General features: G+C 42.9%; 1 protein-coding gene across 3 annotated transcripts; it reads left to right on the top strand.

The window, feature by feature from the left end:
* Positions 1-18,292: 18,292 nt before the first annotated feature.
* Positions 18,293-57,539, top strand: RFWD3 (ring finger and WD repeat domain 3). 3 transcript variants are annotated; one of them, XM_074199510.1, is made up of 13 exons: positions 18,293-18,398; positions 21,089-21,512; positions 27,886-28,160; positions 29,124-29,218; positions 29,313-29,525; positions 31,476-31,567; positions 34,610-34,724; positions 36,169-36,394; positions 45,094-45,244; positions 45,597-45,773; positions 52,326-52,540; positions 53,402-53,613; positions 55,380-57,539. In XM_074199510.1, the coding sequence occupies exons 2-13, from the start codon at positions 21,091-21,093 to the stop codon at positions 55,521-55,523; spliced, it is 2,337 nt and encodes a 778-aa protein (XP_074055611.1). In that variant the 5' UTR covers positions 18,293-18,398; positions 21,089-21,090; the 3' UTR covers positions 55,524-57,539. The 3 variants fall into 3 exon arrangements, with proteins under 3 accessions (XP_074055611.1, XP_074055617.1, XP_074055609.1); XM_074199508.1 differs by lacking the exon at positions 18,293-18,398 and adding an exon at positions 18,591-18,855; XM_074199516.1 differs by lacking the exons at positions 18,293-18,398; positions 53,402-53,613; positions 55,380-57,539 and adding exons at positions 18,588-18,855; positions 53,048-53,395.
* The last annotated feature ends 14,180 nt before the right edge of the window (positions 57,540-71,719 follow it).

The raw sequence follows: 71,719 nt of genomic DNA, 5'->3' as shown, positions 1-71,719 counted from the left end.
TAGAATTCACTCAACCTTCTCCTACCAGCTTCCTTCAAGAGGCAACTCAAATTCTACTTCCCATGGCAAGCCTTTCCTGATCCACTCAAACTACTTCCCTTTCCTCTTCCCCTTTCCTCTTAAATGACCTTCCCTCTGAGAAGTCCATCTTGTCTATACTTGTTATATACTTGTTATATACTTGTCTATACTTAGTTAGCTCTATGTTGTCTTTCCTGTTTGAACATGAGCTTTCTGTTCTTTGTAGCCTCAGCTATTAGCATAGTGTCTGGCATATACAGTAAGTGCTTAATAAGTGCTTCTTGACTCACAGACCTTTGTCTCCAAGAGAGTAAATATAAGGCCAGGATTTGAATTCAAGTCTTCTGATTCTCAATCCAACTGCCTTTTCCCATTGCACTATACTTCTTCAGTGACATGATTTTCCCCAAATTACCTAGGGAATGAGTAAGAGGCAGGATTTGAACCCAGATGCTCCAATTTGAAGCCCAGTGCTCTTCCTACAACACCACACGTCTTTGTGAAAGGCAATTGAATGAACAAACTATTTGCATTTGATCTAACAAAGAGTACTTATATGTCAAGCCTCTGAAAAATGACAAAAATCCAGGATGGACAATGGCTAATTGGTGGAGACTGATGGATGCCAAGTTGAATAAGCCCTTCCCATCTGTCTGGCCAAGCAGAGGGCAGGGGAATGCAAGAGAGTTTAGAGATATCTTGTGCACTCTATATTAGTAGGATTCCCTTGGTCACTTTCTAGGGAATGTAGTTTTTATTCTTTTAGACAAACAGTTTGCCTCAAGCCTGCATTAGATTTTCATTTCCTCAATTTGGACCAGTTTGCTTGTTGCCTCTGTGATCAAACCATCAGATTCCCCAAATGCTTGTCTGAAAATCCAAAGGATGCCAAGGGGTTACAACAGATGAACAGAGGTTCTATTGTATATGACATAGCATTTACCAGCACACTGACTGTTCTCCCAAAAACTCCCCACAGAGGGCTGCTGATCAACTCAGCAACTATTACTCCCAGAATCAAATATAAATCTGTGTTTTACTTTTAGCATCCTTCACAGCCTGACCCCAATCTCTCAAGCCCTGGTATTTATCACTCCCTCCCAATGTAGGTGATACTGCCAAACTGACCTCTTCTATGTTTTTCATGGGCAGCCAGGTGGCCCAATGGAGAGAACACCAGCCCTGGAGTCAGGAGGATCTGAGTTCAAATAGTGTGTGACCCTGGGTTTGATCCCCTTAAACCTAACCCTGTTTGCCTCAGTATCCTCATCTGCAAAATGATTTGGAGGAGAAATTAGCAAACCTGTTCAGTATGTTTGCCAAGAAAACCTCAAATGGGTGGGACAACATAAAACAACTGGACAAAAATGTGATAAGCACTGGAGACAGAGAAAGATCTCATTGTCTAAAAGCTGAAAAGGTGGGGAGGGAGGAGAGAAAGTTGTATCTTTTGGGTTTGGGGTGTGATATGATGGAGAAATCCAAAGGGTAGAACTGAGTGGAAAATGAAGAGATGGCTGGCCTGGGACCCTCATTAAATGTACCACACAGTAGATGCTTAGTAATTATTGAACTTTTTGACTGATTAAGACATAATTGATTAATTAAGACAAGACATAAAGCTCAAAAAGCTTGCAATCAGAGCAGCTTCAGGGACAAAGGGTATTGATGGGATAGGAATTTCAAGGCTGATTCCACCAAACAAATTGATGAGATTCCTGATGATGAGATTTGAGGGGAGCATGATATTGAAGTCCAGAGTAACCTAGCTATATGGGAAATTAAAAGGGTATTAGGAATACACACACACACACACACACACACACACACACACACACACACACACACACACATTCTCTCTCTCTCTCTCTCTCTCTCTCTCTCTCTCTCTCTCTCTCTCTCTCTCTCTCTCTCTTTCTCCTTTTCCATTCAGTCTCTCTTGATTTTTCTATGGGAATTAACTTATAATGGTATCTTTTCTTTCCCCTCTTTTCATTATTATGCCTTTACTTTATTGGGTATATTTTTTGTATTTTTAGATGATAAACCTTTTACTCTTATATTTCTCTATAGGACAGAGGTGACACTGGATCCTTGAAGGTTGTTGGCAGGTTCTAACATACCACAAAGAGATTGAATCTGATTTTAACTAACATTCTGTGTCTACATTCCAAGGATCAGGTTAACCAACTATAGGGAGACTCACCAGTAGGGATGGTTATTTGATAAAAAACAAAAAAACAAAAAAAAACCTTCTATGGCCAGGGCAAATCCATGGAATGAAGAAAAATACAAAATTGTTCTCAATTCTGAATCATCCTCTTTAGCCTCTGCCAGTGATGATGGCAGAATGATGCAGAAGGAAAGCAGAGAATCATTTGGAGGAGCTATGGAAAGACAGGAACACTAATACTATTGGGAGACTAGTGAATTAGTCTTGGAAAAACAATTTGGATCTATACTCCCATGTCCTTCAACCAGAAATACCATCATTCTGACCTTATCAGTACACACAAAATCATTAATAACTTACTTTATGAAACAGAAAAGAATTGGAAATAGTAGGTGCCCATCAATTGTGGAATGGTTCTACCAATTGTGGTATAGAAATATAGTGAGGTGGCAGCTAGGTGGCACAGTAGATAGAGTACCGGCCCTGGAGTCAGGTGTACCTAAGTTCAAATCTGGCCTCAGACACTTAATAATTACTTAGCTGTGTGGCCTTGGGCAAGTCACTTAACTCCATTGCCTTGCAAAAACCTAAAAAAAAAAAGATATAATGAGATGTGGAATCATAATTAAAAATGACAACTAAGATTCCTAGACAAAGACTAAGATCACATGAAACTGATCTAACTGACCTCTGGCCAGTAACAATAAAAGAAGAGAAAAAGATAGACCCACAGTCTTCAGGATACCCTAGAATGGAAGATAACTAGCTTCGCTCTGAGGTAGAGAACCAGAACTGATGAAGACTTGTCCAAGATAAATTGCATCATTTCCCCTCACAAGTCAGTTCTAACAAGGAGATTTTGCAAATTTGCAAATTTATTGCTAGTCTAACACCAGCTATGTACTCTCCCTTAGCCTTGTTAGGAAACAGAGGTCAGTCAGTAAATATTTATTAAGAGCCTACTATGGGCCAGACATTATACTAGATGTTAAGGAATACTAAATAAAGGGCAAATATCTTCCCTCTTGGGGAGCTCAGTAGTCTAACATGGCAACAATATGAAAACAACTGTTTACAAAGAAGATAGAGTCCCCATATATTAAAGATAGTCAATAGAACTCAGGGTCAATAAATCCTCCCAGAAGAATATAAGTTCCTGGATGACAGATACTAACTAGCACATATTGTTGTCCATTCTTTTAGTCCTGTCCAACTTTCATGACCCCATTTAGATTTTTCTTGGAAGATACCAGAATGGTTTACCATTTTCTTCTCCAAATGAGGAAACTGAGGCAAACAGGGTGAAGTTACTTATCCAGGGTCACACAGCTATTAAAGGTCTGAGGCTGGATTTGAACTCGGGTCTTCTTGACTACAGGTTCAGCCTGTCTACCGTGCCATCTTGCCACCCTACCACACAATAGATGTTTAATAATTATTGAGCTTTTTGATTGATTAAGACATAATCAATTAATTAAGACAAGACATAATATTCCTCAAGAAGTTTCCAAAGGAAAAAGGAAAAAAGATCCATTCACAAATTGTGTGTGTGTGTGTGTGTGTGTGTGTGTGTGTGTGTGTGTAAGTAGAGTATAGTGCTTTGAGATCAGGCAAGGCAACAAGGTGACCACAGACAATGGAAATTTGCTGTCAGGGAGACCTGAGTTCAAATCCTCTTGGGACAGTGCCTGGTTGTGTGACCCTAGACAAGTCATTTAAGTACTGTTTGCCTCAGTTTCCTCATCTGTAAAATGAGGATAATAATTGCTATGAGGATCAAATGAGATAATATTTGTGAAGTGCTTTTCAAACCTAAAGCATTGGCTATTTTCATTTTGAAGGAGAAACCACTTGCAGGTAGGGAATCAAGAAAGGTTTGGACGAGGAGGTAGAGTATGTAGGGGAGGTTTTTATGAGTGTAGGTGCAGGTGGCAGTGCTTCTAGAATTAAGGAGCACTGTAAGCATAGACACTGAGTTGAGAAAGTGGGGGGCCTATGTGGGGATTGGGAGGGCATTTTGTTTTCCCTCTAACCTTTGTAAAGGAAACCCTTACAAAGGTAAGAGTTGGGGGGGAAAAAAAATCTTTCTTCAGAGATTCAAGGGGCACTATCGCCACCTAGAGTATCCTTTGAGAATAGAGCTTCCAACCTGGGAAGATTTTCCAAGAATACTGAGTAGACTTCATTCAATTTTAGTGTTTAAATCAGATCTTGAATTAGATTGAGATGTTTATTTATTGAGATTTTCCTGAGAATTATCTTTAGGGACATCTTGAGACAAAATTGTGTAGTAGGCAGCGTTTAGTTCCTCTCTGTATTGGGGACTCCCAGGAACTCCAAGCTCTTGGTGCCCTCAGATTGCTGATATGTTCCCCACATCACTCACTGAAATTCAAATGTCCTAACTGTTCTTTGCCCAAGATACCCCATCTCATGACTCCCCTATGCTTCATCCTTCCCACCTCATTCACCCTCAAACTCTGACTTCCCAGATTTATCCTCAAGTATCCACAAGTGTCTCAACTTCTGCAAGGAGCCTTTCCTAGTCCTTATTCTTAGTGCCTTTCCTCTGACACAACTACTAATTTATCCTACACCTGTCTTGTTTGTATGTAGATATTTGCATGTTGTCTCCCCCCATTAGATTGTAAGCTCCTTTAGGACAAGGATTGTTTTTTGCTTTTCTTTGTATTCCAGTGCTTACCACAGGGTCTGGCACATAACAGGAGCTGTGAAAATATAATATGTCTTCCAGGCTATGTTCCTAGTTTTTAAAAAGGCTGATTTCTTTAGAGAGTGCTCAGCCTTCACTTTATAGTCACCTTTGCCAGCAGGTAAAAAGTCAAGATCCCTGGAGACCTCCTCCTAGGTTAATTACAAAGTCAGGACACAGTGATCAGAATGTGGAAAAACTTGACCTGACCTCATGATGCTTTAAGTTCAGGAAGAGATAACAATTCTTCAGATGATATTGTATCAGGATGATAGTATTTAAGGAGCAATCAGGCAACTTAATATTGCACAGCTTTCATAGTCAGCCCACCAAAGAGGTTGATGATTTCTCCTGTCCTTGGTTTTTGGATAAATATTCCCCTCTTTGAGGAGTCATTTTGGACAGGAGGGCTCCACCTATAGGTTGAGGAGCCATCTTGGACAGCTGGCCTCCACCTGTAGGTTGAGGAGCCATCTTGGACAGGTGGCATCCACCTGTAAGTTGAGGAGCCATCTTGGACAGGTGGCCTACACCCATATGTTGAAGAGCCATCTTGGACAGGTGGCATCCACCTGTAAGTTGAGGAGCCATCTTGGACAGGTGGCATCCACCTGTAAGTTGAGGAGCCATCTTGGACAGGTGCCATCCACCTGTAAGTTTATGAGCTATGCCCTCCACTTATAGACTTGGGAGCGGTCTTGGCCAAGTAGCCTCCACCTATAGGTTTACAGTAAATCCTAGAGAATAAAACTTAATGACTAAACCAGATTTTCTGTCATTTTTTATTTTAACCGTATATTTTGAAGGTTTATAGAGCTTTAAAAAATGCTAGTTAACTGACTATCCTTTTCAGGATCTTGATCTCTTCTTGGCTCCTCTGATAAATGTATTTGAGCTAAATGCAAATTTCTGAAGGTGAAAACTATTATTCATTAGTATCTCTGTATCCATAGAGCCCATCACAGAACCCAGCACTTAGCTGTAACTTGATAAACATTAATTAACTGAATGAATAAATAAATGAAAAAAGCCCTTACTATGAGCAAAGCCCAGGGTTAAAGTACAGGAGATGCACAGAACAAGCAGATGGTCCTTGCTCTGGAGAAATTAAAATTCTAATGGGGAGACAATACATATGGAAGGTTTAGAATAAAATCTTATCTATTTCTGATGTTGAACCATTTGATGGTGCAAAGGAATGTTGTCAGCAAGAGCTTTCTGGATCTTAGGTAGCTGTGGCTGCAGCCTCTGAAGGCAGCTGCCAGTCTGGTCTCCCCAGACCCTTTCCAGGATGAGTAACTGAGGGCTTTGGGCTAGAAGTCCTGCTATTCCCCAGACTTGGGTTCAGGGTCATGAAGGTCTGAAGGAATGGTGGTCAAGATTCTGACTGTGGTTTGGATGCCACCCTGTGGATGACAGGAGGGATTGTCAGGTGATGAGGCTGACTGGTCCCTTCTCCTTAGATGCCACTTCCCCTGATGTTGATCATGAAAGAGGAAAGCAGGAACTAGGGTCTGGGGGGAAGAGTGTTGGCTTTCCCAGGGCTCTCATGCCTATCTGCCTGTTAGTGGCAGCTTGTCTGCAGGCACTACTCATGTTGCTAAGGAAGGCAGGTCTCTTCTTCACAATGATTCCTTTCCTTGTTGATGGCTACCAGGCTGTACTAGAAGCACTAGAAGGGTCTAGGATATATTTCATTGACCATACTCTTCGATCCAGAGTTCTGAGAATTCTCCATCAACATCTGAGGTTTGAGGTCTTAAAGTATTGTCCCTATACATTACATGTATAGCCTTTGGAGAGATATCAAAAGACAAGGTTTACTTGGGCCTTCTTTTAATTTGTTCTTCCCCACCACCATATTATTATTATTATTATTATTATTATTATTATTATTATTATTATTATTTAATCAAACACAGTCAGCTCTTTGTGGGGGCACACAGCTCTAGAGCGACAAGAACAGATCTAATCATTAAACATTCATCTTCATTATACTCCAATGGCTTCCCATTGCCCCTTAGGATAAAAAAATAAAAAATCCTAGTTCACTTTTTAGACCTTTATCTCATGGACTTAATCCATCTATTTAAATCGTTTTTACATTACTCATCATCCCATTATTCTACACTTTAGAGTCCCACCAAACATCCTTTCATCAGCTATACACAATTAAACATACCTTTCAATTCTCATCTCTGCCTCTTGGTTTTTTGAGGAGAAATGTTTTATATCAACTATTCCATACCACCCAATAAATTAATATTTGCTCTTTGAGGTTACTGCCTGATAATCAATGGAATGCACACTAGTCGGGGCTCACGAGAAAGTGTTAGCAGCCCAAGTCCCTAGAAACCCTGAGAGAAGTAACTGTCCTCTAGGAATCTGGCCCAGCAATGACAGTACCAATTGAGGGAATAGTTCCGAAGTGTTGTTACACATGAAATAAGTAAAAAATAAATATCAGGTAATTAGGGAGGGAGAATTCTAACAGATGGGAGTAATCACAAAAGGTTTCATATAGAAGTGGTACTTAATAGTAGATAGAGCACTGGTCCTGGAGTCAGATTCTGGGTTCAAATTCAGCCTCAGACACTTGATAATTACTAGGCTGTGTGACCTTGGGCAAGTCACTTAACCCCATTGCCTTGCCAAAAAAAACAACAAAAAAGTGGTACTTCAGCTTATAACGTAGGAAGAGAAGGAATCTATGCAGCATAAATATGTCCCTGGTCTGGGGTTATAGATTTGGGGGTGGGAGAACATAATAAGTTCTGTTTTGAACATGTCTGGTTTGCAGGATTCTCAGAACCAGTGAAAAATGTCAAAGAGTCAGAGGTAAAATGACATGCCCACGGTCACAAAGCTAGTAAGTGTCTCAGGCCACATTTGAACTCAGGTCTTCCTGGTTCCAAGTCCAGGTATCTAGTTGCTATATCACCTAGCTACTCTAATAATAAATAGGGGAGGGGCGGCTAGGTGGTGCAGTGGATAAAGCACCGGCCCTGGAGTCAGGAGTACCTGGGTTCAAATCCGGTCTCAGACACTTAATAATGACCTAGCTGTGTGGCCTTGGGCAAGCCACTTAACCCCATTTGCCTTGCCAAAAACCTAAAAAGTAATAATAACAATAATAATAATAAATAGGGGAGTCACCTGCATAGAGTGAAGTAAGTATGTTTAATTTTTTTCCTGTCATGGCTTCCTTTGACAATCTGGTGAAACTGGGGGGGGGGGGATCCCCTTCTCAAAACAATGTTCTTCAATGCCCAAAATAAAGTACATGGAATTACAAAAGAAATTATAATACAGTTACTAATTTTTTTTTTTTTTAGTCCATAGACCTAAAGTCTAATAAGAGAAAAGGGCCCAAGACAGAGTTTGAGGTACCTCACAGTCAGGGCATACTATAGGTGTTCAATCAAAATGATTGATTATTAATGAATGCTCTATTATACATGTAAATATTCTACTTAATACTTTTTCAGTATCTCATTGTGTTATGGGGGAGACTTGTAGATTATACGCAACACAGCAGCACTTAAATACTTGAGAAAGTTTCGAGTCCAGTCATCTTGCGGCCATCTGAGGCCCAGACAGGGTAAGTATATTCTTTGATTCTAAATGTAGAGAGACTCATCCACAATGGTTGACCAGAGCTGTGACTAGGCATGTTTAAACCGGCATAAATACTATGAAGTACCTTGGGACAAATAGGCATGAGGCAGGTTAGAAGAGAGATTGGCCTGATGGGAAAAGAAGGGGCAGGGTGAGTCCACCATCTGTTTTGATAAATTATTCTTCCTAACTAGATATTAAGCTTTTTTGTGTGCTACTGATGTAGACAACAAGCACCTTCTAAATTCATTGCTCTGAGGAAAAGTCCCAGTTCGTCTACCTGTACAAAAATATTCATAGTAGCTCTTTTGGAGCTAAAATTGGAAATTGAGGGGATGTCCATCAGTTGGGGAATGGCTCAACAAATTGTGGTATATGAATGTGATGGAATACTATTGTTCTTTAAAACATCATGAGCAGGCAGATTTCAAAAAACCTGGAAAGACGTACCTGAACTGATGCTGAGTGAAATGAGCAAAACTAGTATAATATTGTACATATTTTTTTAATTTCTTTTTTTAATTTTTTAAAATTTTATTTGTTTTCCAATTATATAAAATAGTAGTATCTACCTATCATTTTTTGTAAGGTTTTGAATTTTACAATTTTCCCCCACCCTCCCTTCCCTTCCCTCCCCCTCCAAAGAAGGCTGTCTGATAGTCTTTAAATTGTTTCCATGCTATACATTGATCAAAATTGAATGTGTTATAAGAGTAAACATAACCCCCCTCCCCCACCCAGAAGATGAGAAACCTCAAGAATAGAAAGAGAGAGAGAGAATGTACTTCACTTCTCTGTTCGGATTCCAATGGCTTTGTCTGTGGGGTGAATCACTTTCTTTATCATAAGTCCACCAGAGAAGTTGCTTCAATATTTTTCCCACAGTTGCTATTACTAGCTGTATTTCCCTCCACTCTATCTATTCCTCCCCACTCTCACACTCTCATTTATCCTATTCTCTCTCTCTCTCTCTCTCTCTCTCTCTCTCTCTCTCTCTCTCTCCTTTCATACTGGCCCTGTCCAAAAGTGTCTTGTGTCTGAGTACCCTCTCTCTCAATCTTCCCTCTCTTCTATCACCTATTCCCCCCCTTCCCTCCCCCCATTCCCCCTTATCCCATCCATTTCTTCTCATTTTTCTCTAAGGTCAGATAGATTTCCTCACCCTACTAAGTGTGCATGTTATTTCCTTTCTGAGCCATTTCTGATGAGAATGAAAGCTCACTCATTCCCCCTTGCCTTCCCCCTTTCCACTCCATTGAAAAATCTTTTTCTTGACTCTTATATGAAATTTCTTAGCTTCTTCTTCTCCTTTCCCTTCCTCCAAGTACTTTCCTCTATCACCCATTGACTCCATCTTTTTACTTTATTATACCAATATATTCTGCTCCTTCCTATGTCCTGTCTATATATGCTCCTTCTAACAGTTCTTATAAATGAAAAAGTTCTTTGAGTTATCAATATCTTCTTCCCGAGCAGAAATACAAACAGTTCAATATCATTAGTTTTAGTCCTTCTCATACACTCCTTATATTATGGTTCATCAGAGTCCTCTTAGAGATCAAACTTTCTGTTCAGCTGTGGTTGTTTCAATAGAAAGTTTGAAAGTCCCCTGTTTCAGTTCTGATGGTGGAGAGAAGACAGGCACAGTTCTAAAGTTTCCTGATCTTTCCCCATCTATCACATGAAACAAACCTCTTAATAGAAATCCAACCCACAAAACCCAGAAAGAAAAGCCAGGAGAAAGAACATCTACCTCTGGATTTGTCTCTCGAAACAGCTTTGGCAGAATTTGGGTGGGTGAGTCTGGGCTCAGAGGGAGGATCAGCCCCGGATCAGCCAGAATAACAGCTGAATTGGAGCCAGGAGTCTGAGGGCCGGAGAGCCGGACCTGCTGGATCAGCGGTGGGGCTGGACGAAAGGGGCTTGGGTCCCTGGGGAAGCAGAGGCACTGGTGTTGGTGCTGTGCCCCTGGAGCTTGGGGACCAGGCTGGGGGAAGAGTTCTAGTGCAGGAGAGCTGCAGACACCATCCCTAGGCTCCTCCAGTCTGAGAAACTCTGAGTCCACTCCTCCATTGCACAGAGACCTCTTGCAAAACAAATGCAAACTGCTTCTGCCTCAGGCCCAGGTGTGTGAGCCAAAGAACCAGCCCAGCTGAGGAATGACCTCAGGCCAGGGTAAAGCCCACCATTGATTGAAGGCAAAGGAATTCAATAGCTCCAATTCCTCCCTTCCGGCAAAGGGAGAAGGCCTCTCAACCAAGGTCACAGACACTCCAGAGAGGGAAACCAGCACCTCCTACTGGCCAGCCAGAGAAACTGCACTCAGTAAAGCCTTTAGAAAAATAGAAGAAAATATAAAATACCTCATCAGCAAAACCACTGACCTCAAGAATAGTTTGAAGAGGGACAACCTGAAAATTATAGGTCTTCCTGAAAACATTGAAGAAGAAAAAAAAGCCTATTACAGGAATTAGTGATGGAAAATTGTCCTGATCATGGAACCAGAGGGCAAAATAGTTATTTTTTTTTTAGGTTTTTGCAAGGCAAATGGGATTAAGTGGCTTGCCCAAGGCCACACAGCTAGGTAATTATTGAACCCAGGTACTCCCGACTTTAGGGCCAGTACTTTATCCACTGCTCCACCTAGCCACCTCTTTTCACCTAGCCTCCCCCCAAGATAGTTATTGAAAGAATACATCACTCCCCTCCAGAAAGAGATCCTAAAATGAAAACACCAAGGAGTGTTGTGGCCAAATTCCAGAGCTATCAGATAAAAGAGAAAATCCTGCAAGCAGCAAGAAAGAAACAAGTCAGATACCAAGGAGTCACAGTAAGGATTATGCAGGACCTGGCTACATCAATATTAAGGGATCAAAGGGCCTGGAATGAGACATTCTGAAGATCAAAGGAGCTTGGAGTGCAACCAAGAACCCACTATCTGGCAAAGCTGAGCCTTATTTTAGGGAAAAGATGGACATTTAATGAAACTGAAGACTTCTAACAATTCCTGATGAAAAAACCAGAGCTAAATAGAAAATGTGGACATCAAACTGTTACCCAATGGAATGAAACTGGCTATATCCCTATTTGGGAGAAAGACTCTAATAACTCTCAAGAATTGTAACTCTATTAGAGAGAATATACTTAGCCATAAGTGACGGATACTCAGAATTTTCTATGACTCAGATAGAATGACTTAAAAACATTTCCCCCTTAAAAGGGGGGATAGGAGGGAGACTGGAGGAGGGAGGGGAGTGAATGGGGGTAAATCTCATTACATTCAGAGGTACAAAAGACCTATGGTAATAGAGGGGAAGAAGGAAGGAGATGAGAAATACCCGAATCTTCTCATCAGACTTGGTTTAAAGTTAACTTACACACACACACACACACACACACACTCAGTTAACTTAAAAAAACATCTAAAGCGGGGCAGAGCCAAGATGGCGACAAGAATGGATCGTGTCTTAGGCGCTCTCTCATAAAACTCATAAGCTAAGGACTCTAAATTTTTGAGAGACAGAACCCACAGAGGGACCCAATGAGGCAGTTCTCCTACTCAAGGTAACCTGGAAAAGAGCAGAAAGGCTCTGCTCCCTGGGGTCAGAGGGGCAGCCCACCAGAGGGGTGGCCCAGCAGAGGTGTGGCCCAGTAGAGTGAAAGAACTTCAGCCTCCTGGAGGCAGCCCCAGGGTGCTAGGAGCCTCTCACAGCAGCCGGGGAGTCTCCTGGGCTACGCCCCCTGGGGAGCATCAGGCACAAAGTGGGGGAACAGCAGGGGACCTCTGCCAGAGTGAGCACGTGAAGCCCAGCCCTCAGGGCACACAAAGAGCAGCTTGGTCAGAGTTCCAGGAAACAGAACCAGGCAGAGCCAGTAAGCAGGAGCCTCCAGGGCATGAACCCATTGAACCTAGGGAGGGGAGTGAAGAGAGACTGCCAAGCTCTGCCCCTGGAACAGGATTCTGGGGTTCTGACCACATTCAGATCCTGATCACAGTCTAGGCCCCCCATAGAACAGCAGGACCCCCACCACCACAGCCCCATGGCAGAGGGGGGCGCTTATGGTCATTCACAAACCAGTAGGGAGGACAGAGCCTCACACACTGAGATCTTTCTGTGAGTGTCCCAAAAGCTCAGGAAGCACCCCAAAACCAGGCTCAGGCTGGGAAAATGAGCAAGCAGAGAAACAAGAGGAACACCATTGAGAAATATTTTGCCTGTAAGCCCAAGAATGATCAAAATACTCAGTCTGAAGATGAGGAAGCACAAGCTCCTGCATCTCAAGACTCCATGAAAAATAGAAATTGGGCTCAGGCTTTGATAGAGCTCAAAAAAGACTTTGAAAATCAAATGAGGGAGTTAGAAGAAAAACTGGGAAAAGAGAGGAGAGAGATGCAGGAAAAACATGAAAATGATGTCAGCAGCCTAGTCAAGGAAATCCAAAAAAAATGCTGAAGAAAATAGCATGCTAAAAAGCAGCTTAGGTCAAATGGATAAAACAGTTCAAAAAGTTATTGAGGAGAAGAATGCTTTAAAAAGGAAAATTGGCCGGATGGAAAAAGAGACAAGAAAACTCTCTGAGAAGAACAAATCCTTCAGACAAAGAATAGAACTCAGGGAGATTGATGAATTTACGAGAAACCAGGATTGATACTTCAACACCAAAAAAATGAAAAATTAGAAGAAAATGTGAAACATCTCATTGAAAAAACAACTGATATGGAAAACAGACTTAGGAAAGATAATTTAAAAATTATTGAAATACCTGAAAGTCATGATCAGGAAAAGAGCCTTGACATCATTTTCAAAGAATTACTACAGGAAAATTGCCCTGATATTCTAGAAGCAGAGGGAAAAATAGAAATGGAGAGAATCCACTGATCCCCCTGAGAAAGAGATCCCCCAAAAAAACAACCCCTAGGAACATTATAGCCAAATTCCAGAACTCCCAAGTCAAATCAAAAATATTACAAGTACCCAGAAGGACACAGTTCAAATATCGTGGAGCTGTAGTCAGCATCACACAGGACTTAGCAGAAACTACATTGGAAGCTCGTAGGGCTTGGAATATAATATACTGGAAGGCAAAAGAGCTTAGAATGCAGCCAAGAATCAACTACCCAGCAAGGCTGAATGTCCTCTTCCAGGGAAAAAGATGGACTTTCAATGAACCAGGGGAATTTCAAATGTTCCTGTTGGAATGGCCAGAGCTGAACAGAAGGTTTGATCTTCAGATACAGGACTCAGGTGAAGCATGGAGATTGGAGGAGAGGGGGAAAATATGAGGGACTTGATGATGAACTGCATGTATTCCTGCATAGAAAAATGACATTGATAATACTCATATGAACCTTCTCAATTAATAGAGCAGGTAGAGGGAGCTTTTATAGTTGAAGCACAGGAGAAAGCTGAATTTGAAGATAAAATATGGTGTAAAAATGGAGTCAATAGAAAAAAAGGGAAATGTAATGGGAGAAAAAAAAGGAGAGGGGGGAATAGGCCAAGATATTTCATATAATGAGATTTTTCTTTACTCCAATGAGCTATTGCAATGATATGGAAGGGGGGAAGGCAAGGGGGAATGAGAGAATCTTCACTCTCATCAGAGATGGTTAGGAGAGGAAACAGCATATATACTCAATGGGGTATAGACATCTGTAGTGAGAAGGAGGCGGGGACAGGGGAAGGGGTGGGGATGTGAATAAAGGAGGAGAGGATGGACCATGGGGGGAGAATGGTCAAATATAACACATTTTCTTTTTTACTTCTTGCAAGGGGCTGGGATTGGAAGGCCTGTCTGGACCATAGGGCCAGGTGGATGCTGGGCCTAAGGGGTGGTATGGGGGCTCAGGGCATCTTGGCCCCAGATCTGGGGATCTGTCTGCTGCACCACTCAGCTACCCTACAGCAGAATCAGAGTGAAAGGAGAGAGAAAATAGAGTTCATGGTAGTGGAGAAATATGAAAGGAGGGAGTTGCGATCAGCAATGGCAACGGTGGAAAAATATGGAAGTAACTTTTGTGATGGACTTATCATAAAGAATGTGATCCACCTGTGACAGAGTTGTTGGTGTTGGAACAAAGACTGAAGCACATTTTTTATCATTATTATTATTATTTTTGGGGGGTGCAGGGCAAATGGGGCTGGGTGGCCTGCCTGGGGCTGCATACCAGGGTGATTGTTGGGTGTCTGAGGCCAGATTTGGACCTGGGTGCTCCTGGCTCAAGGGCCAATGCTCTGTCCACCACCCAGCCACCCCTACTATTATTACAATTTTATTTTATTTGGGGTATTTTTTTCTTTTTTTTTTTTGGTTTTTGCAGGGCAGTGGGGTTCAGGTGGCTTGCATGTCACACGGCTGGGTGATGGTTGGGTGTATGGGGCCAGATGTGGGCTCATATGCTCATGGCTCCAGGGCTGGTGCTCCATCCATTGTGCCACCTGGCCATACCTACAATTATTAGTATTATTTTTTTAATTTTAATTTTTTTCTCTCCCGTTTACTTTATCGCTCAAGAGAGTCTATATTTATGGGGGAGAGAGGGTATTTCATTTACTCTTAAACAAGAATATTTTATTAATGTATAAAAAACATTATTTGTACAAAATGAGAATAAATATTAAATTAAAAAATCTAACCTTTCAAGTATTAAAAGGGGAAAAGGGAGGGGGACAGAGACAGGGAGGGGAGAAAAAGAGGTACGAACAGAAGGAAGGGAAGGGAAAAGGGGAAAAGAGAAAGGGGAAAGAAAGGAGAGGGGGTGGATATAGGAGGACAAACACACTGAAGGTAGTGGTATTCAGAAAAAAATACTGGGGAATATGGATAAAGAGGGGAAAGGAGGAAAATACAGAGGGAAGATAGCATGGAGGGCAATAAAAAGTTATTAATTATAACTTTGAATATGAATAGGATGAACTCTCCCTTAAAACATAAGTGATGATAGAGCACCAGCCCTGGAGTAAGGAGTACCTGAGTTCAAATCCAGCCTCAGACACTTAATAATTGCCTAGCTGTGTGGTCTTGGGCAAGCCACTTAACTCCAGTGCCTTGCAAAAGAAAAAATAAGTGAATAGCAGAATGGATTAAAAAACAGAATCCTGCAATATGCTGCTTACAAGAAATTCATTTGAAGCAGAGAGATACATATAGAGTAAAGGTAAAAGGTTGAAGCAAAATATATTTTGCTTCAACTGAAGTGAAAAAGGTAGTAGTAGCAATCCTTATCTCAGACAAAGCAACTGCAAAAATAGATAGCATTAAGATAGAGGGATGGAAACTATATCTTTCTAAAAGGTACCATAGACAATAAAGTGATTTCAGTGCTGAATATATATGCACCCAATGGATTAGCATCCAAATTCTTAGAGGAGAAGCTGAAAGAACTACAGGAAGAAATAGACAGAAAAATTCTACTAGTGGGGGACCTCAACCTCCCCTTCTCAGATTTAGATAAATTGAATCATAAAATAAACAAGAAAGAGGTTAAGAAGGTAAATAGATTGCTTAAAAAATCTAGTTACAATAGACTTATGCAGGAAATTTAATGGGGATAGAAAGGAATATACCTTTTTCTCGGCAGTACAAGTCATTTATACAAAAATTGATCATGTACTAGGGCATAAAAAACCTAATAATTAATTGCAAAAAGGCAGAAATAGTGAATACATCTTTCTCCGATCACAATGCAATAAAAATCATATGCAATATTGGGCCAGGGAGATACAGACCCAGAACTAATTGGAAACTGAATAACCTCATTTTAAAGTATGAGTGGATCAAACAACAAATTATAGATAGAATCAATTTTTTTATCCTAGATAGTGACAATAATGAAACAACATACCAAAACCTATGCGATTCACTCAAAGCAGCTGTCAGAGGATATATTATATTTTTAAATGCTTACATGAATAAATTTAGAGAAAGAGGAAATCAATGAACTAAATATGCAACTAAAAAATTAGAGAAAGAACAAATTAAAAACCCCCAATTAAGTATCAAATTAGAAAATCTAAAAATTAAGGTAAAAATTAATAAAAGCAAAGGAAAAATCCATTGAATTAATAAATAAAACCAAGAGTTGGTTTTATGAAAAAACCAATAAAATTGATAAACCTCTGGTCAATTTGATTAAAAAAAGAAAGAAGAAAACCAAATTTCTAAGGAAAAGGTGAACTCACCGCCATTGAGGAGGAAATTAAAGTAATAATTCAGAATGATTTTGCCCAACTCTACCCCAATAAATTTGACAATCTAAGTGAAATGGATGAATATTTACAAAAATGTAAATTGCCCAGGTTAAATGAAGAGGAGATTAAATACCTAAACAACTCTATCTCAGAAAAAGAAATTCAACAAGCCATCATTGAACTCCCTAAGAAAAAATCTCCAGAGCCTGATGGATTCACAAGTGAATTCTACCAAGCATTTAAGGAACAATTGGTTCCAATTCTATATAAACTCTTTGGAAAAATAGGGGAAGATGGAACTCAGCTGTAAGAAATGTAGGGTGTTGGTCTTCACAGGGTGTGGAGGGGAGCCCTTAGGGAATCCATTACAAAGGGTGAATAGCCCAGCCAATCACAAGACTGAAAGAGTCTTCCTAATCCCATTCCAGGGATACCAAACCCCAAACTGGTTCTCAACTGGTCAAGAGTGACCTAGAGATCTTGATTTAATGCTACGGAGCTTGCACAATTAGGTAATTGAATATTAACCCACACACCCCCTTTAGCATATCATGCATCTATGATGTGGGGGGAGAAATCATATTAGGGGCATGTCATGGAAGGGGTGGACCTTTTAGATTGTAACTCAAACTCTGAGAGTCTATGAACATCCAAGAGGGAGGGGGAAAGAGTTTCTGAAGGCCATAAATTACCTGACTTTGAAGACTAATTTGTGCCTCACACCTAGGAGTGAAGTACCCATTTCTTGTAAGATGTATCTTGCAAGGTTCATGAATAAAATGTACAATTTTCTCTCACTCTAGCAGGTTTTTCTTTTCATTCATTCATAATATCTGCCTAACTCTTTCTATGATACCAATATGGTGCTGATACCTAAACCAGGAAGAATTAAAACCAGAGAAAAATAATTATAGACCTATCTCCCTGATGAATATATATATATATATATATATATATATGCAATAATCTTAAATAAAATCTTAGCAAAACAATTACAACAAGTTAATAATACACCCAGCTGGGTCCTTATGAAGTGTCTGTGGCCGCATTAGAACTCGGGTCCTCCGGACTCCAGGCCGGTGCTCTGTCGGCTGCCCCACTAAAGACCACTAAATTGTGGCTTTTTTGTTCCTGGGGATAATGGCTGGTGAAGGACTGCGCATCGGGGCTACGAGGGGCGTTTTCCGGGGGGGGCGGGGCTCGGGATGGGCGTCCCTCTCGGCTTTGGGCGGTTTCTAGGCCCAAGCGCCCCAACACCCGCTGTTCCCCCGCTGCACAAGCTTTTTCCCGCCCAGAAGTTCAAATGAAATGAAGGTGGGATGAGTCCATTTCCGCACAACCTTTGCGGGGGGCGGGCTGGAGAGTGATGGAAAGATCCGGCTACCAAACGGAGAGAAGCTTCTGAGCGTCTCTCTTTCTGATGACCCAATCTACGAAGAGTTTCCAGAAGAGCCAATCAGAAGGCCTCTGGGCCTGACTCCTCCGACCAATGGGAGGAGAGGAGATGGGATTGGCTGGAGTGTGGAGACCGTCGTCCAATAGGAGGCGGCGGCAGTGGCGGCGGCGGCGGCGGAGGAGGCGGCGGCGGCCAGACGGCGTCTCGCGAAGGCCTAGGCCTGCGCCGGTCGGGAACCCTCGGGGCCGGACGGCAGCAGTTGCGGCCTCCGCGCGGCGGCTACGGGTAACGAGCGGAGCGGGGCGGGAGCTTCTTGGCGCCCGCGGCCTGGGCCGAGAGCAGCCGCGCTAGGCCTCAGGTTCCACGTGTGTCAGTGGGGCTCGGGGCCTGCTCCCAGCGCGCGCCCCGGGGCCCCGGCAGCCAGGCCGGCGGGAGGCCGCGGGCCCCGGGGCTGCGCCCGGAGGCCGCCCCCGAGCCTTGGGGCAGCGCGCGCCGCGCGGGGTCGGAGCGGCGCCGACCAGGCCCGGAGCCAGCCCGCCGCCCCTCCCCCGTCCGCAGGGAGCTTCCCGCGGGGTGGGGGCGGGGCGGCCGGGCTGAGCCCCCCGGGGCCTTGGAAGGTGGGGGGCCCCGAAGAGAACCGTCTCCGCGGAGGAGAGAGCCGGGGCCGCAGGGAGGACCCGGAGGAGGGCCGAGGGGGGCGGCCAGGGCAAGGCTGGAGGCTGGATGGAGACGGGAAGATGAGGTGATCCAAGGGTGGGGGAGGGCGCTGGCCCGGGCAGCAGCCGGAGTGGAGGGGGGCGTCAGAATAAGGACCCAGAGAGGCCTTGTGGGAGAGTTGGGGGAATGGGGACTTGTGATTAGAGAGAGGCAGCTCAGCCTTGGAGCCCAGAGGTGGCACACTTAGGGCTCGTCTCTAAGCGACCCTGCGGAGATAGAGGGAAGTTTGCCATAGGAGTTCAAACTGGTGACTTTGGGGATCTGGGGTGTTTGCGGTGTCTCTCGTGGAAGATCCCAAGGATGAAAAGAGGAGTTTGGATGGAGACGACGTCTGTGATGGATCTAGTGTGGGAGAATGGCCAGGAGAGTAGATAGTAGTAGTACTGTGATGATCCGGACTGGGGAGGAAGAAGGTTTGCTTAGTGATTATGGCAAAGGGACAGTCTGGAAGCTATTGTCAGGAGCCAGGATTGTGCTGGCTCCCTCTGGCCCAGAGTTTGGGATGCAGAAAAGAAGGGATGCCTAGTGAGAGTGGCCATAAATGTAAAATGATTAAAATCTGTAAGGTGCTCATAATTTCATGCTTGTGATTTGGTGCTTTTAGAATAAACCGATTGTCCTTCCAAGTTTTTGGTTTTGATAAACTGTTTCTCCATTAAAAACTAAAAATTCTGGTGAAGTGGATAGAGCACCGACCCTGGAGTCTGGCCTTAGACACTTAATAATTACCTAGCTGTGGGGCCTTAGACAAGCTACTTAACCCCATTTCCCTTGCAAAAACCTTTAAAAAAAAGGCTAAAAATTCTGACATTTGTTCCACCTAAGACATCTTGATAAGCCACCCTCCAAGCCAAGAAGCCTTGGGTTCAAGTTATGCTTCTGTGAGATATGACTAGTGACCTAACTTTATTTACTTAAACCTCTCAATACTTGTGCTCAGAGGTCTCAAAAGCTTGCAACATCATGGCCAAGGGCCCTACAAAATTTTGAACATAGTTGAACCAGATTAAAATACAATTGGAAAATATTTAACAAAATAAAAGTACAATAAGTAAGTTAATTTGTGATCTTCTAGGTTATATATGGCCTACTGGGGATTCATTTCTCTTTGAACTTAAATTAGTAGAGAAAGTTGTCAGTCCTGTCCCCTCCCTAACTCAACTCCCCCCATTTCTTAAATGCTCATGAAATCTCAGCTTCTATCTCTAGCCCTAACTTCTCTTAAGGATTTTGTTTCTCATTTGAATGATTATTGTATTTATTTTTCCATATTAGGATTCTTATGGATTCTGTATTCATCAAGTTTGGTTCATTTTTCTTGTCTTGCAATGTTTGTGAAGTGTTTTGTATTCTCTTTAAGGGTTTAGAAACTTCTCTTTTGCTTTAGTCTTGCTCTAGTTTTTAATTAAATTTTCATCATGAAATCTCTGTACAAATGTTTTCTTTATATTCCTCCACTAGTTATTTTCTGATTCTTTCCCTTTTTAATGGATGTATCCCCCAGGGCTGGAGACAAAGCTTCTTGTTGGGAATTTCACAGGACTGGCATTCCACCTGGTTTATAGTACCCTTTCCTTCAGTCCCCTTGCAGCCATTTCCACTGATACCCTTACAGTTCGTTACTAGCCATCTACCTTTTTTTTTTCTGAATCAATGTCTGGACATGTTCACAGGGCTCAGGGAATGTGGAGAAGATGTTCTAGATAAAATCTCTGCTGTTTGGGGGGTTTCCTAGGATAGGGACCATCCCAGCCAGAAGGCAACCCAATTTCCTTCCACCTTTTTCCTTCATGTGGCTGGGCAGAATTATCACAATGGAGAGTGTGCAAAGGTTCCCTACTGAAAGAGAATCCATTGTGGGTCTGAAGCAGAAGTTCTGGCTTGAGAAGATGGCAGCTGATGGAGGAGGGATGTTGAGAAAGTACTTTAAGGATTAGCACTTACTGTCTGGTGTTGATTCTTAAGACTGTTAGTTTGTAGGGTCTCCTCTCTCTGTCTCATGCTGTTGATTTTGTTGTCATTGCTCTGGGTCTGGTACATCAAGACTATTCCTTTTGGCAGTCTTTGGTTTGGAAATAAAAACTGATACCTTACATATTGAACCTGACCCAAGAAAAACCAAAGCAGTGCAAACCTCTGCCTTAGAGCAGCTCTGAACAACTAGCTTTAGTCTTTAGTAGATTTGAAGTGCTGTTACAGGTTTTACTTTGTGTATACTTTTATCTCACTTTCTTTTTTTTAATTTCTCTTTTTTCCAGCAATGGCTCAAGAAGCAATGGACATTGATATTCAGGTGGTAGAAGGAGGTCCTGCTGTGGATCATCAGGAGGAAGCCTCTGCTGAAGTATTTGTTGAGCAAGTGGATACCCCACTACTTCCTGTTGCTCAGGTGCCTATTGAAGTGACAGAGGAAGTTGTGTCTTCTGGCCTGGAAAATGAGGAGCCTGTGGATCTTGGAGCTGCAGCAGCAGAAGATGCAGTAGGAGCCGGTGTCAATCCTGTCCTCCCAGAGTCTACCTTGAATTCAGTAAATAGTTTTATTGACAGACTGCAGCAGTTGCATGGGGTCCTGGGCCTCTTGAGGCAACCCTCCCAGCAGATCACACAGTCAGTACGAACAAGGAGGAGGACGGTCCGCCTGCAGAGGAGAGCAGGAGGGTCTCAAAGAACTGTGGACTACAGGTAAGAAACAGAGCCACTGCCACAGAGCCAGAAGTGTCTGGCTTTGGGCATAGATCTTGCTTTTTCACCCTCTGCACCCAGCCAGATTATCCAACCTCACAGTTTTTGTCTTCAGGTAGGATAACCATGTTCATCTGGCAAAGTGTATCCTTGGCACATATGAATCCAATCCAGGTTCCAGTCCGTGATATTCAGAGGGCACAGATTGATTGATTTCAGTCAGATTATATATAGTGAATCCTTTTAAAATACTAAAAAGGAGCTTGGTGTGGTGGGAAGACTTAGTGAGGGTGTTATGTCACTTTGGGCATCCATAAAATGGAAATAAAATGCAGACCTACAGGGATCCCTTTTACCAAAGTCAGATGTCCTGAAAAAGTTGGGCCAATGAAGCACCTCAACCCCTTCTCTATGCTCCAGGTGAGGAACCTCTGATTTCAATGCTATTGCTCCCCTTGCATGAGTTGATGAATTTCTTATATACTAAAAAATATTGCCCAGCTTTAATTTGAAGTTTTTATGGGTGGAGATGAATTACTTTGTTTAATAATTCTCCCCCCCATGAGTAAGTACATCTTTTAATCATCTTTTGGGGGGGCCTTAAGACTGGAGGGGGGAGAGAGTTATAGAAAGAAAATTATGTAAGGTAATGAATTAGTTTTATGTGTATTCTTCAGCATGAAAACATTTCCTCCTCGATACTTGAGAATATGCTGTGAATTTGAAAATAATTTCCCTTTTATAACCTATGATCTAGATTAGTCTCACCAAGAGGTAGTGTTCTTTAAGTCATGCAGTGTAATTATTATGCGTTACATTACCTACTTTCTAAAATGTTCCTACTTGAGAGAACTTTTGTGTGATTCTCACCTTCATAAAGTCCTCATTGTTTCCTCATTGTGTCATGGAGGTAACTGGCTTTGAGATGACCCCTGCCTCAGACCAGGCCTAGTTTTCAAGGACCAGTGTAGCTATGAATGCAGGTTGGTCTGTGGGTGATGGATCTAATTGGTCATATCCACCCATGAATCAGAATCAGAAACTGCCTTCTGTAGGTCATTGACTGGATGATGGGAGAGGAAACCAAAGGTGCTGAGTCAGACAACTGTGCTCTCACCATGAGGCCTTTGTCCATCTATTGACTGGAAGGGAGTTGGCACCAGGCAGGTGTTCTCCCCTACCTCACCAGAAATGGCAGTTCAGTAGAAGGATCGACTCCTTGAGTCGATTGGATTTATTGTGAGTCCAAGAACCAGGCCATGGTGATATACAAGATCATCTGATGGTTCTGCTTGTGCTAAGTATTGGCAGAAAGACCCTGGAAAAATTAACCAAAGCCTCAGATCCAGACCCATTGCAGAGGTGGAGGCAAAAGAAACCTGTGCAGAGCCCAGGGAAAGATGGGCCATGGGAAGAGAGAGGTGGAGCCTGTGTGGGAGAAGATGGTTCCGGAGAAAGACATGAATGAGATCAAAGACCTCACCTCCATACTTCAACACAGCTTATTTTTGAGGGCAGCTAGGTGATACAGTGGATAGAGCACAGGCCCTAGAATCAGGAGGACATGAGTTCAAATCCATCCTCGGACTCTTAATAATTACCTACTTGTGTGACCTTAACCCCACTGCCTTGCAAAAAAAAATGAAAAAGAAAAGATAGCTTTTTTTTATTATTGAAACATTAACTAACAATATTCAACAGGATATGGATATAAAACATATTTGAGGTCTCCTCCAACAAGACAAATCATCTTCTTACCTTAAAATTTACACTTCAGGGCCAAAATAGCTTCATCCTTGAGATTTCCACAGTTTCCTCTTGTGGATTTCTTCTTTCCCAGATTTTCTTCTTAACCAGTTGAGCAATCGGCAAGTGTTTTTGAAGTCCCTAGTGATATGCCCAAAATCCCTGTGCAAGGTACTGCAGTGACCAAAATAAAGTTTCCATTCCATCAAGGGAGATAATATGTACCAAAATAGTGACACAGTAATTATAAGGCATTTACTTGGGATGGGAAGAACTATCAAGGTTTCAAATAGAAAGTGAAACAAAGAAACTATGGTGTGTTTGTGGTTGGGGGAGGGGAGGGATGGTGGTGTATTCCAGATATGGAGAGGAGAACTTGACTGAACCTTGGAGTGTATAAAGGTTAGGAACAGATGGGAAAGGTGGATTGGGGCAAGGTTGTGAAAACCTTGTGTTTGATCCTGGAGGCATGAGGGAGCCATTGAAGTTTACTGAGCAAGAGAGTAACATGGTCAGACCATCACTATATTAATGTTACTTTGGCAGTTTTGGGAGGATGGACTGGAGAGGAGAGGAACTCAAGTCAGGGAGGCCAGATTGGGAGAGTATTACAGTAGTCAAAACAAGTATTGCCCTGTGAGTAGAGAAGGGGGTAAATTTAAGAAATACTGTGGAGGCAGAAATTATTGGATTTGGGAGCTGCTTCAACAAGGTTCTATCTGAAGTTGTGACCTTGGGTGCCAGGAAGGATGGGGAGAGAAAGAGACCAAGTTCTGTTTTGGACAGGTTGATTTTGAAATAGCTACAAAATGTCCAGGTGTCGTCTGGCAGGAGTTTGGTGATATGGAAGGAGAGTAGAGCCAGATCTGTATATTGGGAAGCTGTCTTCTGCTGCTGCTTTGTGTCTGACTCTATGTGACCCCATTGGGGTTTTTCTGGGCAAAGATACTGGAGTGGTTTGCCATTTCTTCTCCAACCCATTTTACAGATGAGGAAACTAAGGCAAAGAGAGTTAAGCAACTTGCCCTAGGTCACACAGCTGATAGGCTCTGAGACAAGATTTGAACTTAGCAAGATGAGGTCTCCCTGACTCCTCAGCAGTCTGTCCACTAGGTCACCTGACTGCCCATCTACACCTGTGGAAATGAATACTAATGGGAGAGCAGAGAGAATGTTGTGAGGAAAGATTCCCTTCCAGAGCCGTTGGGAACATGTGCATGTTTGTGTGAGCCCCCACACAGGCCTAGTGTAAAGGGTGACCCAACAAAGACAACAGAGAAGGAACATTCCTCTAGATGGGAAGTATGAAAAGGCTGGTGTTGGCAATGTCCCCAAGGAAGGGGTAGTCAGCAGACTCCAAAGCTCCACCCAGATGAAAAGGAAGTTAAGAGAAGCCCTGGCTCTGACAGTAAAGAGATTGCTGGGCCTGGGGTCAGCAAATGAGACCACAATGTGGACAGCTTCTAGGCACTGGTGAAAGGTGGAAGGATGTGAGGGGACAGTGGGAGGGCTTGGTAAGTTTAAGGACTGTAGAGATTGGCTGTTCTCTGTTGCAGCAGAAGCCTCCAATGGTTGTGGGGTGCATAGGGGAGCACTGTCTGCAAAGCCAAATCCAGAAGACATTGGAGGAGAGGAGAAGTCATTGACCAGGGAGCAGGTTCTTCCCCTGGGTGTTGACAGGACCTTAGGTGTCCCAGAGTCTGATCCCTCTCTTGACAGATGAGGTCCCTTAGGTCCAGAGAGGGGAAAGACCTGGCCTTAGGTTATGTAGAGATGGAAGCCCTAGTGAAGTAAAGTAGACCAAACTTGCAGGAGGAGGGACAACTCCCTGTCCTTTTCTCTGCCTTTTGGATCTTTTCAGTCAAAACATTTGTGGCTTTAGCAGTCAGATGGATCCTTTGTGGACCAGGATGGGCACAATACTTCAGTTTCCAGGCCTCCAAAGTCTTGACAGATGGTATTATCCTTAATTTCCTTAACAGTTGGGGGGTGGGGATGGAGAAGACAACTAGGTAAAAGGCTCTGGGTTATTTGTCTCCTGCTTAAGTTTTGCCTGTTGTCATAGTCTTCATTTTCTCTGGGCAAGGTGGTTGTAATTGTGACTTTCTAGCTAAAGGCTGCTAAGTGACTCCAGGATAGAGCAGGCACTTTGGACCCACCAGCCACATAACATCTGGTGTGCCCCATTCCACACTGTGGCTCCATGGGACTGGGCCCAGCCTGCTCAAAGTTTCTGAGTCATTATGGAGGAGCCAGCCATCCACAGTGGTCTCACTAACTCTTGTTCTCCAGCAAAGGTGAGACACTGAAGTGCTAAAGGAAGGCAGACTGGAGCCTAGGAAGAATTTCCATGACACTTAACTTTTTCATACCTTCTTCCAATCTTTTACCTTTTCCTTCGCTTATTGCCTGAAATTATCCACTCTGCCTGGCTCCATCAAAACTCCCCCCTTTTTTTCAATGCCTCTCAAACTCAAAAACTAATCTGATTGGGGCAGTTAGCAATGTATAGAGTACTGGCCTTAGAGCCAGGACCTGAGTTCAAATGTGGCCTCAGACAATCTTGACTAGTATAGTTTTAGGTGGTAGGAGAAGGACTTAGGAAGGGAGGGTTCCTTAAAGCAAATCATATATAATACCCTGGTTTACTCTATTTACCCAGGCCCTGGGTAGGAAAAGAATTCTTGAGTTCCCCAGGGCTCGCTTGATCTCTCGCTCTCTCTCACCTTGCGTAGCTAAGGACTAAATAGGGGATTTCTTTCTTTTTGTTTTATTTTAGAAAGATTTTTTTTATTTTTGAGTTTTACAGTTTTTCCCCAATCTTGCTTCCCCCCCACCCAGAGAAGGCAGTTGGTTAGTTTTTACATCATTCCCATAGTATACATTGATCTAAGTTGAATGTGATGAGAGAGAAATCATATCCTTAAGAAACATATAGTATGAGATATAGCAGAATTAAAAAATTTTTTTAAATTAAAGATACATAGAAAGTCTTTGATCTTTTAGAATTGGGCTTTCTGAAGAAGCCTGCATCTATCATCCAAGGGAATCTGAGCAGCTAGAATTGCTACAAGGTGAACCCATAGGTCCCATGTTCCTGGAACTCCCTCCCTCCCGGATCTTCCTTGATGATTGAGGAATGAAGGATATTGGGGTCTTGAGGCCAGTTTGACTTAAGCACCCACCCTTATATCCCAGGAGCTTTTAGAATGTTGTAGCATCCAGGTGACTCTGCGTGCCTACTACACCCCTATCCTCAGGCCACATGGTGAGAGGACACCTGGATCTTCTGGGTTATGGAGAGAGGCCAATGAGAAGGAATCTGCAACCAGTTAGCTGCCTGCTCCTCAGCCCACCTACTTTACTTCCTAATCTCTAACACTCAGAGTGGATGGAATAGGAGCACAGGGGTCCCTGAACTGTTTAGTTTGCTGGTTTGACCTGCTCATTATAGCTGCCCAGTTTATCCATCCTGCTTAGTTATAGATCAGGTTAATGTTGTGTGTTATTTGGTTGCAGCACAGAATTATTCACATGTACGCAGTCTTCATCACTTTGTTGCCCAAGTAGCATACTTGTCTGTTCCCAATTTAAAAAACAGATATTTGGGGGCAGCTAGGTGGTATAGTGCATAGAGCACCAGCCCTGGAGTCAGGAGTACCTGAGTTCAAATCGGCCTCAGATACTTAATAATTGCCTAGCTGTGTGGCCTTGGGCAAGTCACTTAACCCCATTGCCTTAAATAGATTTAAAAAACAGATATTTGTTGGAAGCTGTTGAAGTGTTTAGGAGCTTCAGAGATGAAAAACTGTTTAATATGCACATGTGTGTCTGATATGTGTTCTTCTAAGAATGGATCTCCTTTTCTGGTTCTTGAATAGATAATAGAAACAAACGTGAATTCTCCTTTTTTTAATCCAGCTATTTGATTAGGTACTTAGAACCTCCCTTGTTTTCTATTAGAAGCAGGCAAGCTGTTAGAAATTGTACTTTTTCAGGATAGCTAGGTGGTGCAGTGGATAGAGCACCAGCCCTGGAGTCAGGAGAACCTGAATCCAAATCCAGCCTCAGACACTTAATTACCTAGCTGGGTGACCTTGGGCAAGTCACTTAACCCCATTGCCTTGCAAAAACCAAAAAAAAGAAAAGAAAAAATTTTTCAATTGCAAATCATCTCTTAACAGTTCATCTGGGGACTTCCAAATTTGACTCAACATCATAAAGGCAGCTATTGAAGCTAAAAGTGGGTATTTTTTATAAATAACACTTTTTAAGACATTCCCTGGATAGTTATTATGCAGTGCTCAAAGCACTTTGGAAAGAAGAATGCCAAAAACTATCAACCTGAAGCAGAGCTAGATCTGACTGACAGGAGCCTTCCTGCTCACACCCTGCCCTCCCTCCCACCTTCCATCACCTTACCAAGGTGCATTGTGGATGCACGTCTAGAGATGTCAGGTGTAAAAGCTAAGCTGCCTAGAAGCCATGAGCTTTCTTCCACACCCCCAGTCCCTGCAGGCCCTGCTCAGCCCTCTTGTTTCCTCTTTTCAGAAGGGAACATTTAAACACCCTCCTTGGTTTGGCACAATGTCTGAGCACACCATTATGTAGTTATTTTTCACTGCAGATCAAGAGCCCCACTGGACACGTACTTTCGAGTTAACAGGACACAATCACTCCAAGCCCCAGACCCTCCTAACCCTAACGATGATGATGATGGTGGAGATGATGATGAAGAAGATGATGATGATGAAGAAGAAGAAGAAGACGAGGATGATGATGACGACCTTGACTCTGTGGACATCAATGTGTCCAGTGGCTCAGATACAGAAAATAACAGTTCCACTGAGGAAGAGGAGATAAACATCCAGGAAGAGGACATAGATACCTTGGACCTAGGAGGTAGGCATTCTCCAGGTTGGATTTGGATGAACAGTCTCTGAAGTTAGGACAGATGACCACCAGCTAAACGTGTTTCATCTTGTGTTAAGGTCTCAACTGGGCTCTTTCTCCATACTTTCATTAAAACTTTCCATGTTACACCAGGAGAGGGCTATGTGAGACATTACCAAGTGCATACTTAATTTGACCTGAGGTCTGAAGTTTGTTTGGTACCCTGACATAATGGGATTCTGCTTTACTTTCTGCTGTCATGCTTAAAGAGCTAAAGATAAAGATGTTCATTCCCCCCCCCCCCCATCAGTTCCATATCTTTTCAGAGCTTCAAACCTGTTTTCCTGGTTTTGTATGCAAAGTTCAGTGTTGCTCAGAATTTCAGAGCTCCTCAGAGTCCATCCTTTTATTAATCAATCAACCAGCTTTTCTTAAGCTACCATTTGGACTGAATGCAGACACATAAGCTGACATTCTAATGGGGAAGTCAAACAAGGATGTCAGTGCATGGATATGTAGGTACCTAAGAGAAGAAACAGAAATTTAGTGCAAGATAGTGTGGGAAGTTTTCAATAGCTGCGGGGGGCGGGGGGTGAGGCTTCCTGTTGAAGGAAGAGAGACTTGAGGATAGAGCTGGAAAGGAAGGATGGAAGAAGGATGCAGGACAGCAGAACCAAAGCAGGGAGATGGAGCCGAGTGTCTGTCTGCACCCTAAAGGACAATGGAGAGGGAATGGTCCATAAGGCTGTAGCCAGCTGGCATAGGCCCTCAAGGCAAGAGGGGACCCCAGAGGGTTATTGAGTTGAGGAGTCCCTAGTCTGGTTCATTATTGAGACCTTTGGCAGCTGTAGTGAGGATGGGCTGGAGTTGGGAGCCGTTCAAAGATTCATGGGGAGATAGAAAGCATGGCCTTACTGCCAGAGCCTTCCCAGCCCTCTTTATCAGCACTTTCTTTTCTGTGCCCGCCTGCAGTTTCTGGCGAGGTTCCTGCAGAGGCTGTGCCAGAGGACCCTTCAGCCCCACAAGATGCTGCTCCTGCTGCTGGTGCAGAAGCCCCCCTCAAACAGGTAACAGACCTGCTTGGGTTTCAGAAGTGCCCCTGAGCCACTGTGCTCAGCTGCCTAACCAGAAAAATTACATTTTCTAATGACTTCCCTGCAGCCATCTCCCCTGCAGCCTGAACCACTCCCTCCACTGTCTGAGGCTTCCACCAGCCCTGAGGAGGAAGAAGAAGAAGGAGACACTTGTGCCATCTGCTTTGAACAGTGGACCAGTGCTGGGGACCACCGACTCTCTGCGCTGCGATGTGGGCACCTCTTTGGGTACAAGTGCATCTCCAAATGGCTCAGAGGACAAGCTGGGAAATGTCCCCAGGTACATACTTGAGTTTCCTGGTACACAGGTATAGAGTCTGCCTTGTGTGAAGACAGCTTCCTACAAGTGGGCAGCTACCTAGAAGGGCCTGAGTCATTCTTTAGATCTGGCATCTGGTGTGCAAGCCTCCTTCTGTCCTGGGCCTCCTCGGTTTCTTCTTGGGTCAACCATGGGTCACACTCCCCACAGAACCTGTCCTTGCTTTCTAGTTGGCAGAGAATTCTCTGTTGTGACTCCCACCTCCTTTGCTCCAGGCTCTCAAAGGGAAATGGCCCTGCCCCTAGCCCTGCCCTCCCACCCATTGCAGACTCAGTCACTGCTTCTCTCCTGGTTCCTTCCCCACTGCCTACACACGTTCTCAGGTTTCTCCTGTCATCTCCTGTCCTTGCTGCCACCATAGCTGCACTCACTTTGAATTCTAGCCCTGCAGCTTGGTTTTCCTTCCTGCAGTCCTCCCCCAAGGCTTCCAGGGATCTCAGGCACTAGAGCTGATGACTTAGTTTCAGTCCTCACACTCCCTTGATCTAGCCTTGGCTTTTGACACTGTAAGAGGGCCTCCCCCATGTGCCACATTCCCTGCTTTCTTGGCTTTGAGGCCACCGCTCTGCCATCTCTTCAGCCTCTTCATTGGGGGACTAACTGGGCTTTAACCTGGGACCACTTCTTTTCTCACTCTTGCTCATTTCAGGCAATCTCATAGGTTTGACTGTCCAAATGTGTGTGTCCAACCCTAATATTTTCTCCTGAACTCTAGCACCTGTCTGCTGGTCCTCCACCCAGTCGTCCCGTCAACTCCTCCAAATCATGATGTCCAGGACTAAGCCTATCTCTTTCTCTCTCTAAATACCTGTCTCCTCCTGGACCCTTCCCCTCTGCAGTCATCCTCCTCTTCCTCAGCCACCTTTACAGTTTAGAGTCATCCTGGACCCCTCTCCTTTCTCCCTTGTTTATAGCAGGCACAAAAATGTTCCTCAAAAATTGGATGTTTTTGATTTACTTTAGACAAGAGGTTCTTCATTTGCTTTGTGTTTCAGACCCCTTTAGCCTGTGGGCTCTCTCCCTTTACTGTCTGTAAATGATAAAGGAGAACTCACAGGATTACAAAGGCAATCAATTATATTGAAATACCCTTATCAGAATGTTTTTAAATGAAGTTACAGACCCCAGGTTAAAGACCTCTCATGTAGGTTGTTTTCTTCCAGAAATGCCATTGTTCCCTGCCTCATCTTAGCCTGGAGAGGGATGTTATGTGCCATTTCCATGACCAGATATTTTGGTCACTACCCAAGAAGACTAGGCAGCCATTGCCGTGCATTACGAAATGACACCATTGCTTTGGAAGAACCATGGGTGTTGGATCTAGAAAAGAGTGGGGGGTGGGGGAATTGAGCTACAGGATATTTCTGCCAGTGACTAGCATCAGAGAAATAGAAGAGAAATGGAAAGCACCTGAAAGGCCCTGGAGTCGGGGTACTCTGCATTTGGGGCCCACCTCTGTCCCTGGCATCTTTCTCAGTAGGTCAAGGAGCTAGACTAGGTGATTGTTAAGGCTCCTTCCATTTCTAAACCTGAGACCCTGTGATCCTAAGGGTGACCAGAGAAGAAGGTTGACTAACAAGGGTGGGGATAACCGATGGTCAGCCTGAGCCCACAGATTTTGAGGAGCAGCAAGGTGGTCTGGTTTCTGTGGTGACTTGGGTAGAGCCTCTGGAACTCAGTGGAAGGCACAGCCAGAGCGGCAACAAGGAGGGAGTCCTCCAGAGGGAGTGGGTAATGACAGCCCTGTGTCTCCTAGGGGTGCTTTTCCCCAGCCCACATGGTGCCACATAAGGAGGGGCTACCTCACCTTTAGTCTTGCTGAAGCATCAGGGCCTCCAACTCTGGTTTGGGTGTGAATCAGAGAGGAATCCTTCATTAACAACATTAATGCTTTTCCTTCATTCTCTTTAGTGCAACAAGAAAGCCAAACGCTCAGACATTGTGGTTCTCTATGCCCGAACCCTAAAAGCCCTGGATACCAGTGAACAGGAGCGCATGAAAAGGTAGAAGGAAAGGGGTCTGCTTGTCATGTTCACTTTTGATTCTCTGCAGGCATTTCTTAGGAAACAAGTTGGTGCAGTGGGTAATACTCTGAATTTGGGAGTCAAGAAGACCTGATTTCAGATCCTCCCTCAGACTCCCAGCAGTCACTTAATCTCAAAGTCTCAGTTTCCTGAGCTGTTATATGTAAATAACAATAGCATCTCCCTTCCCTCCTGGGGTTGGTGTGAGAATCAAAGAAGGGCAGCATTTTGTAATCTTAAAGTACCAGGTAGACTTTAACTATGGTTATTACTCATTTTTAAAATGAACTCCCATAGATTGAATGATCTGCTCACACATGTATCTATCTGTTCAGCCCTCTCATCTCCAAGTGGGCATCTCCATCAGAATGTCCTGGGAGCACCTCACCATCAATAATACATAGAGAGCGGACCTCTTCCTGTTCCTCCCAGATCCCATCCTTCCTTTCCACTGGTGTCAAGGACACCAGCATCCTCTGTTCACCCAGGTTTACCTCCCCCCCCCCCCATACCCACACCCAGACTCACACTTTCCTCTTCCTCCTCTCCCTCCCTTCCTGCCATATCCAGTCCATTGTCAAGTTTGGATCACTCTCATTCCATCCTTTATCACCTCTTGCCTAGAGGCTTCAGCCTCTTCATTGTTCTCCCCTTTCTGGTCTCTTCTCCAAGCAGCCTGAGCCCTAGGAGGTGCTCTATAAATGTGAGTTATTAGGCTTATCTTTTTCAAACTGCCTATAGGATCAAATGCAAGCCAAGTTGTAGTGTGACCTCAATGACCACCAGACCAAAAGAAAACTCCCTCTCTCCCATAATCCAAGAAGCATGTCAGCAGTTTTGCTTGAAGAGCCCCCTGCAATCTTTGGCAAGCACCTTTTCCACTGCTGCCAGTTCTTATGGTAGAGTTTATAACTTTAATCTGGCATTGAAATCCCCTATAATCTCCCTGCTACCTGCCAGGTTCATTTTTTACTAGTCCTCTTCAAGACTAGTCCTGTCACCTCCTGCTGCTTGACCATGCCCCTCATTTGTGAACATGTTCTATTACCCCCACCCCCACCCAGTAGACAGTAAGCTCTGTGAGGGCAGGGATTCTTGGTTTTTCTTCTTGTACCTTCCCCTACCTGCACCTAACACAGAATAGAAATTTAAGAAATGTTTTTTGAGTTGAATCCACATTACAATTTCTGTATCCTGATGGTGGTCTTGAGGTATGATGTGTCAGGATTCAGAAGTCACAATGTGGGAGAATTGCTGATTCAGTTCAACAAATGTGCCTTGGATTCCAGTTTTGTGTTATGCACACATGGGGAGGGTATGAGCCAAAGGAGCCTGTCCTCAAAGAGCTTACACTAGCGGGCAATGCAGCATGTACTCAGCATCCTCCAGATGTTTAGCATGTTCCCTAGTGACTGCCTTTTCCTTCCTTCCTGCTGAATGCCTGGATTCCCTCACAGCTGGTGCTCTGTGGACAGGGACAGGGCCCAGGCTGGATGGAGGGTGGGGACAGGCCCACCCTCTTATCTAAAGGCAGATGCCTTTGGAGTACTTACTTCCCTTGGGTGGAGAAGTATAGAATGTTGTCCTGGTGGTCAGATGCCATGTTGTTAATTTCTTTGGAAGTTTTTCAAGAGGGTTCTAGAAGGGATGGCATACATGCAATGGGTCAGTGAGCCTTGGTTAAGAGACTCTTTGTGTCTGTCAGACACTGCTGAGTGCCACTGATGCAAAGAATGAGTCACTTCCTATTTCAGGGAACTTGGATTCTCATAGGGGAAACTTATGTTTTAGAAGTATTTACAGAATAATAATCAAAGAGAAGAAGTACAAAATTAATGGAGTGTGGTTAAATTCAAGAGTTAAAGAGGGAAGACACTAACAAAGTAGGGTCAGGAAGAACTTCACATAGGAGATGCTCTGAAGCCACATTGGGTTGGAAGGGAGGGCCTTCCTAGGAGACAGATGGAGACCTGGGTCACAATGTGCAGGAGTGAGGGGAGTGACAAGGCTGGAAAGAGAGGTTGAGAACCACAGAGAGGATAAAGCCCTAACTGGAATTTTTGGAATAGGGAAGTAGCCAGGTTAGTTCTCCACACTGAACATCCATTGGGCCACTTAGAGGAAAGACTGGAGGCAGGGAGACAGGACCCTGTAGTAGTGTCACTGAAAGGGAACAAGGGTCTGCAGAGTCAGATGCAAGAAATATTGTGGAGGTAGAGACAAGCAAGACTTAGCAACAGTGAATTGGTGAGGTGCAGGAGAGTGAGCAATTAAAGGTAAGGCAGAGCTTACAAGCCTAAGGAAGTAGTGGTTCCCTTAAGAGGTGGATTTTGAGGAAAACACATTGTGTTCTTTTTTAAACGTGGTAAGTTTACGAAGTTGCCATTGGGCGGTTTATGATGTGGGCTTAGAAATCAGGAGAGAGAAGAACTGGAAAGCACACCTCTAAGAGACATCTGCTTAGAGATGGTGATTATAAAGCCTATAATAGGAGCTGCTGAAGGCGAGTTCAGAGAAAGGAGTCCAGGTCAGAATCCGGGGGGTGCACCCACAGTTACTGGTGTGACGGAGAGATGGAGACAACTGGAAGTATCTCAGAAGAGTCAAAGCCATAGAGAGGTCAAGAAAGGTGAGGGCAGGTGCGGGGGAGTGGGGAGTTCGGGGGCAGTTTGCTTGGGATTACAGAGTGAGTGAAGGAGAGGAAGGAAATGCCTCTTTGTTGTTGTTCCTGGCTCTAAGAAGTCTGTGTGTGTGTGTGTGTGTGTGTGTGTGTAAGGTGGCAGGAGCCAGTGGACAGGAAGAAGCTGAAGATTCTAGAGGTAGGATGACAGAGGAGCAAACTAAAGGTTTAAGAGCAACAAAATGAAACATTTTTGAGAAATGGGTCTGGGAGGCAGAAGCCAAAAATCCTTTTGTGGGAAGCAGTGCAGGCATGGGGGACATGTGTGTAGGATGTGGTGGGGAGCCCACTTATTGAGGGGCACCTTGTTCAGGGCTGCTGGTGCTGGCTTCTCTTTCTAGTTCCCTACTCAAGGAGCAGATGCTGAGGAAGGAGGCAGAGCTGGAATCAGCCCAGTGCAGGCTCCAGCTGCAAGTCCTCTCAGACGAATGCAACAAGCTTCGAAATCATGTCCAGGTAACAAAGCCCCTCTCCTGAATGGTCAGATACGAAATAGAAAGCAGTTTGGAGGTGGGGGGAGCACATCCATCAATTGATCAGCAAGGACTTAGCAAGCACTTTGTATGGGTCAGACCCTGGCAGAACAATGGCTTGGGAAAACCCTTTTGAAGAGGGGTAAGGGGACTCTATTCTAGTCATATCCAGGCACAGCCTGTGCAAAGACAAGGAGAGAGGGGAGGTGGGCTGTCAAAGAGAAGAGCAAGGATGCTGAGGCTGGAAGTCAGCTTTCTGTGGCAAAATGCAGAGCAGTTTTTGTTTTCTCCCATTCCCTGCTGTGGTCAGACCTGTGCTTTAGGAATGTAGTTTGGCAGGTGGATGGAGAGGAGGAGGAGGCCACTGTGTACAAAATAACTAGGGGGGAGGGAGGGAGGAAAGAAGGAAGAAGACCCCGGATGGAGCCTCATGCTCAGGCCGGGCACTGTATTTGGGAGAGCAATTGTTGAACTGGCCAGAGGAGCACCATCAAGATGGTAAAAGGGCCATGGGTACCACTAGGCTTCTTGTGTGGAATTGGCTGTTTGAAGAAGTGAATATAGCTATTGTTACACTTTAGAGGCTCCCTTTATTTATTTATTTGTTTGTTTGTTTGTTTGTTTAGATTTTTCAAGGCAGTGGGGTTAAGTGGCTTGCCCAAGGCCACACAGCTAGGTGATTATTAAGTGTCTGAGGCTGGATTTGAACCCAGGTACTCCTGACTCCAAGGCCGGTGCTCTATCCACTGCACCACCTAGCCACCCCTAGAGGCTCCCTTTTTAGAGATAGCTGGTGCTTTTAACAATTCTACTGACTTTTTATACAGGTCACCCTTAATTTTGAGGATTTCCTCTTCGGCCTATTTTGATATATTGGTTGGTTTTTTTTAGCCACATACTCAGCTCATTAATTTTTTTTGTTTGTTTTTCCCTTATGAATTTTTGTTCATGGACACACCTTTGTCTCTGAGGGTTGTTGTAGCTAGCTCTGTGGTACTTCCACTTAAGACTCACCAGAGTTTGGTTGTTTAACAATTGTAATTTGGTGTGATGAAAACTCAGAAGGGGTGGGGTGTTCACAGCCTAAGCTAGAGGGGATCTTTGAACTCTCCCCTCCAGACTGTTCTCCCATCAGCACCCAGGATGCCAAGGTTCTCCCAGGGGGAGGGACTCACTAAGTCCCTGATTTTAAGAAGCCTCATCCCCTGACTCTCAAGCCCCAGTGTGAATTATGGTCTGTTGGGTCAGGTCAGATCCAGGGGATCCTGGGACTGCCTAAACCTGGGCATGACAGAAGGTCACAAAGCCACTAAAGAGGATCAGCAGCAGTAGCTGCAGCAGGCCAGATTTAGTTTGTTTTCCACAGACTGGCCCTTTGAGTACACCAAGAATGTGCTCTTGATGCATTTTTGTGGTTGGCTCCTCAGGAACTAAAGGTGCTTGTGGCCCAGCATGGCTCAGGTTCTGCTCAGCCAGGCAGCACCCAGGCACGTTTCCAGAACTGTCTGCCTTTCAGCCAGACCCAGCGCAAGTATCAGTTTCAGAAGGCCTTCACAGTGTCACAGGAAGGGAGGTGCCGCATCATGGCGTACTGTGACTCCCTGAGCTGCCTGGTGGTGTCCCAGCCCTCTCCTCAGGCCACCTTCCTGCCTGGTAAGCAACCTAAAACCCTGTGCTTCCTGGTCATGACAGATGCCCTTTGCTCTCTCTAAATGTGGAAGTTGGTAAAGCTTGTGTGATCTTCACCATGTCTTCATAATGATTGAATTGTTTCTTTCTGACTTCTTACAATATTTTCTTTGACTTAGGAGCTCTAGAATTTGACTGAATTTTCATTTTAGGGTCTCTTTCAGGTGATTGGCATTTTTTCAATTTCTATTTTTACCCCTCTAGATTTAAAATATAAATGCAAGTTTCCTTGATAATTTCTTGAAATAGGATGTCTAGGTTCTTCCCCCCCCCCTTTCAATTAAGGCTTGCAGGAAGACCAGTGATTCTTAAATGATCTCTTTTCATTCTCTTTTTCCAGATTAGTAATTCTTTTTTATTTGACTGATGCTGATTGTTTTTTCCCCCAGTGTCTGGGAATTTAGTTTTTGGTTTGGTTTTTACAAAGTAATGGGGTTAAGGGGCAGCTAGGTGGCGCAGTGGATAAAGCACCGACCCTAAAAAATTTTTTTAAAAAGACAAAGTAATGGGGTTAGGTGACTTGTCAGCCAAGTATGAATTAAGTGTCTGTGGTCAGATTTGAACTCAGGACCTCCTGATTCCAGGGCTGGTGCTATATTCACTCTGCCACCTAGCTGCCCCCCCAGAAGTTATTTAATTTTTTTGTACCTCCTTTTTCATTTGACCTATTCTTTTTTTTATTTTGAATTTTTACAATTTTCCCCCTAATCTAGCCCCCCCCCAAGGCAATTCTGCTAGTCCCCACATTGTTTCCATGGTATACATTGATCCAAGTTAAATGTGATGAGAGAGAAATCATATCCTTAAGGAAGAAAAACAAAGTATTGTTTCTGATTGTTGCACTAATGGAATGAGCAAGCCCGTCAAGGTTCATCATCACTCCCATGTTGCTGCTAGGGTGCACAATGTTCCTCTGGTTCTACTCATCTCACTCAGCATCAATCCATGCAAATCTCCAGGCTTCCCTGAACTCCCATCCCTCCTGGCCTCCAGTAGAACGACAGTGTTCTATCACATACACATACCACATTTCATTAAGCCATTCTCCAAGTGAAGGACATTGGCTTAACTTCCAGTTCTTTGCCACCATGAATAGAGCTGTTATAAATATTTTTGTACAAGTGATTTTTTTTTATCCATTACTAGACTGTTCTTGTTTAAGAGTAAACATAATAGCCCCTCCCCAAAAAATATAGAAGCTCATGAGAAATAAAGTAAAAGAAAGAGGGAAAAAAATCAACTCTGTCTTGTGTGGATCACATTGTTTATCATAAGATTTTCTCTCTCCTCTCACTCTGTCCCTCTTCTAAAATGTGCTGTAGGGTAGCTGAGCAGTGCAGCAGACTGATCCCTGGCCCTGGGGCCAAGAGGCCCCGAGCCCACATACCACCCCTGAGACCCAGCAACCACCTGGCCCCGTGGTTCTGGACAGGCCAACCAATCCCAGCACCTTGCAAGAAGTGAAAAAGAAAATGTTATATCTGACTATTCTCTCCTATGATCTACCCTCTCTATCACCCACCCCCTTTCCCCCCTCTCCTTTTTACTCTAGATGTCAATACGCTATTGAGTTTACTGTGTATGCTGTTTCCTCTCTCAGTCATTTCTGATGAGAGTGAAGGTTCCCTCATTCCTCCTCACCTTCCCCCCTTCCATGTCATTGCAAAAGCTCATTGTAAAACAAAAACCTTTTATACAAAATATCTTAGCCTATTACACCTCTCCTTTCCCTTACTCCCAGTGCATTTCCCTTTTAGCCATTGATTCCATCCTTACAATATAGCATATCTTCAGCTCTCTCCTGTGCTTCATCTATGAGCTCCTTCTACCTGCTCTATCAAACGAGAAGTTTCTTATGAGTATCATCAGCATCATTTTTTTTTTATATAGGAGTAGATGCAGTTCATTATCATTAAGTCCCTCATATTTTACCCTTCTGTTCAGCTCTGGTCATTTTTTTTTTTTGCAAGGCAAATGGGGTTAAGTGGCTTGCCCAAGGCCACACAGCTAGGTAATTATTAAGTGAGTCTGAGACCGGATTTGAACCCAGGTACTCCTGACTCCAGGGCTGGTGCTTTATCCACTACGCCACCTAGCCGCCCCGAGCTCTGGTCATTTCAACAGGAACTTTTGAAATTCCCCTGGTTCATTGAAAGTCCATCTTTTCCCCCTGGAAAGAGGATGTTCAGATTTTCTGGGCAATTGATTCTCCATTGTGTTCCAAGCTCTTTTGCCTTCTGGAATATTATATTCCAAGCCCTACGAGCCCTTAATGTAGTTGCTGCTAAGTCCTGTGTGATCCTGACTGTAGCTCCACGATGTTTGAATTGTGTCCTGGTTCCTTGTGATATTTTCTCTTTGACTTGGGAGTTCTGGAACTTGGCTATAATATAACTGGGGGGTTTTTATTTGGATCTCTTTCTGGGGGGGGGGGAGATTGGTGGATTCTCTCACTTTCTATTTTACCCTCTGCTTCTAAGATATTAGGGCAATTTTCCTGTAGGATATCTTTAAAAATGAGGTCAAGGCTCTTTTCCTGATCATGGCTTTCACAGTATCCCAGTAATTTTAAAATTATCTTTCCTGAATCTGTTTTCCAGATCATTTGTTTTTTCAATGAGATGTTACACATTTTCTTCTAATTTTTCATTCTTTTGGTGTTGAAGTATTGTGTCTTGACTTCTCATAAAGTCATCAGCTTCCTTTAGCTCCATTGTACATCTGAAGGATTTGTTTTCCTCAGAGAATTTTATCTCCTTATCCATCTGGCCAATTCTGCTTTTTAAAGCATTCTTCTCAACTTTTTGAACTGTTTTGTCCATTTGACTTATGCTAGTTTTTACAGTGTTATTTTCTTCAGCATTTTTTGGATCTCCTTGCCTAAGCTGCTGTCTCTTTCATGTTTTTCCTGCATCTCATTTCTTTTCCCAATTTTTCTTCTATCTCCCTAACTTGATTTTCAAAATCTTTTTTGAGCTCTGTCATAGCCTGAGCCCAACTTCCATTTTTCTTGGAGTCTTTAGCTGCAGGAGCTTGTGCTTCCTCATCTTCAAATTGAGTATTTTGATCCTTGAGATGTATTTCTCAATGGCGTTCCTCTTTTTTCTCTGTTTACTCATTTCCCCAGACAGTGTCTGGTTTGGGGGTGCTTCCTGAACTTTTGAGTATTATTGGGACGCACACCCCCCCAAGAACCTCAGTGTCTAAAGCTGTCTGCTTTCCTAGTCTGTTAATGACCACAAGCGTACCCCTCTGCCATGGGGCTTGGGGGGAGGAATCCCATTCTATGAAGGGCCTAGACTGGGATCAGGATCTGAATGTGGTCAGAGTCCCAGAGTCCTGTTTCAGGGACAGAGGACAGACCTCTGAAGTCTCTCTCCACTCCCCTACCTTTGTGGGCTGAGCACTCAGGGCTCAGTTGCCTGGAGGCTCCTGCCTGCTTCTGTTTCCTGGATCTGGGCTTCATGCTTGCTCCAGTGAAAGTCTATCCGCTGATCACTACAAGTTGTACCCGGTGCTTCCAAGGGTGCAAGTCAGAAAACTGCCTGTTGTTGGGAGCCTTGACTCCCAGGTGCCCAAGGCCTGCTTCCAGGAGTCTGAAACCTCTTCACTCTGGTTGGTGGGGCCTCCACTCCAACCCCATGGAGCAGAGCTTTTCCACTATTTTCCAGGTTACCCTGGGCTGGAGTGGAGAATTGCCTTTTTTTAAAGTGGCAGTTCAGTACAAAAATACTGCACAGCAATTAAACCAGCTAAATTACCAAAGCAATATTCATGTAAAAAATATTAAGATGGGTAAATGGTACTTCAAAGAAATTAGACACAAATGAATGCTGGAAAGAACCAATTTCTGTGGGTTCTATCTCTCAAAAGTTTAGTTAGAGTCATAATTCTAAGATCTTTGAAATATTTTGGAGAGAACACCTAGGAGAGACTCCTGTGCTATTGCCATCTCAGCCCAGACCTGTTCTGGTTTTTTTTTTTGTTTGTTTTGGTTTTTGGTTTTTGGTTTAGGTTTTTGCAAGGCAAATGGGGTTAAGTGGCTTGCCCAAGGCCACACAGCTAGGTAATTATTAAGTGTCTGAGACCAGATTTGAATCCAGGTACTCCTGACTCCAAGGCCGGTGCTCTATCCACTACACCACCTAGCCACCCCACTATTCTGTTTTTTAAAGATTCTTCAGTGAATCTTTGTACCTTGTTAACATTAGACCAATTCTGTTTATTCTTCAATATTTTTGTGCCTCTCACCAAACTTAATTCTCTATTCATAGTTTTCTTACATCCACTCATACTATCACTTTTAATTCTTTAAGAAATTCTTGTTGGACTTTTATCCAAATAGCATTTTTCTTTCAGGCTTTGCTCATAGCTGTTTTCACATTATGGTCTTCTGAGTTTGTGTCTTTCCTCCCACCTGAATAGCTTTTTATGGTCAACCTCTTTTTCTGTTGTTTTCCTCATTTTTTAGAACCTATTTCTTGACTTTGAATTTTATGTTAAAGTTGAGGTGGGAAGATGCTGTTCCAAGTTTAAGGTTTTCAAGCTGCTATTTTCTGAGCTATTTTGTGGGGCAGGGTCTCATGTTCTCATTGTTTCCAAGATGGTCTGACCTGAGCTCTGGATTTTACACAGGAAAGTGCCCTGCTGCCTTGCAACCACAAGCTCTAGGATTCTCTTTGCCTTGAAACTGCAATCCAGAACTATTAATATGGGGCAGGAGAATCAGTGCCAACTGTGCCCAGACCTAACAAAGGGTTCCCTATCATTTCTTTTTAACTAATTATCCATTCTCTTTGTTCTGTGTGGACTGAGAACTCCCAAAGCTGTTGCTGTGACTGTCACAGCTGCTTCCAATGCCCACCATTGGTGCTACATCTATAGACACCCCGCCCCCCCCAGGGTCCATACCCCATCCAGTATCACTGACCTCTACTCCTAAGTGGGCTTAGGCTAAGAAAAAATGTCTGACACTCCAAAATTTGATTTGAAGTGTTAAGATTTTATTACCAGTTGCTTTGTGTTGTACACAGTTATTCCCATCTTTGTTATCTTTGCCAGTTTGCTGAGCATGATACAAAACCTCAGGGTTACTTTATGTGTGCTTTTCTTTTATTACTTGAGATTTGTAGCATTCTTTCATATGATTGTTGTTAAAAGTTTGCAGTTCTTTCCAGGAACTATTTGAACATAACTGTAAAACACTTTGGACAAATAAATTTAGCTCTAAACAATTAGAAAAAATTAGTTCATGGGTAGGCCAAACCATTATAATAAAAATAACGATTCTACCTATATTGATCTATTCAATTCCATACCAATCAGAATATCAAAAATTGTTTTATAGAGCCAAAAAATAATAACAGTTCATCTAGAAGAACAACAGCTCCAGAGTATCAAGAAAATTGGTTTAAAAAAATGTGAAAGAAGGTAATCTAACCATACCAGATCTCAAACTGTATTTGTAAAGTTTTAATTATTAAAAATAGAGTGGTAACACTGTACACCCTACCAGCAACATGGGGGTGATGTTCAACCTTGATGGACTTGCTCGTTCCATCAGCACAACAACCAGGGACCATTTTGGTCTGTCTGCAATGGAGAATACCATCTGTATCCAGATAAAGAGCTGTGGAGTTTGAACAGATTTCAAGGACTATTCACTTTAATTTAGGGGAAAAAAACAGATATCTTATTGTATGATCTTGTTATCTCTTATACTTTTAGTTTCTTCCTTAAGGATGTGATTTCTCTCTCATCACACTCAATTTGGATCAATGTACACATGGAAACAAAATAAAGACTGGCAAATTGCTTTCCTTGGGGGGGGTAAGATTGGGAGGAAAAATTGTAAAACTCAAAACTCAAAAGGGGTGGCTAGGTGGCGCAGTGGATAAAGCACTGACCCTGGAGTCAGGAGTACCTGGGTTCAAATCCAGTCTCAGACACTTGATAATTACCTAGCTGTGTGGCCTTGGGCAAGCCACTTAACCCCATTGCCTTGCCAAAAAAAAACCCTCAAAACTTAAATAAAATCTTTAAAAAAAATAGAGTGGTGAATCAGTAAGAATAGATTAGGTACAAATTACATTATTATGGCTGATATTAATTTACTATATAATAAACTGTAGTAATATAAATAATAAACCCTTGGATATATTCTAAACTTTTGAAACAAAAACTCATTATTTGACAAAATCTGTTGGAAAAACTGGACAGTATGGCAGAGATTAAGTACAGATCAACATCTCACATTGTTTACCAAGATAAAGTCAAAATGGTTATATACTATAAGGGACCATGGAATCATTTCATTTGTCAGATTTATGAGCATCTAGATGATGCAGTGGATAGAGTACTAGCTCAGAAGTCAGGAGGATCTGAGTTCAAATCTAACCTCTTGCTCTTTGACTTTGGGCAAGTCATGTAACCATGACTGCCTCACATCCAGAGTCTTCGTGATTTATATCTGACCATTGGACTCAGATGACTTAGTACAGCCCCCCCTCACTTAAATCCAATTCACTTATCATGGTCTTTGAGAATGAAAGACAAACATCATCAGATTTGTGGATAAGGAAAGAATTTAGAACCAAACAAGATAAAGAGAATATTACAAAACCGTAAATTTTAAAAGTTTTTGCACAAATAAAACCAATGCAACTAAAATTATAATGAAAACAGAAAATTGGGAGTGGGGGAGGGGAATTTTACAACAGTTCTCTCTTCTACAAGCCACATTTCTCAAATTACAGAAAACTAAGTCAAGATTTAAAAAAAAAAGTGATTCCCAAATTGATGAATGGTCAAAGAATACAAGCAGGCAGTTTTCAGACTATATGACTATCTGTAACCATACGGAAAAAATGCTGTAAAACACTTGATCAGAAAAAAAATGCAAATTAAAAGAAGTTTTACCTCACTTATCAAATTGTCCAAATGACAAAAAAGGCAGATACAGCACCAGCCCTGGAGTCGAGAGGACCTGAGTTCAAATCCAGCCTCAGATACTTAATGATTATCTAGCTGTGTGACCTTGGGCAGGTCACTTAACCCCATAGCCTTGCAAAAACAGAAACCAAAATGACAAAAAAGGGGAAATGATAAATGTTGGTGGGGAAGTGGGAAAACTCGGCTGGAGTATACTAATGCATTGTTAGTAGAATTGTGAAATGATCCAGCCATTCTGGAGAACCATTTGAAACTATGACAGAAGGACTATATAATTCTGTATACCCTTTGATCCAGCAGTACCACTACTAGATCTATATCCCAAAGGCATCCCCAAATATGGAAATTTTTGTACAAAACTATAATAGCCCTTTTTATGGTGACTAAAAATTAGAATTCAAAGGAATGTCCATTATTTGGGCAACAAGCTATGGTATATGATTATAGTGAAATATTATTGTGCAGTAAGAAATGGTAAAGAAGATGATTTCCAAAAAAAACTTAGAAAGGCTTCCATGAACTGATACATAGTGAAGTAAGCAGAACCAGGAATATATTGTACACAGTAGCTGTAATATTATTTGATGAACTATGAATGACTCAGCTATTCCCAGCAATACAATGATCCAAGATAATCCCAAACTAATGATGAAGCCTCTAGAGAAAGAATTGATATTGATTGATTGTAGACTGAAACATGCTACTTTTCTCTTACATTTTTGAATCTTCTTGTACAAAATGACTGATAGGGAAATGTTTTACATATTTTTATTTGTATAATCTGTATCTGATTGCTTATTGTCTTCAGGAGGGAGTAGAGAATGGGATAGAATTTGGAACTCTTTTAAGTATGCAGGCCTTTAAAAGACTGTTCATTTATGTCCTCTGACCTCTTATAGCTTTTGATCTTATCTTCCTATTATTTGGATTTATTATTGTTCAGTTATGTCCAATTCTTCTTGTGACCTTACTTGGAGTTTTCTTGGCAAGGATGCTGGAGTGGTGTACTGCTTCCTTTTCCAGCTCATTTTACAGATGAAGAGACTGAGACAAACAGGATTAAGTGATTGCCCAGGGTTACATAGCTAGATTTGAACTCAAGTCCTCCTGACTCGAGACTCAGTGCTCTATCCTAGATGTCCCATGTAGCTCAGGTACCAAACCTTATCTGAAAAATGTGATACTAAAATTTCCTTTCTTACTCAACAGTTTTCTTACCCTAAAAGGATTTTTTTTTGTATAGAAGCTTTTCAGTTTCATGTAATCAAAATGTTTTGTGACTGCCTCTGTCCCATGTTTTACACTACATTTACTCCTACCTGAGAAGTATCCAGCCTGCTTTGCTTCTCATTTTCGTAATATTATCTTTAATGCTCAGATCACATATCCATTTAGAATATATCATAGAATATGGCATAAGATGATAGCCTAAGCTTTATTTCTGTCAGACTGCTTTCAGTTTTCAGCAGGTTTTATCAACTAGCAGATTCTTTCCTTAAGTAATTTGTTTGTGGGCTTTACCAAATACACTCCAGGGCCTACATTGTTGTTGGTCTCTCTGACTCCTCATGCCATTCCACTCTTGGTGACACCCAAATTCTCTTTACCCACCCTGGTGTTAAAAGAATCAGGAGGCAGATATGTGAAGAGGCCTGGTTAAAGGGACAGGAGAGGAGTGCTACTCATCTTTCCCATCTTCTTGTCTTTGGTAGGCTTTGGTGTGAAGATGATCAGTATGGCAGACATGAAGAGCAGTCAGTACATTCCAATGCACAGCCGAGAGATCCGGGGGCTAGCCTTCAATAACAGGCAGAATAGCTGGCTTTTGTCAGCTGCGCTAGATAATACACTCAAGCTGACAAGGTAAGGGAGCGCCAACCTGCCAGGTATCAGAGAAGGTGGTGGGGATAGGCACACAAAGTGACACCCCCAGCTTGGGCGACTTCTATCAGATCCTTCTGTTCAGTTAATTCACAGTGCACTGTGATGACACCTAAGGAAAATCCTGATGCCTTTTTTTTTTTAAATCAGAGGGGACTTGAGCTAAGTGTGGAGAGTCTCTCAAGAGAAAATGAGACTGAATTTGGCTTCTCAATTGGCTTCATGAGGCTCATTGATGATTGATAATCTTCTTGGCCTCCTCTCCAGTGTACTTATTGAGTAGGTTTCATTCAAGGTTGTGTTTTAATTCATCCCTTTTCCTTCTTCCTCAAAGCCTGGAGACTAACACAGTGGTTCAGACATACCACACTGGGCGAGCAGTCTGGAGCTGCTGCTGGTGCCTCGATGACGATCATTACATCTACGCTGGCCTGGTCAATGGCTCGATCCTGGTATATGATTTGAGAGACACAAGCTCCCATGTTCAGGAGTTAGTGCCTCAGAAATCCAGGTAGCAAAGTTACTTCTATTTTCCATCTCCTTGTGATTTTCTTCCGATTGTCTGCATCATCATCATAGCTCACATACATATAGCACTTGCTGTTTACTATACATTGTGTTCATTGCCTTTATTACCTTCATTTTACAGGTAAGGAAACTGAGACAACAGGGTCACACAATTTGTCTTCAGTGTACTTTGAGCTCAGGTCCTCCTGACTCCAGTCTATCCATTGCACTATCTCCTTCCTGTATAAATTGAAGCTTTCACCAATAGTTAACTCTCAAGTGCTCTGATGATGTATTTACATCAAGAAGATGCTTCCTACTACCTACTTCTCTCAGGGGAGGAATGCTTGGTCAGGTGTCTAGGGGAGAACCAGGGCCAAGGCCTAAAGAGAATCAGTGGCACTTCTGGGATGGACATACTCTGGCTTAAGGATAAAAAGAGACTAGTCTTTGGCTGTTGTCTAGATAGAGGCAGCAAGCCTAACCTAATTTTGGGTGGTGTGTGAGTGGAGACCAGGGATAGCTATTTGAGAGATATAGAGCCAGAAAAATCTAACTGGACAATTGATTGGAGAGTGAGAATGAGGAGGCTTAAGGGGCTAAGTGAGTGGCGCGGTATCAGGACTTACCAGAGGGCAGGACTGTAAAGAAGTCTGGTTTGAGTTTTCAATGCCTCTGGGACATCCACTTTGAAATGTCTAATGTAGAGCAGGCCCCAAAGCTCAGGAGACCTAGGGATGGATCTACGGTCCTAGGCTTGCAATTGCCTAGAGTTGAACATTGAACCTCCATGTAGAAGGGTGTAGACAGAAGGAGAGGAGCCCAGGGATGAACCCTGGGGGCCTGAAGTGAGCCCACTTGACCAAGGCCACACAGCTAAGTAATTATTAAGTGTCTGAGGCCAGATTTGAACTCAGGGACTCCCGGCTCCCAGGCTGGTGCTCATCCACTGTACCACCTAGCTGCCCCAAGGCTGCTTTTTAAAGACCTAGAAAGAGAATCCTTGTCTACTTCTTCCAAATGTGTCTTTCCCTTAACTATTTAGAGGCAGACACTTTTAAGGGGCAGCTCTTTCAAATCGGTGGGACAAAAGATCATAGAATTTGGCACTCACTTTACAATAAATAAACTGAGGCCCACAGAAGGGAGAGGATTTGCCCAGGACTATGCCTGGGAGTCTCTGACCTCAAGTCCATGTCTCTGTGTTCATTGTTAGCACTGCACTGCCTACTCTGATGTTTAGGGGGGGCATTTTTGGTTTAATACTTGGAGTGGTTGTCCAAATCCTTTTATTTTTCATGACTTTGATCCTGTGGGTTATTTGGCATAATGGTTTGGATCTTTCAGGCAAGATGATAGAGTGAGGAATTGTTCAAAGAGAACCAGGCTTTTCACATGCTCTCACAAACAGACAGACAGAAACAGCCACACAAAAAAAAAGCAGCTTAAAAAAAGACCAAAGCCAACGAGCATGGGCAAAATTAAAGGAAAGTGCTGAGCAGCAGAGAAAAAAAGGAGAGAACTAAAAGTCATACAAATCAAAAACAAGACCTCCCAGGCTGCCCCCAGAGGGAAATGTTCTTTGATGAAGGAGAGGCGAGCTTAATCAGGGCCCAGGAACTTAACTTGAAGATATTTGGACTCCTCTGTCACCCTCTGTATTTTATTTTGTGCATTTAGCAATATGAATCTGAGGTCAGAGCCCCTTTTTTGTAATAAAATTTGAAGTGGACTAGACGAACCAGAAGAAGTTCAGTAAGAAATCCCCAAGGTGGGGGTGGAGCCAAGATGGCGACAAGAGAGGATCCTCTCTTAGGCGCTGTCATAAAACTTCTAAACTAAGGACTCCAACTAAACTTTCAAGAGACAGAACCCACAGAGGGACCCAGGGAGGCAGTTCTCCTACTCAAGGTAACCTGGAAAAGAGCAGAAAGGCTCTGCTCCCTGGGGTTGGAGGGGTGGCTCACCAGAGCCAAAGAATTTCAGCCTCCCATAGGCAGCCCCAGGGCACTGGGAGCCACGGCTCACAGCAGCGGGGTAGTTTCGTGACCTATGCCCCAGGGAGCACCAGGCACAAATTTGGGGAACAGAGGGGAACCTCTGCCAGAGCGAGCATGTGAAGCCCAGCCCTCAGGGCACACAGAGCACCATGGCCAAGTCAGTCAAGATCCAGGAAACAGAAACAGGCTAGCCGTGAGCAGGAGCCCCCATGGCACGATCCCATTTAACCTTGGGAGGGGAGTGAAGAGAGAGACTGCAGAGCTCTGCCCCTGGAACAGGACTCAGGTTCTGACCACATTCAGATCCTGATCGCAGTCTAGGGCCCCCCCCCCCACCTCAGCCCTATGGCAGAGGGGGGGGGCGTTTATGGTCATTCACAGACCAGGAGGAAGGACAGAGCCTCACACCCTGAGATCCTTGTGGGAGTGTCCCAAAAGCTCAGGAAGCACCCCAAAACCAGGCTCAGGCTGGGAAAATGAGCACGCAGAGGAAACAAGAGGAACACCGTTGAGAAATATTTTGCCTGTGAGCCCAAGAATGATCAAAATACTCAGCCTGAAGATGAGGAAGCACAAGCTCCTGCATCTAAAGACTCCCAAGAAAAACAGAAAATGGGCTCAGGCTATGACAGCTCAAAAAAGACTTTGAAAATCAAATGAGGGAGTTAGAAGAAAAACTGGGAAAAGAAAGGAGAGAGATGCAGGAAAATGAAGTGAGCAGCTTAGTCAAGGAAATCCAAAAAAATGCTGAAGAAAATAGCATGCTAAGGGGTGGCTAGGTGGCACAGTGGATAAAGCACCAGCCCTGAAGTCAGGAGTACCTGGGTTCAAATCTGGTCTCAGACACTGAATAACTACTAGCAGTGTGGCCTTGGGCAAGCCACTTAACCCCTTAAAAAAATAGCATGCTAAAAACCAGCTTAGGTCAAATGGATAAAACAGTTCAAAAAGTTATTGAGAAGAATGCTTTAAAAAGCAGAATTAGCCAGATGGAAAAAGAGATGAGGAAGCTCTCTGAGGAAAACATCCTTCAAAGAATAGAACTCAGGGAGATTGCTGAATTTATGAGAAATCAGGACTCGTGGTACTTCAACACCAAATGAATGAAAAATTAGAAGAAAATGTGAAACATCTCTTTGAAGAAACAACTGATAATGGAAAACAGATTTAGGCAAGATAATTTAAAAATTATTGGAATACCTGAAAGTCATGATCAGGAAAAGAGCCTTGACATCATTTTCAAAGAATTACTACAGGAAAATTGCCCTGATATCCTAGAAGCAGAGGGCAAAATAGAAGTGGAGAGAATTCACAGATTTCCCCCCCCCCCCAAGAAAGAGATCCAAAAAAACCCAACCCCCAAGAATATTATAGCCAAGTTCCAGAACTCCCAAGTCAAAGAAAATATTAACAAGCATCCAGAAGGACACAAATCAAATACCATGGAGCTGCAATCAGGATCTCACAGGACTTAGCAGCAACTACATTAAAAGCTTGTAGGGCTTGGAATATAATATACTGGAAGGCATAAGAGCTTGGAATGCAACCGAGAATCAACTACCCAGCAAAACTGAATGTCCTCTTCCAGGGAAAAAGATGGGCTTTCAGTGAACCAGGGTAATTTCAGATGTTCCTGTTGGAATGGCCAGAGCTGAACAGAAGGTTTGATCTTCTAATACAGGACTCAGGTGAAGCATGGAGATTGGAGGAGAAGGGGAAACTATGAGGGACTTAATGATAATGAACTGTATGCCTGTAGAGAAAAATGACACTGATAATACTCATATGAACCTTCTCAATTTACAGAGCAGGTAGAAGGAGCTTTTATAGATGAAGCACAGAAGAAAGCTGAATTTGAAGATAAAATACAGTGTAAAAATGGAGTCAATAGAAAAAAGGGAAACGTAATGGGAGAAAGAAAAAGGGAGAGGGGGAATAGGCCAAGATATTTCATATAATAAGATTTTTCTTTATTCCAATGAGCTATTGCAGTGATATGGAAGGGGGGAAGGCAAGGGGGAATGAGGGAGTTTCTGCTCTCATCAGAGGTGGCTAGGAGAGGAAACAGCATATATACTCAATGGGATATAGGCATCTGGAGTAAGAAGTGGGGGGTGAGTGATGAAGGAGAGGATGGACCATGTGGGGGAGAGTGGTCAGATATAACACATTTTCTTTTTTACTTATTGCAAGGGGCTGGGATTGGATGGGACCATAGGACCAGGTGGATGCTGTGCCTAAGGGTTGGTATGGGGGCTCCAGGCCTCTTGGCCAGGGCCAGGGCTAGGGATCTGTCTGCTGCACCACTCAGCTACCCTACAGCAGAGTCTGTGAAAGGAGGGAGTTGTGATAAGCAATAGCAACGGTGGAAAAATATGGAAGTAACTTTTGTGATGGACTTACCATAAAGAATGTGATCCACCCGTGACAGAGTTGGTGGCACTGGAACACAGACTGAAGCACATTTATTATTATTATTTTTATTATTATTGTTGTTATTATTATTAGGGGGCAGTGCAGGGCAAATGGGGCTGGGTGGCCTGCCTGGGGCCACATAGCAGGGTGATCATTGGATATCTGAGGCCGGATTTGGTCCTGGGTGCTCCTGGCTCAAGGGCCAGTGCTCTGTCTGCCACCCAGCCACCCCTACTATTATTACTATTTCATTTTATTTTAGGTCTTTGTTTCTTTTTTTGGTATTTGCAGGGCAGTGGGGTTGGGGTGGCTTGCATGTCACAGCTGCGTTATTGTTGGGTGTACAGGACTGGAAGTGTGGAGAAGGCCTTGGACCTACCTAGGAAATAGAGTTTCCTCATCTATAGCAACAAATGCACAGATCCAGACTTGCCCAAAAGAGGGCAGCTTTTGACGAGAGGTGGAAGAGAAATGGAGGCAGCAATCTCAGATTACTGGTATTCCTGACAATAAAGCAGATTAAATCATCTGAAAAAGATAATTCGAAGAAATCATAGGAAAAAAATTTTCAGCCCTGGCAAAAACAAGCAACAATTTATCCTTAGAAGGAATCCACCATCCTTTGTCATGGAGGCATGCAGATTTCAGCAGACCTAAATACCTTAATGCCTAAATAGTTAAATTCTTAACATAAGGGGAAAATAGAAATTATTTAACCATGCAGCATTAATTATGGTCACAGAAGACTTGTGAAAGAAAACAATATGATGGGTGAAAATTGGAATTAAAACTTCTGCAATATTAATAGCTAGTACCAATCACACCTTGTATATTACAATATAAAAAAATCGATGGAGTGACTGTTAGGTGGCACATGGATAGAACACTGGTCAGAAGGGTCTGAGTTCAAATCCATAATCAGACTATGTGACCTTGGGCAAATCACTTAAGCCCAGTTGCCTCAGGGAAAAAAGAACCAGTGGGACAGTTGGGAAATATTTTGACTCTTAAAGCTTTGAAGAACTTCAGAAGTCTTTGAAAAATCATCAAACTAGGTGTAGCTAGGTGTCACAATGGACAGAGCACTGACCCTGGAGTCAGGAGGATGTGAATTCAAATCCAGCCTCAGATTTACCTAGCTGTGTGACCCTTGGGCAAGTCATTTAACCCCATTGCCTTGCAAAAACAAAATAAAAACTGTCAAGCCGCCAAGAAAAAAATACTTAAAATAATTTAGATTCCTGAAATCAAGATCAGCTATCTGCTAAACAAAAGTGAAACCAATCTGAATTCTGTTGCCTAAATCACCAAGTGGTTCTCCAGTGGGTTTCTGAAAATCAAAGGGACACAAAAAGGAGGGATGGAGATAGAGGTAAAGTGAAGCACTGATCCTCATTCAGAGGATGTTTGAGTCAGAGGGTCCAAGGAGAGAGCCCCCACCCCTTGGGGACTCCAACTGGGTTTCAGCTGCACTTAGAGGGTGCCAGGGATGGTCCATTGTGCAGGGGACTAGGCCTGTTTGGCACAGAGGAAGTGTGCAGGAACCCTGACCTGCAAGGTTGGAGCAAAAGGAATTTGCCTTTTCTCCTGGAGTTGAGAGGGAAACCATCAGAGCCCAGGCCTGGGCTTTAGGATGAAGAGATCACAGGCAGCAGCTGTAGTCCCTAGGGAGATGAAGAGGGTCTGAGCAAGATGTCCCTGTGGTTAGGAAAGGGGTACAACAAGCACATTTCTAATGTGTTCACTTGTGTCTACTGTAATATGCTGAGGATTTTTTTTTCAATGTCAGATTTTTATTCCCTATTTATACTGAGACTTGAAAACCTTGTTTGATTGTAAATCTGCAGTCCACAGTCCCAGCAGGGTTCCTCAGAGCATCTGGGGGAAGTCACATCTTCATTTTCACTAATTCTAACTGAAATTGGTTGTCATTTCCTCCCATTATTTAAAATCATGGTTTTGAGAAGAGATCTGCCCCACAAAAAAGGATTAAAAACCTCCATTGTAGGGAGACTTTGATCATGTAATTTGTCATGTGTTTTCTCCTATGTGTGTCACCTTCTGCTTTCCTGGGCCTTCTGGAATCTGCTCTCGTTCTCTGGGGTCCAGCAGAGCAGTGACTGCTGTTTATCCCTCCTCAGGTGTCCCATGGTCTCACTATCCTACCTACCACAGATGGCTTCAGTGGCATTTCCTGCTGGCGGGATATTAGCCGGAAGCTTAGAAGGTGCCTGCTTCTGGAGGCAAAGCAACAGTAACTGCTTCGATCCTCACAACCTCCCTCTGGAACCAGGTGGCTGCACTGACTTCCAGGCAGAGAACCGCAGCGGGCATTGCCTTGTCACCTACCGACCCAGTAAGTGGGGGCTTCTTGGGAATCACAGGTGTTCCAGTCAGTGCTGGACTTAGTGTTTTGTGGATTATCTGGACATGATAAAGTGAGGGAGAAGATGCAAATAACGAAGGTTCAGCCTAAATAGGGCCCTGGGGCTGCCTTTCTGACTCCCATGTCAGATAAAAGAGGGTCAAAAATCTGTCACAAGACGTGTTTCCTTTTTTCCTGCTCCTAAGTGTAAATGTGGGCAGATTCTACCAATAATGTTCCCTGTGGGAGTCAATTGGTTACTTGGGGAGGGGTGTTACTTTTTTAAAGCCAAGGCTGCCCTTGAGGAGTCGTTTCGTTAAATTGAGGGAATAGGATGGGACCCCAAAGAGCTGCCTGTGACTTGATTGAATAAGGCCCTTTTGACCAGACAGTGAGGCAGACTTTTTAAATCCCTGAGGCACTGCTAATTGTGAAGGTATATAATATATTTCCAATGGAAAAATGTCAGTATCACAATAACTTCTTGTCTTGTGGCAGGGCTTACTGTGTCTCAGAATCATCGTAGACCATATAGCAAAGATGCCTTCCCCAGAAGTGTTTGGAAGATGGACTTTGAGAGGGGCCAGAAGGGAGAGGGTGTAAGGTTGGTTTGTCCTTTGGCATAGCCTGGCTTGGCTGGGCCCCTTGTTTGCAGCAGTGAAAGCCCCTCACATCTAGAGGCCTTGAGATTCCCAGGACAGCCTGGGGCTATTGGTAGAAAAGCTGCTGCCTGGCTTAAGCCTTGTCCATGGAGGCTACACTGTGGGCCCCAGCTGTCCTTGATAGGATGTTGCCTGGGGCTGGGTCCCAGGACTGGTCCAGATCTCAGCCTTCTCTGTCTTCGTCCCCTAGATAAAAACCATAACTCCGTGCGCAGCGTGCTGCTGGAATTGACCTGCAGTTTAAATGAAGCTACTGAGCCAGTCTACTCCTGTCGGCCCATTCAGACATTTGTTGCTGGACCCACTTGCAAACTGCTGACCAAAAATGCCATCTTCCAGAGCCCAGAGGAGAATGGCAGCATCTTTGTGTGTGCCAGTGATGAATCTTCAAACTCTGCCATGGTAAGTTATTAAAAACAAAAGAAACAATTTCAGGTTTGAGCTCCAGTCCAAGAATCATTATTCCTAATTTCTAGGTTCATATATCAGGTAAAATTGCAACTGCATTTTGATCATATAGGCCTGCAACCTACCTTGATGGGAGTAGATATACAACTTACTGTGTCTTGTCATTGTTTTGTATTTGCTTTGCTACTGAAGCTCTTCCTTCTAGATATAAACAAGCTTTGGGGGGAAAAAATCAGAAACCTTTTGCCTCATGTATCTTTTTTTTAATATGAAAGATTTTATTTATTTTGAGTTTTACAAATTTACCCCTAATCTTGCTTCCCTTCTCCCACCCCCCACAGAAGGCAATGTATTAGTCTTTACATTGTTTTCATGGTATGCATGGATCTAAGTTGAATGTGTTACCACATGTATCTTAAGGTACATGTTAGGGTTGTCGTACAGATGTTTCAGAATGACAGCAACCAAGTCTGAAACTCTGAGACTCCTGGAAGAGCTGTCAGATTTTTCACTTTTCTACTTCACACTTAAAGTCTACAGGGATTTATGTCACTGTAGGTACTCCTTATACCAAAGAGATCAGAGCCCCCACCATACCTTTTACCTGTTAGTTTATTGATAGACATTTCCAGAAGGAGTGACTCAACCTGAGGAGTCAGTCACCTCCACACCATGATGAATGTGGCTTCCAAGAATAGTATTTGTCTTTTGCAAACTTGCTCCCTTTTCACCCATTTAGGGACACTGGAGACACATTTCTTATATTTCTCCTCTCCCTTTGTATTCCACCCTGCCCACATCCAATAAGAAGAGGAGAGAGTAATATATAAATCGAGTTATTTATAATTGTGTAAAACTAAGTCATTTCAGAAGCCTTTCCAAGAAGCACCTTATAGACTTTTGTAAATATAAACTTATCTTCCCTGTTTTGTTATCTATGGGCTACGTTTTATTTCCATGCTTTTAATGGGATGAAGTCACAATAACCAACTTCTCCAAATGCAAAGAAAAGTCTCTAAAGTCCAAAGGGTGCCTGTGTTGGTGTGTGGCTGCTTCCTTTAGATGTCTTAGAAGTGTCTGAGTCTGGGCCCCAGCTCACATGCTGCTGGAGCCTTGGGCCTTTCCATGAACCTCCAGTTCCCCATCCAAAAGAAAATACTGAGTTTTGGATAGCAAGCTAGAGCTCGGAGTTGTTTCCCTTTTTAGGCCTTATGTCTTAACCAGTTTTTCTGACTGATCTGCTCTTAACTTCTTCATGACAATACTGGGAAGGGGAGGTTGGTTCTGGATGGGACAGCAGAAACTTCCCTGCCTCAGGAGTCTCAGATCCCCCTGCATTCTTGAAGCATCATTGCCTGCCACCCTTGTCCTGTACTTTGTTCCTGGGACACCAGGCAAGGCTCCCTTGGGCTCCATCTCTCCCCTTCCCCTTGGTGGAAGCTCCTGGGGAGGAGGGACTACCCTTTTTGCCTACATCTGTGTCCTGGTGATAGCAAACCTCACTTGGAGGACCCCATCTACCTATCTGTCTTTCTCCTCCTTAGTAGAAGGAAAAATTCCTTGATCCCACTAGGCAGGTGACCCTCACTCTCTTTCCAGAAGGCAGGCCCTCTTATTTAGAAATAAGATGATGGACCATTGGAAGCGCCCCAAGAGAAGACAAAGCGGTGTCTTCCTTTTGCCTCATAGACCTTTTTGTCCCTTACCCATGGACTCAGGCTTGGTGCCAGCTGCCTGACCTGTGCTGCTTCTTCTTTCAGATATGGGATGCAGGGAGTGGCAACCTCCTCCAGAAGCTCCCTGCAGACCAGCCTGTGCTGGCACTCTGCCCCTTCGATTTCAACCAGGACAGCTACTTGGCCACCCTGACAGAGAAGGTTGTCAAGATCCATAAATGGGAGTGATAAGGTCGAATGTCCAGTGAACACAGGCCTGGCCTCTGGAGTCACATGGTTGGCCCAGGCTCATGACCAATTTTCAACTTGAGTTTTCTGATTTTAAAAGCTGAGCCTTGGCACCTGGTGAAGGGAGGGGCCACATGTCTTCATGCCTTTCTCCTATGTGAGGTTTCTTTTGTTTCTTTTGGTAGATCCAGAGGGTCTCCATATGGAAAATTGTATCAGGCTCTTGGGGTGGGGGATGTGAGCCTCCCCCTGAGGTTCTGATGAACTGCATTTGTAGAAGTCCTTTTGCTGGCTTCATTCTTAACAGGCCCAGAGACCCAAGGGAATGCTAGGGAAGAGAGGGAAACTTGATTTATTATGGGTAAGTATCCTAAGAAACAAGGTCTCTGTTGTAGGGGCATCAACTCCATGTCTTAGCACCTCTGGGCAGAGTCCCTGGAGAATGCTGTCAGGGCCTCTGTGACATGTAGGTTGAAGGGAGGAGGGGAAAGCTTAATTTACCAGACTGTTTGGGATCTCAGGATAAATTTGTCTTAACATCTGAAGACTTAGTCTGACTTCTCCCTTGAAAAAATACTGGAAAAACAATAGGAATTAATGTCAAGGTTAATTCTTTTCTCTCCATCAGTAACAACCTACAAAGAAGAGCCAACCAGCTGGGTAGCAAAGGGAGGGGAATTTTAACTGACATAAAAACAGTGAGTGTGGGCAGAAGGGTCTCTTCAAGCTAGTCGTTATCCAAAAAAAGTCCCATTATAGCTGTTATTTATATATACACACCTGGGGATGGAGCAGCAGGGCCCTCCTCAAATGTTTATAAAACCCAGGTGCACTGTGGATTGTGTTGTATTGGTGATGCTTTCTCCATTCCAACTGAAACTGGATTCCTACACCCACCCCCAACCCAGAAGCCACCCCTTGTTGATACACAGGCTCTGCCAATAAAATGGAGGTATCTTTACAGATGGTATGCCAGAACCACTTTTTTATCCTGCAGAGAGATTCGGTTTGAATATTTCTGTCCCTTTGATAGAGGATTCCTGTAGCTTGAGCCAACAACCCAGCGATCCATCCTGTCAAAAAAGTTTCCAGGAGCAGGCCTGTGAAGTGAGAAATGGGATGCTTGGAATGCCAGTCTTCTTCAATATTCTCAAAGGTTGGAGATGTAACATTTAAGAAAAGATAGGGTAGCGTTGCTCCCAAGAGGCTGCTTCAGCCTCTGGCAGGTTACAGTGTTCCCCCTTCAGATGAGCCCCTTCCCTTCTCAGGGACAGTTTTTAAATCCCAGCTTCCCAACTCGAGAGAGAAGTGAGAAAAGCCCCCTTGTATCAGCCAAAGAAGGTTCATTTGCTATGTTTAGATTATCAGGAATTGTTGCCCAAATCTTGGACCCGGGCCCAGATGGCAGCACAAAAGCTTGAGTTCACACCCACTCACTGTTGGCAGAAAAGACAAGGGCAGGCCCTGGGTACGGGTGCTCGGGCTTCAGAGGGGCCACATTAGGGCTCCTGGTCAAGGAAGGGACATGGGCAGGCTTGACTACAGCAAATTCAGGCTTTTAGCTGGCAGAGATAAATGGCAAATTTAAGCACTCCCTCAAAATGCTCATTTTGTCAAGAACAGGAGCAAAATTTCTCGTCACCCTGTGTGAAGGCCTGCAGTCATGTACCCCATGCCCATACTTCCTCTTCCCTTTCAGTTTGGTCTGCACCTATTCATCATCAAAGGGTTGTTGAGCTAGAAATTAGATTAAGCACCTTCTTCTCATGAGGGGTCTGTCTGAGGTGGCTCCTAGAGTCTAGAGGGTATATTTTTTGTGCCATTTGGCATGATTTTAATTTCAGTTATTTCCCATCTAAATCTTGGAGCTAAGAGGGATCAGAGTATTTTGAGCTTACTTGGAAAACAAGATTATATAATCTAAGAAATCTTTGTTTAATTGTACTTTTTTGGTGTCCTTTGTGTATATGTAAAAATAAAGAATTTACAGTAGGCTCTCTTGTCTACTATATGGTACATGTTCATGTGTCCTCTCCCTTTACTGCGTTGTCTCCATATGGTAGCTTTTTCCATTTTATTCAGGCTCATGTTCCTTAAACTCTCCTAGAGAGAAGTACTCTTGACACAGTTCACTTCAACTCTGGAAAATGAAAGTTTTTTAAAGTGTGTAATGTTTTTAACTGAATTGACTCTTAAAGCTTTTACTGGAAGTGTCCATTTTACTAATGTATTTTTCCATTTAATGATTCAAAAAGCCTTTCCCTGAGGTGCTCTAGGAATTCTAGCCTGAGGCTTGTGCCCAGAATTAGGATAGTGGGAACTTAGATTGGAAAGGGCAGAGAGAAGGGGTCCTGTCTAGCATCAAGTCCACACCTAGATGTCCATCCGTGGGACGATGGACCTTGGGCCTCAGGCTTCACCTCGCTCAGAGCCTCAGGCAGCTGGCCGCAGCAAGTTCTTCCCTTGGACCTCAGCATTTTTGAAGGACTGTTTCAGTCAGCAGTTTTCATGGTAGCAGTGTTAGGTCGGGAAGGCTGGAGGGATCTTGCAACTGAACCACCAATAAACCTTACTGGATCCTAACTGCAATGCCTAGGAGTGAGCAAGGTTGTATTGGTGATGCTTTCTCCATCCCAACTGAAACTGGATTCCTACACCCACACCCACCCCCAGCCCAGAAGCCACCCCTTGTTGATACACAGGTTCTGCCAATATAATGGTGTTATCTTTACAGATGGTATGCCAGAACCACTTTTTTATCCTGCAGAGATTCAGTTTGAATATTTCTGTCCCTTTACCAGGGACACTAGGGACACCCTTCACCAGGTGAGAATAGTTACAGCAAAGAAGCCTTAGGATATGAGACGCAAAAATGGCACACCCATATCCCATTTGCAAGGTATTTCAAGTTGAGAATGAGACAATGTCAAAAAGAAGCTAACGACAAATAACTGGGTGCCCACTGGAAACAGACAAAAATGAAACAATTCTTCCTCTGTCCTGGAGTTGCATACACAGAGACCTTAAAATGGGGTGAGTCAGAGGCCAAGACCCCCCCCCCCCAAACCAGTAGGGTTGGAAAGAAGCACCCAAGCTAAACTTTGAAGGGACTCACAAGGGTCCTTGCAATGACATCAAGGCAGTACCAGCCAACCAGGAAGGGGACTTTGGAAAATTAGGCAAAAGACCAGATTATGTAGAGCCTTTGATGACTTTGAATGGGGAGATGCATCATGGACAGAGCTGATGACCTGATTTCACATCCCACCTCAGATGATTGTGCAGCCACAGATCCTCATTCATTGCTTGCTGATTGAATAAATGAATGACTGCAAGTAGCCTTTCTTGATCTCCACTCCTGATTTCTAATACTTTAACTGATAACCCAGTGCCTGGTTCATAATTGGTGGGGGGGGGGGTTTGGTTTTTGCAAGGCAAACGGGGTTAAGTGGCTTGCCCAAGGCCACAGCTAGGTAATTATTAAGTGTCTGAGACTGGATTTGAACCCAGGTACTCCTGACTCCAGGGCTGGTGCTTTATCCACTACGCCACCAAGCTGCCCCCATCATTATTGGTGTTTAATAATCACTTGACTTTAATTGGAGGGTTGAGAAAGAAGGCAGTGAAAGTAACAAAATCCAAAATGAAGCGTGAGCTATTCCCTAATGACTTCCCATCCTAACTATAGAATGAGACCTGTTAAGGCCCACCTGGTCTGTCCATCTGCTCCAGGTGACTAGAGAGCTCATTTTGTTGAGGTCTTGGGTTCTCTGCCCCACCTGCTCCAATTAGCCTCATTCTGTCTCCAGATCACAGTGGTGCATCCCAGCCACTAGCCATCCACCTTCCAATGCTTGCCAATGTCCACAGGGAGGAGGGCTAAGCTGGGGAGGTGGGGGTGGCTGAGGCTAGATCCATAGGGGAATGCCTGGAAATCTTCCCTCCTGAAAATAGCTCAGTCAGTGAATGGCCAGCTGGTGTTGGGTCCCTGGCGTTCTTTATCCGAGGACAAGAAGTGCCTTACCCTATATGGATTTCCCGTCAGCTTTATAACATTCATACCAGAGAAGGAGATAAGAAAGGGGAGAGATCAGAAATTGTTTTTATGTCTATACCTAGGAAACTTGATCAGACACTTGTGTGCTGCCCAGGGGTTTCATAGTTTGGAGAAGGCTTTGATCCCACCCTGAATGGGAGGAAAGATCTCAGAAGGATGGCTAAGTGGACAGGTCCCCATTGGAGAGGAGTCATAAAAAGGATAGTACCAGTATTTGTAGTGAGAATCCAGAATCTTTACACAAGGGACTAGAGGACAGTTCAGCTAGTTGGCCATCAGAGATTTCCCCCCTTTATGGGGGGTCTGCCTTATAAGCTTTGAAGAAATGTGTGATGGATTAAATCTGTAATGATCAATCCACATATTTGCCTGGTATTGTGCTAGACCCTGGGGGAGACAACACCAAATGCATCAATGGAGCCCTTTCAAACTTAAACATCACTTTGCTCATAACTTTGGAAAATAGTTACAGACCTCATCACTGAGTGTGATCCTAAATTTCGAGGTGTTCTTTGGGACCTCTCACTTGCACTACATGGAGGAGTTCTTAACAAGATAGATGGATCAGACAGACTGGTGGATAGTTAGATGATAGTCCTTTCCAACAGATTTATTTCCTCTATCATTCTTTGTATTCTATATACTTAAAAACATTGGTGTGAGTAGGGTTCCATAAGTTTTCCTAAACTGACAGCAAACATTTAAGGCCTCCTATGGACCAGGTACTATGCTAGGCATTGGAAATTAAGAAAAAAAAATTAAAAACAAAAGATAGCCTCTGCCCTCAAGGGTCTCACAGCCTAAAAGGGGAGGCAACATGCAAGCAAGATAGAAACAAGATAAATTTTATTCAACAGAAGAATGCACTAGAATTAAGAGGGATCCAAAAAGACTTTCTGAGGAAATTAAGATTTTAGCCAAGACTTGAAAACCAGAGAATATAGGAGGCAGAGATGTCTCCCCTCAACCCAGGCAGGAGGGACAACCTGGGGAAATACCTATCTTGGGCAAGAGGTGTACACCTGTAATTCCTGCAACTAGGGAGGCCAAGGCTGGTGGATCATTGGAGTCCTGGAATTCTAAACTGGAGGTGGGTCAAAGCCAGTTGGGTGTTTTTACTAAGTCCAAAACCAATTGGAATAGAGGACACCAGGGCGGTCCAAGTGAAACAGGTCAAAGCTGCTGTGCCAACTTCAAGTGGTAAGATGCCTGTGAGGGGCTGCTGCACATCTAGACTAGGCTAGTTAGGAAGACCCAGGCTCCAAAAAAAAGGGAAAAGAAGATCCCTGATTCTAGAACTTCCTTTTTGTCTTCAAGCCTTCCCCTAGCCTATCTGGTTTTGCCCTTAAGGAAGGAAAGAAACAGATATTAAGTACCTTATATATTGACTATGCACATTTGTCATTTATTAGAAAGATTTTGTTTTCCTTTTTTTTTTCTCAATGTAGAGTAGGAGAAGATAGGAGAGAGAGAAAATTCATGTTAATTAAAATAAGTTCTCTCTCTCTCTCTCCCCCCCCCCCTTTCCCCCCACCATAGTGGAATATAGTAAAGGAATTCACCCAGGGATAATGCCATTGGCGTCTACAGGCCTTGTTAAGAGGAAGGAATCCACAATTGTCCTAAATTGTTACATTAATCGAAGCTATCAACAATCTTGGGGGGAGGTAGCTCTAAAACCTTATTAATTGGAGAAATAAATTTCAGTTAAAGTCAATCTGTAGTTCTGTGTCACACCCATCAGCTTGTCAAAGATGCCAAAATGGAAAACCATTCAATAAACATAAAGCATCTACTGGGTGCTGAGCACCCTGTGGAACTCTGTAGATGAAAAAAAATGACAGTTTGGAGGGGCTATGGGAGAACAGACCCACTAATGTCTTTTGATGGAGCTTGGCATTCATACAATCTTGCTGGAAAGCAATTTGGAATTATTTCCAAAGTCCGCTAAATGTGCATGAACTTCAACTCAGAAATACAACCATGAAGCTTCTATTCTAAAGGGATCAGGGAAAAAGGAAAAGGTGTACAAAATGTTTACCAAAATATTTACAGCAGCTTCTTCTACAGAAGCTCATTGAGGACCCACTAATTGTTTTTTTTAGGGGTTTTTTTTTTGTAAGGCAAATGGGATTAAGTGGCTTGCCCAAGGCCACACATTAGGTATAATAGTGTCTGAGACAGGATTTGAATCCAGGGACTCCTGACTCCACAGCCAGTGCTTTATCCACTGCGCCACCTAGCCACCCCGGACCCACTAATTGTTGAATGACTAAATAAATTATGATGTTAATGTAATGATATAGTGAAATTGTACCATAAGAAATGATAAAGACTTTTCAGAGAAATTTGAACACTTTTGTATGAACCGATACAGTGATGTGAGCAGAACCAGGAGAATAATTTATGTAATAACACTGAAAAAACAAACATCTTTGAAAGAATTAAGATTCGATGCACTAACCAACCTTGATTCCATATTTAGCCTAGATTTTAGCAAAGCGTCATGGACAAAGTTTCTGTTGGTATTGAAAAGATGAAAGAGGGGCAGCTAGGTGGCGCAGTGAACAGAGTACCAGCCCTGGAGTCAGGAGGACCTGAGTTTAAATCCGACCTTAGACACTTAATAATTACCTAACTGTGGACTTAGGCAAGTCACTTAACTTACCCTATTGCCTTGTCAAAAAGAAAAAAGAAAAGATAAGATGGAAGTATGTATGAGAGTTAGACAGAAGAGAATGGCTAAAGGTAGAGTAGCCATCAATAGCCATATGACTAGGGGTCTCTAGCAGACAGTTGTGAAGATGTGAGCTTAGCCCTGGATATTATAGGAGAGAGAAAAATGTGGAATTCAAATTCTTGTAAAAATGAATGTTGAAAACTATCTTTACATGTAACTGGAAAAAATAAAATACTATTAATTGGGGGGGAAAGTATCCTGGCATGTTTCTAAAATCTGCAGAAGACAGCTAACAAAAACACTGGCCTACCCTGGTATGTAGTTGGGGGGGGGGGTCTTATTCAGGTAGAGCTTGAAATATATGGCCTTGCTTTCTCCAAACAATGAATCTTTGGCTTTAGAGCAACCTTATTGCCTTTGTTTATGCTAAAGATTTGAATTATGAACCTAAAGAGTGCTGTTTAAATCCTCACCGACCACTGTCTTGTTGATTCAGTTATGAAGAGTTCTTAAAATATTTGTACTGTTGTCATAATCTATACCATCTGATTCGTTAAAGATGGTCCTTTTCTGACTTGTTAAAAAATTTGTCATAAATTATCAAATCAATTAATAAAATAGAGTGCAGTTAGGTGGCTCAGTGGATAGAACGCTGACCCTAGTGTCAGGAGGATCTGAGTTCAAATCCGGTCTCAGACACTAGCTGTGTGACCTTGGGCAAGTCACTTAACCCCATTTGCCTTGTAAATCCCCCCCAAAAAAACCCATTGCCTTGCAAAAACAAAAACAAATCAATCAATAAAATAAACACACAAAAAGCAAAATTTCCATGGACTCCTTATCCTTTAGCAAGGCAGGACCAGACATGTTAGCAAGCAGTAACTAAGGGCAGAATCTATAACAGCTATCAGCTGCCAGTGCTGTGTACTCTGCTCAACCACAGTAGATGCTTCCTATATCTTTATTGATTGGTAGTTCTAGCCACTGTTCCTCTAAATGCAGTATGTATATACATGTAGTGAATACATACTTATTGCCTATGTATCGCAATAAATTGTAGACATGCTGCTTTTTTAAAAATGTATTAATTTTGGGGCAGCTAGGTAGTGCAGTGGATAGAGCACCGGCCCTGGAGTCAGGAGGATCTGAGCTCATATTTGACCTTAGACACTTAATAATGACCTAGCTGTGTGGCCTTGGGCAAGTCACTTAGCCCCACTGCCTTGCAAAAACATATATATATATATATATATAATATATGTATGTATATTATATATATATATATAAATTTCAACTCATAGTCATTGTGTCTTCAGTTCTGCTTCTGATATCATGTGGTTTCACCTCATAAATATTTTTCCAAATTTCTTTATATTCATACATATATACATTATAGTTACATGTATACATATTTATGTATATAATTATGATATTATATATATAATAAAATTTTATACAGAATATTTAACTATATTGTTAGATGTAGTCTATGTCTTTAACCTCTCTCATTATTTACTGGTGAACCATATTTCCCAACCTAATTTTCATTGGCCTCACCTGTCACCACCCATGGTGTGAAGTCCTTAGCAAAGAATGTGTTAATTTGGTGAGTCCTCATGAGTTATTCATAGGTTTTCCTTTTACAATTTTAAAATATTCCTTTTCATAAACATAGCATAATTCATTAAGTCATTTTCTGGGTGTTGGACACAATAAGTTGTTTCCAATTTTTTTTGCTATTTTGAATAGGGCAATTATAGTTATTTTTAAACAAACGTCTTTTTCTTCTCTTTACTCTGATTTTTTTTTTTATTCAACCAAATTCCAGCATCCTTCTTAGTGCCTTTTGGAGGACCTTCTTTCACTATTAAAGAAAATCTCATTAGTGAGAATCTCATGGTCAGACTTCTTTTACTTGAGTGCTGGGGATTGCTTTTGTGTTTGTAACAGTAAATTCTATTGCATTTTGTTTCTGATCTAAAATCAGACTTGGCAGGCAAGCTATTATAGACATTTTGTCAGAATCATTTCCTGTTTCAAATATTTACTGTAAGTGGATTTGTGAGGCTGTATACTGGCCCTCATCCCAGTCAACCTGCTCCACACCTGCTATAATGGGCCAGCACCATCATCCTCGTGGATCTGGGCCCTGGGGTAAAGGCTCCTTTTTATTCTCCCCAAAAATTCTTTCTTCTAAAGCAAACTAACTCAGTCACCAACACCTGTTTTCAGTTTAGGTCCAAAAGAGCAACACTTTTGCCTATGTCTAATTCAGGTCAATAAATTTATAGTAAGTACCTACTATGTGCTAGGGTAGTCTGCTAGGTGCTGGAGACCTAGAGACCACAAACACTAATTAAGCACCTACTATGTGCTGGAGCAGTCTACTAGGCATAGGAGACACAGAGGCCACAAACACTAATTAAGAACCTACCATGTAGGGGCAGCTAGGTGGCACAGTGGATAAAACACCGGCCCTGGAGTCAGGAGGACCTGGGTTCAAATCCAGTCTCAGACACATAATAATTACCTAGCTGTGTGCTGTGTGGCCTTGGGCAAACCACTTAACCCCATTTGCCTTGCAAAAACCTAAAAAAAAAAAAAGAACCTACCATGTAAACAATGTAAAGACTGGCAAATTGCCTTCTGTGGGGGGTAGGGGAGGAAAGCAAGATTAAGGAAAAAATTGTAAAACCCAAAATAAATAAAATCTTTATTTTTAGGTTTTTGCAAGGCAATGGGGTTAAGTGACTTGCCCAAGGCCACACAGCTAGGTAATTATTAAGTGTCTCAGATTGGATTTGAACCCAGGTACTCTTGACTCCAAGGGCCACTGCTTTATCCACTGCGCCACCTAGCCGCCCCCCAATAAAATCTTTCAAAAAGGGGTGGGGGGCAGCTAGATGGCACAGTGGATAAAGCACGGGTCCTGGAGTCAGGAGTACCTCAGTTCAAATTCAGCCTCAGACACTTAATAATTACTTAGTTGGGTGGCCTTGGGCAAGTCACTTAACTCCATTGCCTTGCAAAAACTAAAAAAAGAAAAAGAAAAAAAAGAACCTTCCATGTGCTGGAGCAGTCTACTAGGCACTGGAGACACAGAGACCACAAACACTAAGCAAGCAGGTGGTATGTGCTGTGAAAGTATCTAGTTGCTAGACACAGACAAAAAAAAAGAAACCAATCACTTCCTTCAAGGAGCTTATATTCTCCCGGTGGGATGTAACATGCCTATATATTATATAAATACAAAATATAGATAAAATATTAGAAGCATGAAAACAACAGAGGATCAGGAAAGGCTTCCTGTAGGATATTATAGTAATATTAATATAACAACTAACATCTATATATTATTTACTATGGGACTAGGTACATAAACCTTTTGATCCTCACAACAACTCTGGGAGGGAGTGCTATTATTACCCACTTTTTTTTACTTGAGGAAACTGAGGCAGACCATAGCCAAGTGACTTTCCTCGGGTTCCATAGTTAGAAGCCAATTTAAACTCAGTTCTTCCTGACTCCAGACCCAAAGTTCTATCCACTGATCCACAACTGAACTCTACATTAAAGAAAGCCAAGGATCTAATGGGAGGGAGCTGGGGGGGGGGGGAAGCATATTCCAGAAATGTGGGGTCCACTTGTACAAAATACATAAGTGGGAGGCAGGAGATGGAATTCCTTGTGTGAGAGACAGCCAGCAGGAGAGTTTGACTAGAATGGAGAGTGCATGAGTGGGAATAATAATAAGACTTGGACGGTATGTGGGAGCCAAGCTATAGCAAGATTTTAATATCATCTGAGAAGCTTTAAATTATCAATAGGGAGTCACTGAAGAATCTTGAATAAGGGGTAAGGGGTGCCATGCCCATATCTGTGCTTTAGAAATTTGACATGGAAAAAGATTGGAGCTAAGGAGACAAGGTGACAAAGCCAGAAATGTAGATACAATAGATAAACTGGGGACTGATTGAATCTGAGATTTGAAGAAGAGGGAGGAGTCAAGATTGCAAATCTGGTTGATTAGAAAAATAGTGCTGCTGTTGATGGAAATGGAAAGATGGGAAAGAGAAGGTGGTGGGGAATGGAGTGGAATTTGATCATACATAATGATGTGGCCATCCTATTAGTCCCACTGAGTCTGAGATGCCTTTGAGGATCAAGATGGCAATGTCTAGGAAGCAGTTAGTAACCGGGAAATGGAGTTCTGGAAAGAGATGAGGAAGGGAGCCATTAATTTGAGTTCACAGTAGAGTAGTCCATGTTGACTCTGAAGGTCCAACTCCCATTGCACTGATAAGTTGGAGCCTCATAATGAGCTCGCTCATTGGTTTGTTGTCTTTTTTTTTTTTTGCTCAAAGAGGACTAAAATGATATCACTATGTCCGTGTCAATGTCCAATATGTCCAGTTGTGATTGATCAGACCTATTCTAACTTGCAAGGCTCTACCATAGGGCTGGCACAAATAGTTCATATGAATATTATAAGTGGAGATGGCTCTAATTGAACTACTGCCATTCTTGCTTTGCTTATAGAGTCCAGCACCTTCCCTGATGAGGGCATGCTAGGTGATCCTGTGCCAATGTCTTACAATCAGTTCTGGAGTGGTTCAGTGAGACCTTGAGAGGGCCATTGTATTGCTTTTTCTGACCTCCATGTGAGTCCTTGCCTTTATGTGAGTTCTCTGTAAAATAGTCTATCAAGCAAAGTACATTTGGCATTCAGACAACAAGGCCAAACTATCAGACTTGGGTTCTCTGCAATAGAATTTGAATGCTTGGCAGTTTAGCTCAAAAAAAGAACCTCAGTGTCTGGTATCTTATCTTGCCAGGTGATCTTCAGAATCTTCCTAAGACAATTGAAATAGAAGTGATTCAGTTTTCTGGTATGATGCTGTAGACTGTCCAGTTTCACAGGCATAGAACAATGAGGTCAGCACAATGGCTCTGTAGACCTTCAGTATGGTAATCAGTTTAATAGCTCTTCTCTCCCACACTTTCCTTTGGAGCCTCCCAAATCCTGAGCCAGCTCTGGCATTGTACTCATCAACTTCATCATCTATGTGTACATTCCTGGAAAGTACACAACCACGCTAAGTGAACTTGTCCACAACATTCAAAATTTTTCCATTTGCTGTCACCAGTGGTTCCATGTATAAGTGCAGTGATGGCTGGAGAACTCTTTTTTTCTTAGGGTTGTCAAAATTAGCATAAGTAGCAGAGAACTGATCCATATTCTGATGCATCTCAGCTTCAGAACCATATAGACTCTGAGGGTCCTTTCCCCTACCTTGCACTGATGAATTGAAGTGCCATAGTGAAGTTAGTTATATCTCCCTCTCAGGATACTAGGGGTCCCCCAAGGGGCTAAATGTATCTTTTTAATACTATTGGCTCAAACCCCCAATCCTAGGTATACTCCCCAATATAATTGCCAGTTAAAATGTAATATCTCACTTATATCATTGACCAACACTACTACTACCTGTCTTGCTACACAAAGGCTTATAGCAATGCTTACTATGATGGCGAACAGAGATCAATTTGATTTATCACTCCTCCAGGCCTGGAACTCTCTCCTTTTTTCATCCCTGACTCTTGGCTTCCTTCAAGTCTCTGCTAAAATTCTGCTTTTTACAAGAAGGCTTTCCCGATCCCCCTTAATGATGCCTCTGATGATGATTAATAGGGGGTCTATTTGTGCCTGACTTATAGTAGAACCTTCCAAGCTTTTATAAATCTGATCAGTAACAATTGGACACATTGAATCAGACATAGTGATGTCATTTTGGACCTCTCTGAGCAAAAAATACATCAACCAATCAGCAAGCCTCTTTATGAGGCTCCAACTTATCAGTGCGACATGCTTAATGCTAATGCCTTCTTTCCAACAAGATTATCTCCAATTTATCCTCTAATTTAACATTTGCATGTTATTTTCCTCCCTATTTGATTATGAAGGACTATCTTTGCCTTTCTTTGTACCCCTCAGTTCCTAGCATATAGTTATAATTTAATAAATTTTCATTTTGACCTAACTTCTTATGTCAGATCCTATGTACTGTGCCATATGGGAAAAGATAAAGATAGTCCTCCAAGGAACTTATATTCTAATGTGGGGTCAATGTGCAAATAACAATATACAAAGTATATATAGAGGAAATGGGGAAGGTACTCTAAGAGGGGAAAGGTATTGGCGGCTAGAGGGTTGGGGGAAACCAGGAAAGGTCTAGAATCTGAAAAAGATGTGCTGAAAGAACTCAAAAGAACTAAGAGGTGGAGTTTGGGGACAGAAAATATCCAGCACCAGTGCAGAGGTAGCGTTTCTGAACTGGGATGCTTGGAAAAGAATGAAGTATAAGAAGATACTGGATAAAGGAGGAAGGGACCAGATTATGGAGAGCCTTGAATGCCAAATAGAGGAGTTTACCTTTGATCTCTCAAGGACAGGGGAGAGAGGAAAGGGAAGTTGGTAGTTGAAAGTCACTAGATCAGAATGAGAAGAGGGTGCATATGTGTGACATGGTCATATCTTAGCTTTATTAAAATAATTGGAGAGATATGAGGCAAGGAGACCAATCAGGATACCAATACAACAGTCCAGGCAAGTGGTATGGAGAACTGAACTAAAATGGTAGCTATGTGGTTAGAAAGAAGGGGAAGAAAGTAAAAGAAACAAGGTTGAATGGATTAGATAAGTGAGGTGAATGAGTGAGGGTTCAAAGATGATGCCAAGCTTGTGAACCTAACTGCTTGGGAGGATGGTGGCCCCCTAAGTAGTAAGAGGGAAGTTTGGAAAGAAGAAAAATGTGTTTTGATCATGTTGATTTTTGAGATTTCTATGGGATATTCCAGTTCAAGATGTCCAAAAGGCAGTTGGTGATATGTAACTATAGCTCTGGATAGAGGAGTCTGGGATCTGAAATCATCTGTAGAGAGGTGCAAATTGAAGCCATGATAATGAGAACCAAATTAGATGGTGCAGAGTGAATAGAGAAGAGGACCCAGGACATTCACAATTAGTGGGTTTGAGAGGGATAAAAACCTCACAAAAGAGACTGAGGAGTGGTAGGACAGATAGAAAGAGAACCAGGAGAGAACGGTGTCATGGAAACTTAGGAGAAGTGATCACCAGAGACAAACAAGGAAGAGAAAACGAGCACCAAGAAAAAGTCTTTAGATTTAGCTGTTGTGAAGACTGACAGATTGCTTTCCATGGGGGGTGGGGGGAGGGAAGTAAGATTGAGGGGAAAATTGTAAAACTCAAATAATATCTTTAATAAAAAAAAAGATTTAGCTGTTAAGAGAGTGTTGGTAATTATAGAGAGAGCAGTTTCAGTCGAATAATGGGGTTAGATTGCAGAAGGTTTAGAAGACAGTGAAAGGATGTGAGGCAATCATCGTGAGTGATTTTTCTCAAGGACTTTAGCCATGAAAGGGAGAAGGGATAGGGGATGCTATCTAGCAGGGATGGTAGGATCAAGTGAGTGAGTATTCCTGTAGGCAACAGAAAAGGAGCTAATAGATAGAAATTGAAGATAAGAGGGACAAATGGGAATGATAGTGGTATTGGAGGAGTCAAGAGTAGATGGAGCGATGGGAACAGCTAGGAGATAGAGCACCAGTCCTGGAGTCCGGAGGATCTGAATTCAAATTCCAAATTATCAGCTATGTGACTCTGGGCGAGTCACTTAACCTTATTTGTCTCCCTTACTCCTAAATGAACAAACAAATAAAAAGAGGAGCTGGATGAATGTAGAAAGGTTGACTTTGGCAAGCAAAAAGCTCACCTCTTCATATTAAACAAAAGTGAAGGCCTTGATTTCTCAGTGTGAGCTGAGGAAGAGGGCAAATGGAGTCCTCAGCTGATATCATGGAGGTAGGAGGTACCAAAGGAGATTTGAAGGTAAACAATAATATTTGGAACAACCCAGAGGATTGGAAAATTGATTTAGGAGAAAGACAGTGTTAGCCTTGCTGCTATGAAGACCCAGTAGAAATGAGCTAACATGAATTTGTAGTGGGCCCAGTTCAAATGGTTTTGTGACCGCCCTCAAGCTCTGTTCAGAACAGAAGCTAAGGAGGCATAGCAAAGGATTAACTGAGGGTTGGGTTTGACAAGATGTGATCAGAAGTAGAAGGAGACAGGTAACTGAGAACAGAGGATTGTATTGAATGATTGGTTTAGCAAATAGGTGAGATAGGGAAGGGGAGAGGATGTAGCTAGTCTATTGGTAATGGGAAAGAACAGAAGGGGATGAAGGGGATGGAGAGACCATAGTGATACTGAAGAACAGTTAGGAATTGTAACAAAAAAATGAAATGATTAGCTTATGATCAGATAAAGGAATTTCTGAATTATTTAGAACTAGAAAGTATCTCAGAAGTCATCAGATCCCACCTCCTCATTTTACAGATGAGGAAACTGAAGCCCAAGTTCAAAGACTTGCCCAGGGTCACACAAGAAAAAGAAGTCAGAGTCTGTCCATTAACCATGAGAGTTTTTTATCATCTTAGTAAAAAATATAGTTATTCCTTTCCACATTGTGATGTTCCTCATTGCCATTTCAATGTAAGAAATTAAACAGGAATTTAAGGGAGTTGTGAAAAAGCCACAGACAACATGGAAAGGCCATCAAATGACACAGAGCCTATGATCAAATTCTTAATCCAAATTTTACAATAAGGTACTGTAAACACCCCATAAAAGAAAAAGAAAAGATTCAGGCTTCTTCTCTAGGGAGAGGACCAAAACAATTTATGTAGACTTTTCAGATTGCAGGGGCACCATGCCCCTAACTACAACCATGTGGAAGGGGGAAAAATCCATGGGAGCTAATGAGATCATCAGTCAATTTAATAAGCATTTATTTTGTTCTACCTTGTCTATGGCAATACTCATTTTATTTGGTGTTTAAACTCAAAATTTTAAAAATTAACTTAAAAGAGATCATTGGTAATATTGGAAAGATATCAGGATATGGGGGAGTGGAAACTATGTACCTATAAATCCTTCCTAGGAATTTGACTATGAAAAGGAGACAGGATAATAACTTGAGGGGGAATGGTGGAAACAAATGAAAAAAAAATTGTTGTAAAGGATGAGAGAGCTGTGGCTGTGTAGGTGTCCAGTGGATAATGAGATAATAAAGATGAGGGGCAAAAAAGAAGAAATGATTGAAGGGGCAAGGTCCCAGAGCAGATAGAAGGGGATGGGTGGCATCAAGAGCAACTTGAGGAAGGTAGATTAGGGAGGAAACTGAGCCTCTGAAAAGTTCTGTCACAAGATTATCCAGCTAATTATTTAAAAGGCCTGGCCTTGGGCAAATGTATCTTGGTCTACTGTACCATGTTTACACCGTGTTTCCACAATAGAAGCCCTCCTCACCCTTAGCATATGGTGTAGGCTGAGGAAGGAAGGACAGGGAGAGAGTCAGCTGGTATCTCTATTTTAGT

This window comes from Macrotis lagotis, chromosome 1, assembly GCF_037893015.1.
Source record: "Macrotis lagotis isolate mMagLag1 chromosome 1, bilby.v1.9.chrom.fasta, whole genome shotgun sequence".
NCBI lineage: Eukaryota > Metazoa > Chordata > Mammalia > Peramelemorphia > Peramelidae > Macrotis > Macrotis lagotis.
This window is presented reverse-complemented; position numbering and strand designations above follow the sequence as displayed.

What these genes read in the sequence shown, in the direction of transcription:
- RFWD3 (XM_074199510.1), top strand. Translation starts at nt 21,091, where the DNA reads ATGGCTCAAGAAGCAATGGACATTGATATTCAGGTGGTAGAAGGAGGT. An exon ending in AGATACCTTGGACCTAGGAG is followed by an intron (nt 28,161 to 29,123) that starts GTAGGCATTCTC and finishes GCCCGCCTGCAG; the next exon opens with TTTCTGGCGAGGTTCCTGCA. An exon ending in CCTTGTCACCTACCGACCCA is followed by an intron (nt 52,541 to 53,401) that starts GTAAGTGGGGGC and finishes TTCGTCCCCTAG; the next exon opens with ATAAAAACCATAACTCCGTG.